At 37.2% G+C, this 72089-nt stretch overlaps 1 protein-coding gene across 1 annotated transcript; it reads left to right on the top strand.

Moving 5' to 3' along the window:
- Positions 1-33924: 33924 nt before the first annotated feature.
- LOC126249741 (tRNA-dihydrouridine(20a/20b) synthase [NAD(P)+]-like) lies at positions 33925-63870 on the top strand. Its single transcript, XM_049951421.1, has 7 exons — positions 33925-33947; positions 34758-34835; positions 35456-35577; positions 35654-35729; positions 36481-36660; positions 38922-39130; positions 63244-63870. Coding segments are annotated over exons 1-7 (1071 nt in total). The 5' UTR covers positions 33925-33945; the 3' UTR covers positions 63648-63870.
- The last annotated feature ends 8219 nt before the right edge of the window (positions 63871-72089 follow it).

The following is a 72089-nucleotide window of genomic DNA, read 5'->3' as shown; positions in this document are numbered from 1 at the left end:
GTTGGTATATGGTATAACACAGCTCAGTTGCACAGAGCAAATTAAATTACTATATCCAACGCATTGTGTTATTTTGAGTCAGCTGTTTCTGAAGTATGAGAGAACATTGAACGGTCTGGAGTTTCTGGAGACGAATGTTATGCTCCTTCAAGAAAAAGTTTCAGATATAGTACTGAACCTAATATGACAGCAAATGCCAAAGAAACGTATGTCATTGTGACAAGCCAACTGAAAGGAAGATTCCAAAATTCTCATGTATTCAATACCTTCGAAATTATTGACCCAAAGAGGTTTGCTTACTTCAAAGAACGTTTCCCAACCACTTTAGTCAATACATTTCATGAAGCTGCTCTCCCTTTATTTGCCATGATAAATTGAAAACTGATCTGTGAGCGATTTATTGCAATGATACAGTTAAACATCTTACATCGATTTGTGAGCTGTTCACGTTTCTTGTGGAACGTTACTATAAGGAATCGTTCACTGAAGTGCACAAAACATTGAAAATTGCACTAACCACACGTTTTTCAACAGCAGAAGCAGTGCACAGTTTCACCACTTGAAAAACAATTCAAACCTTCCTCAGAAACAGTATGGGTCAGGAAAGGGTGTGCTCACTGGTGGTCTCTTCTATTCATAAGGATAAATCAGTGAAATTTCAAACTTCAACAACAGAGTAATTTATATGCTCGCCAGTCAGAAGACTAGATCTGGTATAGAGACCTCATAGTTAACAGGCTAGTTTTTGCCCTTGGCTACATGGCAAAAGCTGGGAGTGTTCCTATATTTGCTCTCTGGTGGATGCAAAGTGGGAAAGAAGTTACATACTTCCTCCCACAGAGGTGTCATTTTTCTTTTTGCACCACAATCAGACTACAGAAACACAGTTAGAATAATAATGAACATCAGCAGAAGGGGATCTGGCGAAATTCGCTTTGAACCCATTTCCAAACCCCTAAAGTTATTCGATAAAATGTATCACCACAGCATTATCACATACATCTACAAAATTACATGGTAACCCAATGAAGCCGGTGGACGAGACCAACTATAATACTACACACACACACACACACACACACACACACACACACACACACAGACACACACACACACGCACACACACACAAACACATAAAAGGAAATTGTCAACTCGCATTTTAAATCTACTAATGTTCTGTCTCTAAAATCAATTTATCCTTTAGTTATTTTAAAGAAATAACGTAATTCTTTATGAAACTGTTCAATTAAACTTTCAATTTTGGATCTAAGTCTCTATTAATTTCATTCTTTCTGTTTTCTCTATGTCCATCGTTTCGTTCATTTATTATACTATGTTACACTGCAATTTATTTACAAAATGTCCATTTAGTAGTTTCAAAATTTCATTAAATTTGTAGGTATATGACAGCAGCTTTAGCATGAATATACACAAATGGTCACGCAATTCTTCATTAAGATTCTGTATTTGCTGTCCATTACAGAACAATTTGCTTTAATTGGGAATATTTACCCAAATTAATCACATACAAGTTTTACATTTTTAACTTTATAATAAAATATCCGGTGCATAGCAACATGATAAATGCATCTAAATTTACTGTTCCAGATTCATATTCTCTATAATAAGTAGGTAGCTCATCAATGATGAAGACATCACGAAAATGCTTGACTTTTAGTTATATAGCTAATTTTTCTGCATCAACATTTGAGAAAGGTTTATTATATTTTTTGTAATTTTTTTGATCTTTTTTATTTTTTCCTTCCAGCGACAGCTCAAGCAAGCTTAGGACTACATTCACCTCGTTTCTACACCATTGCTAGATTATGTCTTAGCTCTTCTAATTCTTTATTAAACATTCACCTAGTTTCTCATCCTCACTTAGCAGCGAATCATCTAGATTTCTTTGTCTCAAACTTGGAAAAAAGTCATCAACAATTTCTCTTATCAAATAATTGTACTTGACTCCTTTACTTGACTTTATTTTGCTAGGGTGTTTTACAGAATAGAATGAAATTGGTTGGCACAAAATACTTCCATTATTTGCTAGATCAGAATCCATAAATTTTTTGTTCATATCATCCATAGTTATGTGTTTTTTAGTCAGAAGAGTCATCAGTCCATCTTCATATGTCTGACCACCAAAAATTAATTTATATCCATCAAATTTTACATGTAATTTGGCAAATCTGCTTTATTTACCATTAGAACAGTATCTGAAATAAGTGACACTCCAACACGAAAAGTAGTCTACTTTGCATATTTTCATACGCCTATGTCATATGGTATTATTTTTTGGGGTAATTCTTTTGATTCAAAAAGGGTATTTTTGGCTCAAAAACGGGCTGTTCGAGCTATATGTGGTGTAAGTTCGAGAACCTCTTGTCGACCCCTATTCAATAGTCTGGGAATTCTGACATTGACCTCACAGTATATATTTTCTTTAATGTCGTTTGTTGTTAGCAATATTAGACTATTCCCAAGAGTTAGCAGCTTTCACTCAGTTAATACTGGGCAGAAATCAAATCTTCATGTGGAATGCACTTCCTTGACTCTTGTGCAGAAAGGAGTGCAGTATTCTGCTGCATCCATTTTCAATAAGCTACCACATGAACTCAAAAATCTTAGCAGTAGCCCAAACTCTTTTAAGTCTAAACTGAAGAGTTTCCTCGTGGCTCACTCCTTCTATTCTGTCGAGGAGCTCCTGAAAGAGCTAAAAAATTAAGCAAATTCCAGTATTACATTGTTGATTTTCTTTATTTAAACTTTCGACTTGTCACCTGCATATGTTTTTTTATATTTCATTTTATCTGTTTCTAATATTGTGTTATAATTTCATGTATTGACTCGTTCCATGACCATGGAGACTTCTCCTTAATTTGGTCCCATAGAACAATAAATAAATAAAATAAACAAACTGTTTAGGTTTTTAAAATGTGTTTGAGCTGAATAAAAGTAACCTATTATCTATTCTCTAACCACATCCTGATTTCTGAGAATGAAGTAATGGAATACTACACGTGAACTGTCTTGGCATTGATCCAGTGGTATGATTACATCATTATTTTCAATAAAAGAAGTAATATTCTCATGTTTTATTGCCAAGCTTTTTACACATTTTCATGAATTCTTGATATTTTGGTCGATCACAGCTTCCAGATTAAACATACATATAATTGTTTGTTCCACTTCCGTGTAAATGTAAATTTATATATACTTATACCTGTGTAATCAAGTGTCGTAATATAAAACTAACTGTTGAGTCTGTAATTCAGACAATAACAATCACTTAATAAATCATGATAAAAACCATTTCTTCTTAAATAGGAACCTTGAGCTCACATAAATATTTTTAACGAATGATGCTCCAATATGTCACATTGCACCCCTTGTGTTTTGATGGTAGAACGAACGACTTTACAACAGATCAGACAGTTCTATCTGCGACTCGCACATGTGCACCAGGTATATCCCATGCTGATGATGTAGCATGTCTATGTGAACCAGCATGTAGTTACAGATATGTAGCTTGGGGCGCTGGTGCATAGGTGTACAGTTTAGGCGCATCATGTAATAGGGGCTTAAAAATCTGAAGATTAACATATCTTTTTCTGAACTACAAACCATCGAGGCTGCTGGATTGAATGGAAAGTGAAATTTTAAATTAGATATTGTCAACTTCTATAATCCTGCAAAATTCTATACATCTTTTTTGTGTTTCAAACAAATTGAAAAAATCACAGAATTGATTCTCCCTGGTTCGACCACATCAGACTACAGAATATCTATATAACTAATGGAGTAAAGTTTTTCCTCATGAAATGTTGAATCTAGATCCCCCAAACAATTATCTGAATGCATACGATGCTTTCCAAGATTTTAAGCAAGTTACGCAGTTGAACAGTGATGTTAATATGAATCCATATAATTTCATAACAAATTATTCTATGTATGTTATGAATACGTCGAGAAGGATGAATGTATTGGTCACACAAAAAACGACAGTGAAGCTGTGTGCCATATTCAGTGATAAAATTCCGAATGCACCACTTGCCTACAAAGTCACGTAAGTTAAGAAAAATTTAACATATGATGTTCAGCATAGAATTTTGAGTGAAAATTGTTAAGTATATAAAATGAATAAGAAATTATACAATTGTTACATTTCCGTTAAAAAGCATTTTAAAAAAGATAGAGGATGATATCAGATTTTATTTATTATAATCTCTCTGTTTAGCCTTTTTAATGTAGATTATGCAGGCTTTTTGAATTTTTAAAATCAGTTAATATTTAGCTGTAAAATAAACAAAAGCTATCTATATGTATGTTGGCAGGCATCAGCTGCCGTGATAGATCACGGTTGTGTGAGAGAACTGACTTAAGTGACTGATTCAGGAAGTGGGCGCAACTGATGAAGATATCAAACGACACCTTCCATTTCGTTCCACTTACTAATCTCCATCTTGCTGTTTGCATAGTCGGATGTACTGCTCGTGCAGCAGTTGATAACTTCATTCATATATGGCACTGAGGCAGTCACCATTCAAAAGACTATGAGAATATATTTCGTTTCTCACATAAAATATTAGTGAGTGTTCACATTTATATTTACATGAATACAATGTTTACAATTCATCTCTCCTAAAAAGGCAACAGAATAAAGAAAATAACGTATTTGCATCTGAAATAAATCGATGAAAGTCTCAATGTGTATGAAGTTTATCACTCAAATATACCAAGTATATATATGACTTGTCAACAGTACTTGCTAGTTCATATGGGCAATGCTGCTGCTTTAGTTAATGGTACATTTGCTGTCTGGCATTCTTCAAGAGCATCTGGCAGCTGATATGGCAGCTCTCATCTGGTAGCTCAACAGGCTATAAGTAGAATAAGATGGGACAGCAGCAGCGTCACAGAAAAAAGTGAGACATCAGCAGCACCAGAAAAAATCCAGAGGGTGAGAATATGAAGCATAAAATAAACATCAAGAGAAATACCGTCCAGATTTCTCTGATATGACCTGGAGCTTTACTAAATTTTACTAATAGAAATTTTCACTATATAAGTAGAGGCTGTACTCAAGGATCTCAACAGCACAAATAATTCTAATTCATTTAAAAAATTAGTGAGGTGGAAGTAAATGAATTATATTACATAACAGGAAATGGATATTTAAATACTAGATAAGGCGAAGTAATCTGTATGGATCTCGATAGTAAATTTAAAATTATTTTGTGAAACAGATCATAAATTAATTATTGGTTGAGATTTTCAATTTTTTTGAGACAGATATGTTAAGTTGACATACAGAGGATAAAAGAAAATTAAGAATAACGACAATGAATTTCACAATTCGGAATTTTTAGTTTAATTTTTTAATTTGTAAATATGCAGTGCTAAATTTTGCATGCTAAATTATGTACATTTTATTTTTTTGCTTTGGTGCCCTGTGCCACCGCCTGGTTCACAAAACTAGTGACATTATTTTATCTCCAAGTGTAGCCAATGTTCCAACTTACATCTTTCAGAATTCTGCCAGCAGGACTGAGAGGGTGCCTTCCACCTTTCCATCATCCAGCAGATGCCAGCCATCCTGGAGAGATTGATATTTTTATTTTTTTGGAATTGTTCACAGAAGTAAATAGATTTCCCTCCAATTTAGCCTCGACACTCAATACCCAGTACTCCCATCAAAATTGGATTCACAGGGGACAATGTGTTACTGCATGATGAGAGTGTATGTCGAGGACATTCGGAAAAGTTATATAGCCAGTGGTATGGAACGTATAAAGTAGAAGAAATCAAAGTGTCTAATGTCACATTGCAAGTAAAAGGATGAAAATACTTGACAATGTTCGCAAATAGATTGAAAGATTGTTTTTAAATTCCAGAGATTGGAAAAATGAAGTGCCTTGCTACAGCAGGAACCATCAGAGTACTTCTCACTACAAAAACAGTAGCGACCAAAGTACACCATCCCAAGTTCAACTCAGCCACTTTGAATCTTCATCAGGTTTGCACTATGATGATATGGGTACAGCCAGCACACACAGTGTGATACGTAGAACAGTAAGTTATTTCAGTGTACAGGAGCTAAGTTTGAACAAACGGAAGTATTGGCGGAAAAGCCAGTAAACTATAGTCAAAAACGATTATCGTTAATAAATGTGAGCACAATGGAATGTAGTAGTACTCATCATACAGTAACATTACATACTGAAAAACTAGAGAAAGCACAAAAGTTAATAGGGCAACTGGCAAGACATGAAAGAAGAGTGAAAAGAGGAATCTTAAATTTCATAGGTCAAGTTAATAAAGTACTATTTGGAACTCTTGAAAAAGATGATACCTCATATTTCAAAGCAAAAATCGATGTTTTGGAAAAACAACAGTGAGAAATATTGGGGTTAACTAAAGAACAAGTCACTATAGTAAAGGCAACAATAACAATATTTATTCATACAGTAAGTTCAATCGAAAGAAATGAAAAGATACTAACCCAGGGAACGAGAAAGTCGGGTCAGTATATATTAGAATCTGAAAACAACACTGATCAGAAATTGCAGAGAGCTGTTATCTTAATTACCATAAATGAACAATTGAGCCAGTTATCATCAATATTTAACGAATTAGAGTGAGAATATTATTTACTGAGTATTGCTATAGTAAGTGGACAAAAATGGATCTTGGAACAAAACTTGATTAATCCCACACAAGTTGTAAAGCATTTGGAGTTAATCAAAGAAGATATTAAAAATAAACATTTCCAATGGGGCTAACAGAGGACAGTACCCGTTATTAAAGATAATGACTGTCAATGTTCTTATTTGAGGCAACATAAATACATTAGATATTCCCTTAGATGAGAGTAATTGGTTTAATTTATATAAGAATTTGGCTGTTACCATTCTATGTACATGGAAAAAGAACATTGTTTGCATATATAGCCCCCAAAAAACAAATTTTGTTGACTGATGATGCAAGGAGACTATATCAATCGAGTTTTTTTTAAGAGGCGTGACTCATCATTTCACCAATTTTCAGTTTTTTATTGTTTCAGAAACCCGATAGATACGCCAGGCGATTAGATCTAAAAAGGTGTTTCTAATGCCTCACATTGAGCGACAATCCCAGAACAAAGATAGCAGTTTTTTTTTAAATGGGCATGTGTCACTGACTTCCACCTCTTTCAAAAAAATCTGTTGGCAGCATTGTAAACAGGTCTTTCAGTTTGCCGTTTATTTTATAATCTGTGATATACAGCCTTTGTTCCATTGCTGTTCAGTTGACAGTTAGTTCACATGAAACGATAAAATGAGTGCCATTGATAGCGTGTGTAGTGGTGATTACGCTGACAAATCATGGAAAAGAAAACGTGGTGCAAATCCGTCATTATATAACGAAAACAAAGTAAAAGCAGCCCAACTCAAGGGTGAAGGTTATGTTAACCACAGAGGCAACATTGTTGAGGCTAGAAAACCTTAATTTTCCTACAGGCAATCCACTTTGCTTCCATTATTTTTTCCGTTTTTGTGTTAATGATTTAGCAATACATTATTGTTTCAAAGCGATACTTTATATTTATAATTAAACCAATTAATAACAATATTACTGATAAGTAGCTAAAGTTGTTTTAAATTGTAGCCTCAATCTTCTTCAGAACGACCATGTACTAGTTGTGTTTACTGCAACAATTACTCATTTGTTTCTTTCTTTTTCATTTTTCTGTTAGATGTACAAGAAAGTGTTTGGACAATCTGGGGGAAGACAACTGTTTGGATGTGTTTTCATAATTTTACAATATTCTTAGTAAGAATGCCCATGATTTGTATCTACAAGACTTGATTGATGTAGGTGAAGTTAAACAGAGAACACCAGAGGGTAGAACTAACCCCAAGGTAGTGAAAAGTGCTTCTTTCTTTTACCACATTCTTGTAGGAAGTGATCGAATGAAGGCGTACATAAAAGCTTTTATTTTAGTTTTTTCTGTGAGTGAAAAGCGAGTCAGTAGAATCAGAGATTTAAAAATGGCTAGATGTACTCCAGAAGATAAAAGAGGTAGAGGAGGTATTACCACATGTCTTGCACCTGAAATGCATGAGGCAATTCACCATCATATTAGATCTTTCCCACTGCATGAATTGCATTATTCTCAGGACAAAATATGCTACCTGAGCTCTCAGCTATCAATAAAAACAATATGGAAACTGTTCAGAACGAAATATCCTGAATTCAGACCTGTCTCATACTACATATACTGGATTGATTTTAAGAAGAGTTTTGGTTACAGATTTGGTAGGCCTCAAGTAGATGTATGTTGTACCTGTGAAGAACTTAACTAGAAAATTAAAGCCCCTCATCTTAATGAGGTTGCCAAAAGGAAAGCTACAGATGAACTATAAATACAGAAACGCAGGAGTAGGAAGTTTTATTCTGCTATAAAGCATGAATTATCTGTAGAGGGGCAAAAAGAAAGCCATATTTTGTCCATCGTAGTTGACTACATGCAGAATATAACCCTACCAAATATTCCAGTTCAGGAGCTTTTCTATTTAAGACGGCTTACTGTTAGTATATACTGCATCAGTAACATTAAAGAAAAGAAGAGTACATTGTACGTTTACCATGAAGGGAATGGCAGAAAATCCCCAGATGAGATCTGTTCTTTTTTATCAGATTTTATAAAAGAGGTGCCTCAAAATAAAACAGAGCTCCATTTATTTTCAGATAACTGCGCAAGCCAAAACAAAAATCAGACAGTTTCTCGATATCTTCTCTCACTCACAGACACAGGTCGATTTAAGAAAATACAACCATATTTCCCTGTGAGAGGTCAAAGTTTTTTAGCTTGTGACCGTGATTTTGGAATCATCGCAAAACATCTCAAAAAATCGATAGAATCTATTCAGTGCACGAGGTTGCTCTCATATTATAGAGAGTTCTGTACCAGGAAACTTTGTAGTAAAAGAAGTCGCAGCCACAGAAAGTCTGTGTTTCAAAAGCTGGTGGCCATTGCACTAAAAATAGTATGCTATCTCTGAAGAGACTAAAAGCAAACCTGGAAATGAAAGAATTAAGTTTTCAATTAGTACTCTTAATCACTTTGCCTATTCCAATGAAAGAAAGAGTTATATTAAGGGGTATTTGACAATAAATGGTCTGGTCTGACACACTTTCTTCATGGCTCTCAGTTCAATGACACCTGCTCAGCCATCATCAACATCATACTCTTCTGGGAAAGTTCCCATCAAAAGAGCAAAGATTGAAGACCTGAAGAAAATCGAACCCTACATTCCTCAAGAGCACAAGTATTTCTACACAGAACTATTTTCTTGGCCAACTGAACCTGAAAATGTCACAGAATAAGAAGAATGCATTTTATGTAATCTAGTTGATGACAGTACTGGTGTTATATTTTTTTGGCAATTCTTGTGATTTGTATCATAAACCATTGCTCTTAATAGTATTTTTATACCTTTGAAAAATAATTAAACGAAATTTAAAAGAACAAAGAAAAGTTTGCTTAATTATGACATGAGTTTATAGTTCAATAACACATATCATAATTACTGAAGGTGAAAATACTTCTCACATAAACTCAGATATTACTGTACTAATCACATAAAACCACCAAAAAACATCTATGTTTTGTAGTTTGGAGTTGACAGTTTTTGTGCGTCCTGAAAAATTTACTCAGCATGTGAAATGCCCTTTTAAAAAACTCAATTCATATGCTAAATTATGCAATGATCAGTCAAAATTATAACATATGTAAACAAACATTTGTACTACTATCCACATATGACTATGAAATGTGGGAAACTAAAATGCTGTAACCAACAAGAGACATACCAAAAGATTATATTCAAAAAGTAATCATATTAAACGAAAGCATATGGTCCCAACTTCGTAATAATGAGATGGTATTCATGGCTCCAAAAGATGAAGATCTCACTGTTATTTGTAATGGTAATGTATCATATGTTATTATGATTGAAGCATAGAGGTAAATTAAAATTTGTGGGGAAATGTCCTGGATACGGTGCATAAATATTAATACAATCTGAAACATAAGAAGAAATGCAAATAAGAGTGATATTGTACCAAATTTTATTTTGGACATTGATTTTTGCGTTGTGGATAAAGATAAGAAAAATATAACTGAATTTGCCTTAAACTTACCTGTAGAACATCTAGTGAAACAGCCCGATGATCTAAAAGCTGGTGGTCATAAACTGGATACCTTGCAAAACGAAATAGCTTACCAGCAGAGAACCATGTTGAGTGCGTTTTCAATAGATACTTCTTCCATTTAGGGATATTGTGACTCTACTATACTAATATTAATTGCCTTATGTTCTATATGTAAATATTACAAATCTTGAAGAGATTTTCGCAGGTTTTTATTTAGTACAATGAATGATGTTTGTTATTGTAAGATATGTCTAAAGAATGCTGTAGTAGTGCAGTACTCTGGATTAATTCCACTAATATACCAACGTGCACAGACAGACAATGAGAATAGTGCATTAGGTATTTAAAGAGAATTAGAGTCAGTATGATATGAATCCAAAACTAATGATACAGTATTAACTGAAAGAATTAGATTACCAATTAAGAATGAGGTAGAGAAAAGACAATTAAGCGTAATATCACAGACTGACAAAAGATGAAGATATGAGCCATTGTACAGATATCTAAGAAATTTTATGAATAATACTGTAAGTTGTGAAATATTCTAGTAAACTTCTAAAAATATGAACTTGTAAGCATGAAAAAAAGCATACAAGAAAGTTTACTTTACATTTGTATTGAAACGTCCCCTTTGAACTGACACACAATATTTTTTAGCGCAACGCAATCTGACTTTCAACACACAATGTTTTGTTAGCGCAACGCAATCTGACTTTCAAAATTCTCTACAAGAGAATGGCCCTGACTAACATTAAACTATACGTCTTACAAATCACTTACCTCACAAAAATCTTCGCTCTCAAGCTACTGCAATACAGCGAGCGCCACTACTGCCAGCTAAATAAAAGATTCAAACTATGGAAGGCACTAACTACTGATAGGGATAGTTAGCAAATGAAAGATATTAATAGAGAACAAACAATGTATTTACCTTGATATCATGACAAATTACAAAACTCCGCCATCTCTCTCCCCACATCCACCACTGCTGGCGGCTCACCTCCAACTGCGCAACGTTACGCGCTGTTCACAGCCAGCTGCCTAACACTACAATGGTTGAGTATTACAACAATGCAAAGCAGCCACAGACTGCACACGGCACAGCCGGTGTTTTTCATACTGAGGTGGCGTTACCAATAAAAAAACCTAAACAGCCTACTTACATAGCCCCCATACTCCCCACAAAAAATTTTACAAATTTTGTTGGGCAGTGGGCAACACATATTTGTTAAAATTTTTCATAATCGTAATTACAATAACAAAGAAATCAAATGCACACACTTATTGATACAATGTTGGTCAAAAGCTAAAATTTTTTCTCACAGTCCATAAAGACAGTCCTGATCATTCATCACATTGCAGTGTTTTTCTCAAAGTCTGAGCAGTAAAAGAAAATGCACACGTAAGTAGTGGATTTCCATGCAGTCTTGAAGAAGTAGTGTTGCCCTTCCAACGGAAAGACAGTGCTGACTCTTGACATGCTGACAGGTAATGGGCCACAACAGAGCAAACCCACAGCGGAGTCAGTCGAAGTTTTGAAGAGTATTGGTGGGTAGGTCATCACATAGCAGACCCACTGTAGTCCTGGTAGAGATTATGGTATTGGTGGGCCACCAGAGGTGCAGACCCACTGCAGTCCTTGTAGAAATAATGGTATTGATGGATCATCAAAGATGCAGACCCACTGTAGTCCTTGTAGAGATAATGGTACTGGTGGGTCATCAAAGATGCAGACCTACTGTAGTCCTTGTAGAGATGGCCAGCAGCCATCTGTTGTGACTGTGCAGGTGCACAATCACCATTGAAGAGTCTTGCGGATAATATAGCAAGTCCATAACCACCACTTGTGCACTCACAAAGTTTTTGGAATTGTCCTCAGAACCAGCAATGCTGTTATCCAGTCTCTTGCTGAATTATTAACACACGTGCAAACACTAACAGTCCCTACTTCTCACATATTGTCCATATACTATGACCAATAGAAACGTGTGCAGTGAAATGTAACTTACAAGTTACTTAATTTGATGACCTGGTGTCAATTACAATTTTATAACATAAGAACACAATAACAAAGGTACAAAACACATCATTCAAGAACATAACAATACAAATAACAGTTGCGGTAATAGGGGCTTTACAAAAGAATAGAAATAAACATATACATCAGTGTTACAGGAATTATGACATAATGTCATACATAAAAGATCAGAATAACTTTTGAAACATCAACTTCACACCTAAGCATTAACACAGAACAGATAAATGTCTAAACATCTTTACAAAGTAAATAACATATTATCAATGCAAGTTATATTTGAGGATCACAGTATTCCTCATCATAGTGAATGTAGCTTAGTATTAGAAGAAGAAAAAATTCTATGAAACTACACAAAGACAGGAAGAAAACAAATACACAAGGGTACACAAACACATAGTGGGATAACACAATGGAAAGGACAGGGTTCGTTTTCAGTGTAACTTTTGGTACTGCAGTATTTTGTGAACAAAACCTTTTTTGTTCTTGGAGATCTCTCTTCGTTCATCATTATTCCCAAATGGTCCTATCTGTACCTCTTTTCTGTATTCTAACCATATTTCTTTCAAAATAATTATTTCTCATTGTACAATACTCATTTTGGCCCTATCTGTTTCTTGTGGCTTCTCAATGCATTTCTTCCAATTCATCATAGTTAGTTTCTTATATAGTCTACCCCCTCTTAAGCTAACTTAAATCTACTGAGCTCAGATGCGAAACTAAGGGACGAGGCAATGCAGCAGCACATAACAAATTAACACAAACAGCAATGACAAAAAAAACGCAGATTTGCGAAGCAAGCAGCATTAAGAAATTAGCAAAGCAATTGTAATATTACAACTAATCTAAGGCAATGTGCAACAAATAATAACAAGAAATCATTAGTAAAACTGGCTTAACAGAATAATACAAAGTCAAATTCAATAACACTATGCCTGGCAAACAGCAGCAACTGATACCTAAACATGACATAGCTCAAGCAGAAAAAATATTACAGTAAAGATAACAATGCAGACAAGGGAAATGTATATTCACATCTTAATCACTATGTAATTAAAGTGGTGCACCACAAAAACTAATTCTACAAAAAAATTACTAAGTACTAGAAAAGAAAATTATGTATGCAGTTCCTGTGATTAGTCCCTTCTTATTGTTCTTTCCTTTCCAAGTGCTCCTTTTTTTTTTTAAGAATGTGGATTACAAAATTATTATTTAATAGATCTGTAGACAGAAAATATTTATTAGTACATCTATAAAATTTTATTTTAACCAATGCTGCATTGTAGCTAGAAACTAGATATTAAACAAAATGGGCAAAGCAAGGCGTGAAACGTCATTCACTAGCCATATGGCATTTCTCTCAATTAGCACGACAATAGCCGTGAAATGTTTCTCATCGTTTTCAAGTTCGACCCTGTCGTTTTTGCAATGCTTTCTACAAAGGAACGTCAATAGCGAGGATAATGGCCTCCCCTTTTTTTTCTACCTGTGCCGCTGGAAGGCTAATGGCTTTTTTTTTTTCGGGCGGCTGTCGCCCAGCTGCGTGCCCACGACGCATTACGTGCAGGTGGTCACTGAACTTTCTTACCGAAATATTTACGACAGCAGTTTCCGCTACGACAGTCTCACATAAAAATATTTCACAGGTCAAGAATTAGCGTTGCAAATCTGTAGAAACAAAATCTTATTGATATAACAGTGTCCAAAAAAATTTTCGTCGGCGTTGTGATACATTCACGCATTTACACACATTTCACAACTCTTAAAGTACGATTCTTGGTTTCCAACAACCTTTATCACAAATCAGAGTCCCTAAATCACTATTCATTACTCCTTACCTTATTACACATATACAAATTCGTCGACGCTTCTTCAATACTTCATCATTAGATACCTAGCATAATCAAATTCCTCATATAACATTAGCTTATTAATCATAAACATACCTCAACAACATAATACTCATCGTCGTCGTAAAAATAACATCATAACACCTCAGTCAAATCTCAAAATCGTCGTAGCTTCCTCCAATAGTTTCAAAACCTAAAAAAATTCTCTGCTCATGTCAAAAGTGTCATCTGCCTCAAACGTACTTTAAAAATCATGATCCCATACCAAATACATCATTCAAAGCTCTCATAGTATCACAATGGTTCCGAAAAAATATGAACAGTTTACAAAGTACAGACAAAATACAGTTTCATAAGTGTGAAGTTATCCAACTGTGTAATTACGTAAACATCTGTCACTGATGTAGTAAAATAAATGTTTGTCTCTCTCAGTTAAATGATCAGATAGCTGTGTAATTCTGTGTTAGAGAAATATGGTACCGATGTTTAAAGTTGTATAAGCAAATACCATATTAGCTAGGGCTCCTTGTGCTTGCCAAACACATGGTACACAAAGTAAGCGTGTACCCCCCTGAGGATAAATGTAATTATACCCTCAGGTGTTACAAATTACATCAATGGAATGAAATGTATCTCGGAAAACTATCTTTGTAATTCAAAAATATTTAAAAATAAATGTTTTAAGTACAAAATTAATCACTCAAATACGTGTCCTGTAGCGCTAAACTGTGCGTCATGTTGTAAGATAATCTCTGTGGAAGTCTCGTAGTTATCGTCCTCCGAAAGCTAAGTTCTGCAGAAGTCAATGTACTTACCTGATGATACACAAAAGTGAAATGCTTTGCGTATAGATATCTTAGTTATTACGCTTATTGTTGTGATGAAGAAAGTACTGTACTGTAACGTATTGTTGTGCTACGGAAAAGGCTGCCTCATTGTTGCTATACCACAAAAGTTACTACTAAAACATGTTTTACTTTCCAGAAGAATTCAGAAAAACTGTGCAGATATAAAACAGATACACCGCAAAAGCAACAAGGTGAATTGTCACTCATTAGTAGCGTCGTGATATAGTCGAGTAGCTGTCACACAAACTCCAGAATGTATTTTCAAGTAAACCAAAATGTTGCATTAAAACCTCAAGTTAAAAAAAGCACATTATCTCTCAATAAACGGTTTAACGTGAGAAAGGTGGTGTAAACCTTTGCTCTTCCTAGCACGCAGAGTTTGAACAATGCAATTATCATGCGGTATACATCGTTAAAGAATACTGGAATTTTTCTCAAGGTTAGCGTCTATGTTATTTTTCTCGGAGCCAGCCGGCGCAGGTGTCTGCCTGCGGTGCGGGTCAGTGTCTGTTTCTTTGTTGGAGCGCGTCGTTATTGGGATTCGGAGACCTAACTTCTACAAATTCACCTCCTCGAGAGGGCCCTGCTCTGTTTGAATCCCGCCAGTTCTGATGCAATTCAGGTCTGTCATTACGAATATATCGTCTGTCGTCATGTCGGTAGTTTACATAGTTTCTTTCTTGTCGGTCATGTGGTGGAGTATTTCTTCCTGAATCGTAACTGTGCGCCGAACTGTTGCGTCTGAAGTTATTCTGCCTCCCTTGATAATAATTGTTTTGGTTCCCATATTGTCTGTTTCTCTGATTGTCTCTGTGATAGTCATTACCGCGGAGAGGTGATCTTTCCCTGTAATTATTACTACTCTGCCAACGGTTGTTATACGGGTGGTGTCTGTTTTGGTCACGATTCGTGTTGTGAGAATAGCCTTGTCGCGTCCAGTTATTATTTCTTTCATCGCGGAATTGCGACGGATGTGATCTGTAATTGTTGTGCTCGTGCGTTCCGCGATTGTCAGTGTCAATTTCTAGTTCTTGTAAGAGTCCTTGAAATGCTTCAATGTCGTCTTTGCAACGTCCTGCCAAAATAATATGGCGCAAATGTTCAGGCAGTTTGATTAAGCAAATGCGGATGAGTTCTGAGGGGCTGTATGGGTTTGACAGGTACTGATTCTTGTGCAACATGTCTTCAAAATATTTCACAAGACTGGAGAATTCAGATTGTTCGAAATGTTTCATCATTATGATGCCATGTTTTACTCGGTCTTGTGTGGCTTGAGACCAATATGCTGAGAGGAAGGCATGGTAAAATTCTCCTTCACTATGACAATCATGAATGACCGAACGCATTCTTACAGCTGGTTCATTCTCTAAATAGCCACACATAAATTCTAATCTGTGTTCTAATGACCAGTTAGGGGGAAAACAATGAGAGAATTGATGGAGCCACGCTTGTGGATGAATGTCGTTGGCAGAATTTTTAAACGTTTTGAATTTACGTGTAGTAATGAACAGCTTATAGTCAAAGTCATCATGTCGGCGAGTCGCATATCGGTCATTGTTACGTCGTGTCGGCGGTTCCATCTCAAAATTCGGTGTGCCTTGCCAATTTCTTTCATAATTTCCGAAGTGTCCTGTGTTATTATTTTGTGGTTGTTCCGTATTTCTATGTCCCTCTTCCCGCGTTGGGGCGCGAGTGTCCTCTGAAATACGTAATTCTTGTATTACCTGTGTCAGCTGATCTTGTACTTCGCGGATTTCTCTTTGGTGTTGCGTATTAATTTGATTTTGATTTTGTTTGAATTTTCTAATTTGTTCATACTCTTCTGTGTCAGTGAAGGCTACAGGTCTTGTGTCATTCAGATCATCATCTACCTTTGTAGATAAGTTAGTGACCTGATCCGAAAGTTCGCCTACTTTCTCCGATAGTGAACACATTTCCTCAGTGTGTTTTTCTGAACCAAGTTTCAGAGTGTCCATTTGTGTTGAAATCAAATCTACTGTGTCCTTCAAGTTTTCCTGAGTTTTTGCAAGTTGCATAACCGAATCGGTAGATGCAACTGAGTCAAATTTAGCTTGCAAGGTCTCATGATTTTCATGAACAGTAGTTTGCAGTTCTTTTATGGCTGCTTCGTGATTCTGTAGTGCATTTTCATGACGCGAAAAAATAAGTTGGAAATGCTCACAAATTTGTGTTTTTACGTCATTACAGACTTTTTGACATTTCGATTCAATGTGATGTAACTCAGTAGTTAAATCCTCACGTGTTTGTTCAAGAGTTTGCTCCAATGAGTCTAACTTTTGAAGATTTTGTTCCATTGCGTCTAACTGTTGCTGTGTTTGACTCTGATTTTGTTCCATTTGTTTCTGATTTTGCTCAATTGTGTCTAATTTTTGAAGCTTTTGCTGTGTTTGTCCCATTTGTTGTATTAATTGTAATAACAATGCATTGGTGTCTGAAACATGTTCCTCAGTGGTTTTCGGTAGTGAATTTGCACCGGAAACATTCACATTTTGACAAGCAGAAAATGTGTCTTGACTTATTTGAGAAAACGGTGAGGATCCAAAACCTGAATCTACAGTATCTGCGAAATTGTGTCCTGTCATTTCGGATTCCTGAGGCGAGCTGTTGCCGACCGATCGATCGATAATGCTTCCCTGTTCACTACCTGTTTCATTGTCTACAGCATTATTTGACGCCCGCTCCATTTCCCCATGCACAGTTACCAAATTACTACTTTGAATGTCTGTTAATTCATTACACAGCGGTGCTGGTAAGCTACGCTCGTCGTCACTATTATTTCTCAGTTTACTTTGGAACCTAGTGTTACGTTTCTCACACGCCATTATTGTCACAATATTTCACACGATAACACAGAAAAGCACAATTTGAAGAGCAAAAATAAGAGAACACATTAACATAGCACTGAAAATAATATGTAGTTAATTGCAAGCGCAGCTGCGAAATACTTGGTGCAAATCTACATGCATGCCACAACTGTTTTACTGTACAACAATGAAAGACTGCAACTACAAAGGAGATTCTCTCTACAATTACGCGCTAGCAATAAACAATAGCTACACTAATTACACAAACTACAAGGAAAAAATCAGAAGATTCCAGTGAGGTATCCTCGGCTAAGGGTCGACATATGAAACGTCCCCTTTGAACTGACACACAATATTTTTTAGCGCAACGCAATCTGACTTTCAACACACAATGTTTTGTTAGCGCAACGCAATCTGACTTTCAAAATTCTCTACAAGAGAATGGCCCTGACTAACATTAAACTATACGTCTCACAAATCACTTACCTCACAAAAATCTTCGCTCTCAAGCTACTGCAATACAGCGAGCGCCACTACTGCCAGCTAAATAAAAGATTCAAACTATGGAAGGCACTAACTACTGATAGGGATAGTTAGCAAATGAAAGATATTAATAGAGAACAAACAATGTATTTACCTTGATATCATGACAAATTACAAAATTCCGCCATCTCTCTCCCCACATCCACCACTGCTGGCGGCTCACCTCCAACTGCGCAACGTTACGCGCTGTTCACAGCCAGCTGCCTAACACTACAATGGTTGAGTATTACAACAATGCAAAGCAGCCACAGACTGCACACGGCACAGCCGGTGTTTTTCATACTGAGGTGGCGTTACCAATAAAAAAACCTAAACAGCCTACTTACAGTATATTATGTTATGAGTCAAGGTGAAATAGTAGTACTGATGTGACTAAAGTGTAAATTGATAAGCGAATGTAAAACCACATATGCATGTACAATTTAAAGTCCATGAAATATAAAAAGAGCGCTCAAGAGGCACAGAACATAGAGAAATTTTGCAGTCTCTGTGGACAGAGAAGCAAAAGCTTTCCCCAACGGAAGAGGTGTTGAGAGTGTAATTAAATGGGGTACAGTATTGTTGCTACTAAGTTGCATCACATTAACTGAAAATGAAGGTTGGTGCTGTGAGTTGCCACGGCTCCCAGCAGTATAGCTGACGATAAACAGCTGTGCAAGAGGGGACATAGAGCGGCAGCTACTACGCCATCGATGGATATAAATACGAGTCACAGAGCGCTCCAGAGGATCTTCCTTAGTGACACCCAGGTGCAGAGTCGTGACTTCGGGGTAGGTTTTGCCTGGTAGGACAATTGCAGACGGTCGTGCTCCTTTGAGATGTGCCTCAGTAGAGCTTCCGCTATATCTCAGTATGTTCATGCATCTGAGTCCTTATTTAACCTTCCTACGTTTCTGCCCTCTCGCCGAATTTCGAAGCCTGAAAAAGCTTTCAACTCTTCAGCTTGGAGATTCATCAGAGAACTTTGAACGACGTGCTGAATCGACCCAACTTCCACTTGCTCATTCAGGTTTGCTGTCAATTAACAACCGTACTTCTTAGCTACCTCTCTAGAACATGACAACAGCATGTACTGTGGCTTTTAAGCATTCACAGTACTGGTTTCTGAACTATGGTACAATCAATAGGTGATAAATGATCCTGCGCCATCCGATTCCTGAAATGCGTTTTTACACATCTGAGACAAGAAAAACTCCTTTCAGCTGGAACACTTGTAGCAGGAATGACAGCAATTAGACATAGTTTGAAAGCTTTTGGAAGAATTTGGTCCGTTTCATTATCAATCATTCTTTTGATAACGTCTCCCAAACTGACAGAGCGAAATATTTCTTTATGCTGGGAAGAAAATAGTCTCCAATTATACACGCAGGTGGGAGTTACTGAAGAACACACCATACGTTTCTAATAATGAATCTACAGAGACTACAGGGAAATGCCTAACATAACTGCTGAGCTTAGTGATATCGCCTAATTTAAAGAACAGCAGACTATCACAATGTGAAAATATTGTCTCCAGTTGCATTACAACCAGTAATTCTAAGTAAGCTTTTTGTATATTTCCATCAGTGGATTGCCGATGTATTCATCCATCATTTCAGCTCTATTCATGGAATCTTCAGCTTCCGAACTAGTCGAGCATTTCGTGGAATTTTGAAAAATCGTTCAATTTATCTTCATTTCTTAAGTTCGTCATGTAAGCTATGCATTCTGAGACAGCATTGTTGCAAATCTGCGCACCATTTTTTCTAAAGAATGTTGAAAAACTGTTCAGTTTTAAAAAATATGCTTTAAAACCGAGAGAGAGAGAAAAGAAAGTCAAAGCCTAGGAGGATATATTTGAAACTACAGGCTTCTCTTGTAGTCGTTGCACTAGAGTCTGGACTGTCAATTATTTCGTTTAGAACCTCAATACATGTAGATGTAAATTTAGTCTACCTGTTAAGATGTCAGTCCATCCATTTATCAGCCCACAAAACTCACAGAAGCTCGTTGTCTCTTATTTATCGAGGAAACAAGAGACAGAACTTCAGCTGCTCATTGTCTCTTAGTAAAAATCTTCGTATTAGCCCCTAATTTTCTCACTGCAGTCACTTCGAGAGATGTATGTAAGATGTAATATGTTTGCCCACAATATTTACACGAAACGGTAGAGAGCATACCTCTCAACTCCCCTTTCGTCAGGGTATCGCTTACCTACCGTATTCTCACGAATCCTCCAGTGTTCGAAATATAGTAATTGAATCCACCTGATTTCGACAATTAAGAGATGTCCCGCGGCCAAGTCACAGACCCTTACTAATTCTCTTGAAATCCCATCAGGTTCCGACAGCAATGTTCCATTAGTAAGAAGACTGTCTTGTCCTCCATCCATCACTGACTAGGTAGGGAGCTATCACAATGAGAAGTATGGCACACTAACTAACAGAAGAAAATGCATAACCATGTACAGTATACGTGGACTGTCCCAAGAAATTCAGAAGTGTAGCACCTACAATTAATTGATATCGAATGAATGTATATAAATATCCTCCTGTACATTTCCTAATCTTGTTTATCGTAGTTCTGTGATTACTACGCTAGAAATACGACACTGTAATGGTGTCAGAGTCTTTGTTGACAGCACAGTGTCTCTTTCTCTCCTCGTTACTTTTATAACATACAATAGAGTAAATTACAGACTATATAAAACTTTGCTAATGTCACCCATTAGAGAATTCGAGAAGATTTTACTGCACCTCTCTCTTGCAATATATCGAAAACAAATACCACCCGCTTATTGACCACAAACATATGTGGTGATCCCATTAAGCATATTCATACATGTATTGATCCATTAGAGCAGGCGGCCACTGCTCCAAATCACTTCCACTGACCCATGTAAAGATTCAAGGGCGCCGACTTTCCAACATTTCTTTGGGGGCATATCAATGGCGGAATGTAGCACACGTTTTCTGGAGAGTCTCGATATTTTTAAATTACTAGCTTTCATTTATAATATTTTATGAACACTGTCTGTGACATAAAGATCCCTACTGTGATAAAGTAAAGTATACCGATACTATCAGCATACATTGGGACTGCCCTAGCTCAGTGAGTAACACAGCTGACTTAAGAGCAACAGAAATGAGATCATTCTCAGGTTCAAATGGGTTTGAACGAACACACAGGTCTAGAAGCCTGATACAGGGCCACTTGCAAATAAAAAAATCCTGACCCCTAAAATAAAATGTATATTGACAAATGGAGTGGGCGTATTGTAGTGTGTCACCTATAAGGTCACGTGAAAGCAAGCTGAAAAACTGGGATTCTACTCACAGCATAGTGCGACTGTTACTCTGGGGAGTGCCTTTGACTTGGCCGGAGAAACCCACAGAATGGGGGAGTGTGTTGCTTCGTTGCCTTTGCAATAAGACACCTAAAACAAACAGATATGTTTTAAAGGTAAAAAATTTTAACTTCAATTTCATTGTTTTAATAGCTCATTACTTTTTGATAAGGGCAAGTTAGAAATATTTATTTTATTTTGCTTTCATCAAACTAAAAATTTTGTGGGTGCAGCATACCCAAAAGATTAAGTATGTGGCTGTCCGAGTCCCGGCACACCCATGTAGTCAGCATGCATGTAAAATTTTATCACCTCTACTGGAGGAAGAACATATTCCACTAACTATCAATCACAACAGAGAGTTTTTGTTTTGTTGTTTCACAAGCAGTTTGACCTTTCTCTTTTTGCTGTATCACATCAAAGCAGTGTTGGACTACATCTTTGTACACCAGCATACATTTTGTTTTCCTACCGTGACTTTAATGTCTGTGTAAGGTGTTAAACTGACATTAACACGTTTCGATCCACTGGCTCCCACAGAAAGCTGGACATCACATAATGTAAGGTAAGCTTCTCCCAAAACACACAGGATGGTTGAAATAAAAGACAGAGGTGGTGTTTCTTATTGACGTAAATGTAGAAGACATCACAACATATGCAAACTGGAAGAGGTTGCAGCATTGTGGGGTGTTTCCAAAAAGATGTCCAAAAGTGATGACCTACATATCTAATCTCATCTTCCACAGTGACGGGATATCAGATACCTCATTCCGTTTCTGAAGTGAACATGAGTATTAATTCCTCATATTGGCAGTGCATATTGCATCCACATATGCAATCACTGTTTCGGTGACCTAGATGGTGGTCATCCTGACCTCCAAATCTACAGACACTACGTCTTGTCATTTTTATGGGTTACAATGCATAACCTCATATGAAACAAGGGCAGTTGTCAATCCCACCGGTTTTCATACACTCAGCCGAGCATTTAAGTACACTCATTCCTCCACATTTTTGTCATATTTTCATAATTTTTACTTATTTTCCATCAATTTTCGTAATTTTACCAGGTTTTCCGTAATTCAACGCATTTTACCCTATTAATCAAGTTCCAAACTACATCTCTCGACGACCTGACACGTCAACAAAACGTTTCATTGCGCCGATCTCTTGATGCCAGTGACATGGTAACACAGTTCTCAATTTCCATATCATTGCTAAACCACCCACTCCGTTACTTTCTGTGTGCTGTATACATGTGGACATATCATGAACTGCCTACATCACGACTCAAATATTGTTTCGTAGTGTAGGAAATAACCAGCAGCAGAGAGCAGGTGCAAAAACTAGGTGAAATACCTTATAAATTCGGTAAGAACGATTGACCTTCTCTCACTATATGGATGGGAGTCACGTAGTATTCTCACATTCGTAGGATAAAGTTGGGGATTGAAAGATCTCATCAAAACCATTGAACGTTACCACCCCAACAGATGTATCATATTCGTGGCAGCACTGTGCCCTCTACTTCGAAAAGACTGCCCCTTCATTGAACCTATCGGCTAAGGATTCTCGGAAAAACTCTAGATAGTCTCTCTAGTCTCTCTATGCATCTTGCAACTGTCCCTCTGTCTTTAACCAGCCCTCTGTACAACATTGTCTCCAGTTTTATTTGGGTCTGATCAGGAACAGAAGGGCATTAAATCCATTACATTCATCATCCCATGAAGGAACAGAACGAGCTGTGTTTCACATAATCAATCCACTTTTATATTTTGCTTTTGGAAAGCACAACCCACTAACACTAGTGATGCAGACCAGTGTTCTCATTCCAACAACGCAAATAATGTTCTGAGAAGACATTCCTGTACCAATCTTACTGACATCACCCATCCAATTACTCATGGTCTCTCTAGATGTATGCATGCTGAGGAGGTCTGCACTCCTTATTGGTGTATAGTAGATACGAACATGATACATTTGAGGGTATTGCAGTGATATAACAGAATGTTAAGAAAAAGAAGAAGCATATGGTTTATGCATGATGCAGCTCCATATGGAACATATGGAAGGAGTTTGAAATACATTACATAAAACATTTGTGCTATCAATTATGCAGAATTGTTGTGGTGTTTGGATTCCATACCTGAAGGTATTGGAAAGAGAGAAATGGTCATAGAACATAAACACACACTCCTCAGGCTACACAGTTCTGCACTTAGATATGCTATAACATTCAAGTAGTGCCGTTTCCGATATATTGGTTGCATGAAATGCAATACTGTTAATACTCCAATCCGGAAACTATATCTCCAACACCTGTCATGCATTCACCCTTACAAGGTTTCTATCCCATTCACTATGGTGAGAAACTTTAAGATGATAAAACTACTACCTCCTAAACCAAAGAAAAAAACATAAATTCTTTGTGATACATTAACTATATGACTTTCCAGAGGGTTAGAGCGTCCACTGTTCATGTCTGATTATGGTTCAGAAATTATGCTTGCTGACATCAATTCTATAAGATGATCTACAGCAACGGAAAGTGCATGAAACTACGACATATTATGAGGAAATAGACAAAGGCATAGCAGCGGTGTATGACATGTGAAATAACACGCCATGCAGCACTAATTTCATAAACAGAATACACTCTCTTCCACGCACAACAAGCCTCAAGCAAACGTATACAGAGGGATTCCAGTATCTCTCATCTAGAGGAGGATGCTGAAATAGGTTTTCCATCGGTTTGGTGGACGTGATTCATCACACATGCATTGGAAATCCTCTGTTGATTGTGGAATGGGGAGGTTTTCTGTTCTTCTCCAGAGTTTTCCAAGGTTTTCGACAAAGTTTTTAGGGTGTTTTATCTAACTCTGCTCCAAGTTCCGTTCTTGCAAAAGTGTTTCGTTACTGTGATTCAGAAGCAGTTCTTGAAGCAGCAATTTTGGTTTCTGTATTTTATTAACTATGAGATGCTACAGATTGTAAGATGCACCTTGATTTTTAGCAGTTTTTAAAAATAATAACATTTTTATAATTTTTCTTACTATATTGCAAAGCCAGACTAAAAAAGTTCTTAGTTTGCAAAACAGAACTGATCTTTAAAATCCCTGAAAATCATCATCTGAACTTTCTTCTTCTTCTTCTTCCTTTTCGTCGTCATCGTTGCCCTGTTCATATATGAGGTGGTCTTCACTGTGATCGAGAGCATTACTTACGTCACACTTTTTAACAATAATGTCTTCTCTGAGTCCAGACCATGACTGTTTTATTGAGTGACACACTTGTTTGATTATAGGTCGTTTTAAAGCTACCTTCGGCCTAAATTGATTTGGGTTTCATCCAACACCCATTTGTGCCATTCCTCTCTCATGCACACATTATATGGTTCATTTATCGAGACATAGATGGGTTGCAGTTATGAAGTAAGTCCTCCCAGATTAACAGCAAGCTTTGTATTTCCCTGTCTGAGTTTCTCTTTCACAGAATTTTTCAAATGGTTACTAAACTGATCTAGCGCAAGAAGAGAACTTTTCTTCAATGAAGCACCTTTCTTTCTCCTCCACATTCTGTTAATCCACAATTCCATACCAGCCTCGTCCAGCCAGCCCTTGTCTTGTACATGAGCAAAAACATTTGGCAGTATTTCAAAAGGCTTTGGCATTGTTTAGGGCTTGAAAATAGTAATTAGATTAAGTTTAGTACCGTCAGGACAACATGAAAGCATAACAGTGTAGTGCATTTTTTTCATGTACATTTGTCTTTATAATTACAGTTTTAGCACCTTCTGTGACAACTGTTCTGTTACTCAGCAGATGAAATATCAGTGGAGTTTCGTCCATATTCGCTATTTTGTTTAGCTCCGCATTGTTTTTCTTCTGAAGTTGAATAATAAAGCGATGGAAAGATAATATTTTTTCTTCATGCTCTTGTGGCATTTTGTGAGATGTTTTTCTGTTGGTGGAGAGCCACAATGCGGCTCAGCTGCTCTGTTTCCATGTTCGTCTGCAAATGCTATTGCCTTAAATTTGTAGCCCACATTACATGAATACCTTTTTTTTATGATCATACTGACCAGCTAGGATCATGTTAACAACTTTAGTTCCTCTTCTCCCTTTGTTGTTGTTTCCTATTTTTCCAGTATTCCTTCATTTTCTCCCGATGAAGTCTCTTCATTTCTTCTGATTTTTTTTATTTCTTCTTCCTTGAAAGCATTCAAAATTTAGTATTTCACTTTTAAAACGGTTTCTTTCTGTTATTTCTGATTCTTTGATGTTGTTTCTATCTAGTTCTTTCCTTACTTCTGTAATCCATGCTATAGTCGATTTCTTCTTCCAGAAATATGGGAGTAATTGTTTTGTTAGCCTATTTCCATCCATTTGGTAGAGTGGTCCGGGAAAGGCTAATCTTCATTTGGCCATTACTTCAGATATTTGCTCTATATTTTTGTAGATCTCCTCATTACTCCGTATTTTCCAACCATCTGCAGTTTTTATTGCACCCATTATTTTTCTAATACTCCTTCTTTCCAGTACCTCTAGTTTGTCCATCTTATAGTTCATTGTTAGGCCTTCAGATCCATATGAACGTGCTGGTCGTACCACTGTGGTGTGGTTTTTTAGTTTTGTTTTTCTAGATATACATTTCTTGTTGTAAATGTTTTTGGTCAAACCATTTGCTCTTTCCATTTTGTTAATTCTTACATCCATTGCAGACTTATCTAGTGCATTTTCTTGTATAGTATCTCCAATATATTTACATTAATTTACTAACTCTATTTTACCTATTTGTGCTGATATGAATTTTGTTGCATGTTTTATATTTGTCATGAATTTCATTTTTTCAGCTGAAATTTTGAGACCAGTTCTGTTTGCTATTTTTTCCAGAAGATTTATTTATATAACTGCTTCTTTCAGGTTTTCTGAAAGTATTGCAAAATCATCCACAAAAGTCAAGCAGTTTACCTTAATTCCATTTGTTTTCCTTCCCAGAGTTATTGGTTCAATTTTGTAATTTTTAGCTCTGAATTCCAAGTCCTTACAATTTTTTCTAGAACACAATTAAACAGTAAAGGTGATAAACCATCACCTCGTCTAACACCAGTTTTCATTTCAATTGGCTGAGATACCTCTTCCATAAATTTGACTTTAGATATTGTACCTGTTAGTGTTTCACAAATTATATTTGCTAATTGAGTCGAAACAAAGCCCCGGGAGTAGACAAGATTCTATTAGAACTACTGACAGCCTTGGGAGAGCCAGTCCTGACAAAGCTCTGCCATCTGCTGAGCAAGATGTATGAAACAGGCTAAATACCCTCAGACTTCAAGAAGAATATAATAATTCCAATCCCAAAGAAAGCAGATGTTGACAGATGTGAAAATTACCGAACTATCAGTTAAAAAGTCATGGCTGCAAAATACTAACGCGAATTCTTTACAGATGAATGGAAAAACTAGTAGAAGCCGAACTCGGGGAAGATCAGTTTGGATTCCGTAGAAATATCAGAACACGTGAGGCAATACTGACTCTACGACTTATCTTAGAAGCTAGATTAAGGAAAGGCAAACCTACGTTTCTAGCATTTGTAGACTTAGAGAAAGCTTTTGACAATGTTGACTGGAATACTCTCTTTCAAATTCTGAAGGTGGCAGGGGTAAAATACAGGGAGCTGAAAGCTATTTACAATTTGTACAGAAACCAGATGGCAGTTATAAGAGTCGAGGGACATGAAAGGGAAGCAGTGGTTGGAAAGGGAGTGAGACAGGGTTGTAGCCTCTACCAGATGGTATTCAATCTGTATATTGAGCAAGCAGTAAAGGAAACAAAAGAAAAATTCGGAGTAAGTATTAAAATCCATGGAGAAGAAACAAAAACTTTGAGGTTCGCCGGTGACATTGTAATTCTGTCAGAGACAGCAAAGGACTTGGAAGAGCAGTTGAACGGAATGGATAGTGTCTTGAAAGGAGTATATAAGATGAACATCAACAAAAGCAAAACGAGGATAATGGAATGTAGTCGAATTAAGTCAGGTGATGCTAAGGGAATTAGATTAGGAAAAGAGACACTTAAAGTAGTAAAGGAGTTTTGCTATTTGGGGAGCAAAGTAACTGATGATGGTCGAAGTAGAGAGGATATAAAATGTAGACTGGCAATGGCAAGGAAAGCATTTCTGAAGAAGAGAAATTTGTTAACATCGAGTATAGATTTAAGTGTCAGGAAGTCGTTTCTGAAAGTATTGGTATGGAGTGTAGCCATGTATGGAAGTGAAACATGGACGATAAATATTTTGGACAAGAAGAGAATAGAAGCTTTCGAAATGTGGTGCTGCAGAAGAATGTTGAAGATTAGATAGGTAGATCACATAACCTATGAGGAGGTATTGAATAGAATTGGGGAGAAGAGGAGTTTGTGGCACAACTTGACGAGAAGAAGGGACCGGTTGGTAGTGCATGTTCTGAGGCATCAAGGGATCACAAATTTAGCATTGGAGGGCAGCGTGGTGGGTAAAAATCGTAGAGGGAGATCAAGAGACGAATACACTAAGCAGATTCAGAAGGATGTCGGTTGCAGTAGGTACTGGGAGATGAAGAAGCTTGCACAGGATAGAGTAGCATGGAGAGCTGCATCAAACCAGTCTCAGGACTGAAGACGACAACAACAACAACAACAATTTTGATTTAACACCAAATTCACTATTGATCTTATCTATTGTTTCTCTGTCTATACAATCAAATGCTTTCTTGAAATCAATATACGACACTATTATTGGTTTGCTGGTTAACATTCTGTGCCTAATTATTTCCTTTAAGTTAAAATTTGTTCTGCACAGGATCTTCCCTTTCGAAAACCACCCTGATATTCTCCCTGTTGTTTGTCTAAAGTATCTACCACTCTGTTCAGGAGAGATTTTATTAATATTTTGTATGCCACTGGCAGAAGTGACAGTTCTCTCTAATTATTAACACTTTTGTTTGTCTCCCTTTTTGTGTAGTGGGTGGATTAATATCTTTTATTTTTTCCAGTATTAAATTAGTTACTAACAAAAATATTGTACTGTTACCGATAACACAAATCCCGTTTAGTTCAAGTTCATTAATACCGTAGTCTGCAATGACGCAGTGTTCAGGGTTTGTGATGGTGGGGTGGGAGGGAGACAGCATTAGTAAGTTTGTTAATCCCTGCAACTCACGTTCGTTGCTTCAGTCCACCGCTGCTGCCAGTGGAATCCAATGTTGCCAGATAGAGATAGGTTTCTGCAGCATTGAATATACGGCCTTTCTTAAGACTGATGGGAATTTTAAATCAAATGCTGGATATTTTATATTAATTTCAAGTATAAGATACATTTGAATTTTTTAGGCAATTTTTCGAAGAAAACCGTGCATCTTCTAATCTCTAAAATATTGTAATCGTATTCAAAGGTGATACTACCTCGTTGGTAGATGGCTTGAAGTAGACTTGTAAAGTTGGTTGTACTCCAATACTCATGGTTCTTATGTATGTGTAGATATTTGTGTATTGTATTTGCAGTCTGCTATACTATTGTCTTAAAGAATTAAACGAAATCCTTTGAAGCTCTGACTGGAAGTAGAATGAGAAAAACCTTGAATATTGCAATAAGAAGTGCAGTAAACGATGTACTATCTAATTAAAGCCGAATGAAGTTAGATGCCAACAGAATGGAACAGAATGGTGTGCGACAACACTGTACAAAATTGGTGTGTCAACAAAAGATAGTATATCAATGCAATGTCACTTTGCTTAGTCCAATACCAAAAGAGAAGTTAGAGGTTCCAGTCATGAAACAAATAGTCAGAATATAGAATAGCAGTGATAAAGCTCGTTAATGGTCAAAGCAAACTTCGTAATGGACGTTCTTGACAAACTTTGTATGATACATTTTTGGGAATTTGAACAATAGGAAAGTTGTCATCCAAACATTTTAAAACATTGTCAATTATTTGCAAGAGAAAAAATATAGATACAAACACATTAAACAATATTTAGAAAGCGACACTTTTTTACCTTTTCCATTGTGTTGCTATCTTTCTTAGTACTAAATGGAGTGAAAAACAATTCTATTTTAATTCTGCAATAGTGAGACTTTTTCACTGTTAAGGAAAGTTATTTAATGGCTATTGTTTCGTCATTTTATGTTCCTATTTGTCCACAGAGTAAGCTTTTTCTTTATTTGGGTATTGCAAAATTTGAATCAGTTTTCTTTCAGATATTAGGCCTCTTTCAAGGAAGAGCACTCATGGGAAATAACAGTCAATCAATTATGGAACAATTGCAGTGTGGACGAAAACGAATTAAAGTGTCACAGAAAGACTAATAAGACACAAAATCATGAAATTCAGTACGGAATAATAACGTGAGAGAGTGGGGCAAGAAGAGCTTAACTTCTGACATTAGCAATCAATGCCATCATCCCTCTCCAGCTTGAGGGAGGTTTTCATTTTTCGGGAACACACCTTTTCAATAACTTGCTGGCAGGCATAGAATGTCTGATGACTAATAAAGTTCAGTTTAAGAGAAGCTTTTGCAACAGTGTCTAAAGTGATTGGACAAAGTAATATTTTTTCATCTCTTATACATGTCCTTATTGTGAACAATTTTCTTTATATGTCATATGAAAAATTCTAAACAGCTCATACATATATACATAATTTTGGTGCAGTCTGTCCAGTTACGGCTGGCAAATGACACAGATTAAAGTGATGTGTTACAATAATATCAAACAATGCAAGTATTATTACAATTCTGTTCTGAGCAAATTCAGTGCATTGATGTGATCATTGTAAATACGTATTATAAATTGTCCTTTCTATTTAACGATGTGTGACTACCTGTGGCCTAAGAATTATCATATTCACCTCAGGGTAGTGAACGTTTATAATGTTGGTAATCCTTACCAGCCACTAGTTGGCATTCCAAGTTTCATGGTAAGTGGTTTGTGGTTTAAAAACATTTTCATTAGGTTTTCATAAAATGCTGACATAAAGTATTTTGCAACTAATTATTATTATATACTTTAACTTGCTGTAACTCTGCTTTATAAATTTACTTCCCTACTTTCACCATTACTATAGAACTGGTGGGCAGATAGAAAATTTGATAACTAACACAGATACAAAACGGTCAGTAGGTAAAAAGGTTGACTACCGCTTATTTCCATGTTTTGTGACAAAACATTTATTACTTTTTAAATGAAAATAACGTATTCCATGTCAATGAGAACCACTTCACTTGGGATTTGTAGAAAATGCATATATTTGTTTTTCTTTGTAAATATTAAATATTTCTTGTATATTCATGCTTTTCTTACACATTCTACAGCCTAGAGGGTCTACTCGCTATGGATCCACTGGAACACAAATCTAATTAATGTCGATGTCAGTACTTTCTTCCTGGGAACCCTTGATCTTGAGCCTTCGTTCTGTTTTTTTGACAGCCTGTGTAAAACCTGATGTTTGAATGGCATTATCCTATGTTCTTTTCTGACACATTCCTTTCCGCCAAGTGTGAATCAATCTTAATCAATGATCTCTATAGAGATCACTGACATTAAAACCAGGTTCACACATGCAAATAATGTGACACCACAGGTTATGGCTTTCTGTAGTGGCACCATGAGCTACCATTCACATAAGGCACTGCAAATTCTATGTAGTTGCTCAACTTTCAACATGGCATCAACTGAAATCATATGGGACGGTGTCAGTGTCATAGTATGGGTTAGCGCTGTAACAAGGAGCACGAAACCCAAATGTGGGATCCGAAAATAGTTTTTGCCCAGGGTTAAAAAGCTACAAACACATTTATTAGAAAAAATAATACTTGGAGACGAAAATGCTGTCTGCTTTGACAAACTATCCGACAGCTGGCATGTAGAAATCATCTGCAGATATGCCAGTCTCCTAAAGTGTTTAAAATCTTATTGTATTCGTTGATCTAGGCATTATGAATCACTAATTTTTAGTTTAACAGCTGCCACATCACACTCGCAAGTTATTTCCTGCATATAATCCACAGTTTATACACTGCTTGGTCTCACAAATCATGTCGCTTCTACGACTCATTTTTTTGGTACTTATTAAATTTGTTTATTTATCACTGATTTGCAAATATTGCTCGCACATACACACACACACTCACACACACACAACACACACACATACACAGTGCGATAGAAATTCAAACATAGTTTGTTGTTCTTATAGTTCCAAATGCTGCGAAAGTGCCGACCACTGTTTTCACTTTCTTCAGTAATAAAGTGAAAACACACTAAAATGGAATGGAGTAAAGCAGCAGTTACTCCACGATGAATGTGACAGAATGCTCGTGTTTTGAGATACAGCCACCAGGGATCAGTGGCGGAGTGAAAGTGGCCCAACGAAGTACAACCGGATTGAACTTTTTGTGGCATGACGTATCTAGAGTTGCGCCACAAAAAAATTGGAGTTCACACATGCAATTGCAGTATGCCACTAGCTGTAACGACTCTTTTGTTGCGTGTGTGAACCCGGCTTTTTAACCATGGAGGTAGAATACCTCCATTTCTTAACTCACAATGCACAGGTATAAAATCTTTGAAGAAACTCCTGAATCCCCTTTATGTGCAATGCATATCGATTTACGTGTGTCTAGGGACAGCAAATCTTGGTGCCGATCGGGTGTGCTGATCGGTTGTGCTTTGCTGGCCTGGCCTCAAGTCTGCAGCTCTTAGCGCTTCCTGAGCAGACAGTGAAAGCCTACATTCGCCTTTAGCTCGGCCTGTGGGACAAGGAGGTGTTTCATTCACTCCGCGCGAAGTTCAAAATTGTATGTTAATTGTGTAGGATGTTAGATTAGATTAGTACTTGTTCCATAGATCATGAATGCGACACTTCGTAATGATGTCGAACGTGTCAGGTTAATAAAAGTTGTCTATACAAGATATTACATTAGACAAAATATTACATGACACTCAATATTTTCAATTTTTTTATGCAGCTTTTAGCCCCTACAGTTTACGGTAATGACAGACTTTACAAAATAATTTCTCCCTAAACTGCGAGTAATTTTTCACGACAAAAGTGTTCTGGTTCTCATTACGGTAGCTTGACTTACTAATACTATACGTTTCTGAATGCAGATGACTCAATCTCGTGTTTACTGCCGGAGTCTGCACAAACGTCATGGTCACAGGTTTCCTTCATTAACCTGTACCTGATTTTGATCTTTTAGCGGAGCTTTATGTACTTTCCTCAAGAAGTTTATATCCAATACGGAAGTTTAGAAGTAGCTTTGTGGTTTTATGTAACATTTCTTTGAGTAGACTGAATCTGCCAATAACATGATGGCTGCTGTAATTATATTTCACAATCCTAGAGATGCAGAAGCATTTACTAATGTATTGCATGGGAGTGGAGAATCAGAAACAGGCTTTGTGATATATACTAGTTAGTTTAATGAGTCCATTATTACAGAAAGAGCTATATTATATTAGTTTTTATGTAGTTTGTCTCTGTATGGAATGTTTTGAAAAAAATGGGGCAAAATGTTTCTATAGTGCATAGTCTCAGTAGCAGTGACACAGGAAATTTTCTCGCTAAAGATGGTTTGGATGGAGAAACCACCAGTAAGGTGCGAACTATGTTAGAAGGATTCAGGATAGTTGATTATTAAGACTTCTTTTGCACCATACAACAGTGTGGGTTTAAAATAAAAACTGTCTGTGCTGTCTGGTTGTCATTTGTGTTTTTGCTGATAACTAAAAAGAAAATGGAAATTACCACTGCTAATGAGTTAAGAAAGTAAAGGAAATTGTCGAAGCGCATTTTTTTTTTGTGGTGAGATCCATAACAAAGTAGATGACAATATTTTTCTTTGACTTGTAAACTTGTAAATATCTCAGAAATGATATATTTAAATTGGACATCCAGCAAATGAGACATCCTATATCAGACTGTTCAAAAAAATAAATTTATTATTTCATCAATTTCGATTTTGATGAAATTTGCTGTACATTCCAGATATGAAACTCCTGATATTTGGCATGAGAATTGAAGAACTTTGCGGCAACATTGTTCTTTCCAGAAGTTTCTGGGACAGTAAAGTTTGAGGCATTCAAGATTAAAAGTCAGGGAGACTGATATTGATATGTAATCTGAAGTAAGGATATGCGGGTTAAATAGAAAGCTGTATTCCTTGGCTTCTCGATTGATTTTAATCCTCCTAAAGAAAAGAAAAAAAGTTGCTGCCATTTGTAAATAATGTTAATTTTTACGCAAAGTCTGATTATCATGTCTGTATATTGGCTAATTTGGCGATGTAAGTTTTTATTACTACCATATGTTGCAGTGCACAAATTGCAATCATGTTTTCCATTTGCAAATGAGAGCTGTATCAACATAAGCAAACATGTAATAACCAAATGCAAATATTCGAAATTCCCCAAAAATATAGGTCAAATTCCCCAAATTTGGGAAGAAAAATTTTCTGATATCCCGCATAATATGCCATTTTTCTGATACTCGTCTTCAATAAATTATTGATTATGTTATTTCATGCTCATAATGTGCTGTTAATCTTGATAAATTTAAATATTTACTCGGAGAAACAGAAATTCACATAATTCGAAAGGCCAAAGAAATGTTTTTTGTGTGGCGTGATGCTTTGCTCTACGCATGCCCTCAGCATTTGTTATGTTCAGTCTCGCTTAAGTAATATCTGTATATTAAAGAGTATTTATGTACCCTTTTTAAATTATATTGATTGAAATCTTCTCTATGAAACTCATTTTGGCAATGCTGACTGTAAGTTTTCGCTGTCAGCCACAAGAAGGCGCGACGAGCTGCAGACCCGAGCGCGTTCGATTGAGATTTGCTGGCCCTGGGTCTGAGTTATTGATTTTACGCGAAGTGGCTCATTGCTGCGCAGGACGCTGATGTAGGAGCAGGGAGTGTCGTTTCGTGTAATGGCTCTCCAAAGTATTTGAAAATTTGAATGTTGTAGGTCACTGAAATGCTGTTGTAGCGCACTTAACGTAACGCCTGTGGTTATTTTAAGTGAAACCTGTGTTACATTTTGAGTGCGCGCGTGAGACTAATTCTGTTTTGTTGATACCGGCGATGTTCATAGGATGCCTGTTGATATATGTGAGTTGTTTGAGCGGAGAGAGTTGGTGAAGGTCTGCGCGCCGATGGTGAGATACAGCAAGTAAGTATAAAATACAAACTTGAATTAAGAACAGCTACATCTATAAGAAAAGTACCACCTTAAGGGTATATAATTTAGATGTCAGGGATGGGGTTGAAATTCGGTGGCTATCTAGTGGTAGATTTGTGTTTAAGGGTGAAATATCGTTATTAATGAAAACCGTGCACGTTGCTGTAGTACTGGAAATTTCTGTTCGAAATAGTGATACGGTTGTGCTGTATTAAAGTTGACTCATTTGTATGTCCTGCTTTAACTTGTGATCGTATTTTTGAAGAAGATTCTGCAGGAGAATGAGCCATGAACTAGAGATGACGGCTCTTTTGTGTTGAAGGTGATAGTTACTTGATTTCAGAAATTTGTGGCGTAACCCAGCAGTTAATAATTTGAAATAAAGTTTTCTATCTTTCAATTATATGTAGACTATAGTGAATAAATACTTGTATGAAAACACTTCTCGCGTGCCTCATTACTTGTAAAGCTTAGGCCTATATATATTTTAAGAATTGGGTTCGGCCTCTAATTGGAAATATCATTTTGGCGTGAATTGGTGTAGTTGGAGGCTCATTTTACGTTTCTTTTCTACGTCTTAATACTGTTTTCGTAACTTAAAAAATTTTCAGGTTGGCATTCCGCACATTGGTTAGACTTTACAACTGTGACTTGTGTTTCACGCCAATGATACTCGCAGATTCATTTATTAAATCAGAAGAAGCAAGAAACAGTGAATTTACAACATTTACAGGTATGGCATTTTTCCATTCATGAGTAACGATGGTTTTATTTTCTTCTTTGGTAGTCACAATTTTTTATCTTTCCAGGTGATCAGCCATTGATTGTACAATTTGCAGCAAACAATACGTATGATTTTGCCACTGCTGCTGAAATGGTTGCCAGGCAAGTAAAAATTTGTGTGATGGGTCACGCTATAAAACCAGCTGTTCTGGAAGGTTTAAATGTGATGGCGCTCTGGTACATTGTCACTTCAAACAAGGATGCATTTTGCAACACTCAGTTTAGTGATATTTTCAGCAGAAGTGACAATGATAGTGATTAGAGGTTGCGCTGACTTGTTCCTCGTTGTATTTAGCTGTTGACTGGAGAGCTGAGAGGGTAGTATTTCACGATGATTTTTTGTAATGTCAGAGTATAAAATAACCACTCTCATGCCTGTATTTGTTTTCCACTTGCAACTGTGCAATTTTAACACTATTACTTCAGATATTGCATACATTATACTGTAGATGAAAGTTGGTTTATAGTCTATTGATTTGCGGTAATCAGTGCAAGGAGATACCTTACAGTTAGCAATGCTGTTGAAATCTTTCAACTGTGAACCACAAACAGCTACAGGTGGAAACAGAAGCCATTTATGGAGCTGTGACCACACTGAAGTGCCATAAACATTTACAAAATCACGTTAATAATTTATTGAGGTGAGTGCATGAAGCTGCTCTATCCAGTCCACTGAAACTGTTGGGATGTTCTTATGGCGATTCAACTATAAGTGCTCAACTAGACAGCTAATGTCCAAATGTTATTTATTAAAAATGATGATCAAAATGAAGTTCTATGTAGTAAGGTCGTTTTTAATTGCTTTAATAATATGTTGTCTTCCCTCTCACAGTAATCTTAATTTTCTTCGTAGATACAGCAATGGTGTAGATTTGAATTGTGGCTGCCCCCAGCGCTGGGCAATCAGTGAATGTGTGGGTGCCTATCTACTTGACAAACCACAGCTTGTGAAAGACATGGTGCTGCAGGTGCGCAACAGGATTCCGCACCCATATTCGGTGTCTGCAAAAATACGCATCAAACATGATATTAGGTAACATGTTTTTATAGAACTATATCCCCACCCCTCCTATATATGATTCTCTAGAATATGAAGAATATTTAGAAGTGTTGATTTATGTGTACTTGAGAGAATATATGAAGAGCTGTGTGCAAGAGACTGAACAGATTGTGAAACTCCCCTCGCCCATGTCTTACCTTACCACTATTAGTTAATGACTCTCAGGTTGTCACACATTGAATGAGGAAACTTATCAATTTCAAGTGGTAATTATTATTTTCTTAAGCATGCATGTAAGTTTGCCTGTAATAGGAAATACTTTATTTGAACAGTGTACTGCCTAGTTAAAGCTGACATTTAAACACTGTACATGTCTGATTGTACCATTAATTCAGATTAGGTTACTTGCTCCTGTAATTGTTTATTATGGCACAGGGGCATAATGGTTTGAAGTAGTTGATGCACCAGACTAATTGGAAATAAAGGGATCAGTTATAAATGTCAATTTGCCCTTTAATCATTTTTAGTATAATTAATGAAAGAGTAAGATAGTATCTTGGTGTCATGTAAATTGTAATACATGCCTATTGTTTTAATATGTGTAGGTGCAGTGATAAACAATCAATAGTAAACATGGCATTTTTAGTGCCTGTTGTGTTTAAACCTAAGCAGAGAATTAGCATAGTAGTCTGCTAGTTTGACTGAAAATAATAATCTGGTTCAGTGTATTGGAGAGCTGTATTGATTCAAAAGTGAGAAAATGTAAATGACAGTAATATAGTATACAACTGTTCTGGCTGCCAAAACATTAGTGTAATACATAAATAATTTCTGTCCAAAAAGGAAGCGGTAGTGGCATTGTTTCCAGTACAGAGCTTGCTACGCGAACAATTTTATTATTTCTAACAATAATACTAATGAAAGCAATAGTTTGTGAAAAATCCAGAGATATCTGAAGCATTGTTTCATTTTACTGTGATTTTTATTTTACACTAGTGAACCCAACAACGCTTCACAACTCTTAAATATGTATGGGAATTGGATATATGTCAATTTCCTCCTCCGTGTGCATTACGTCCCTTCTCTCTGACCATCTACTCCTACTGCCCTTTGACCTTCACCCTTGTTAGTTGTTACTACAGATTCAGATTCCTGAGTAGTATTCTGATCATAAGCTGATAAGCCATGAATACAACTCTTCTGTTTTCTCTGAAAATAAATTGCGAGGAAGGAAACAAAAAAGCACATTGTGTAAACAGTTTTTGTTCAAAAATATGTAAGAGATGTGTGTGGGAGAAAGGATTTTTCTAATGGTGTAAATGCCATATTGTAATTTACCTGGCATTGACTGCAAGAAAAAATGAAACTGCATGTATTCATTGCAAAGCAAAGTACGGCATTTTCTTTCTAGCAGTCAGTTGTAACAGAACACATTTTTGTTTAAAAATGCAGTATATTGCTTATGACCATCTGAATGTTCATTAGAGTATCGTGTAAAAATATGAAATAAATTGGTCAAATACTTTTATTAAAGGTTTTTGGTAACAACTTTTCTCCTTTATGTACTAAATGTGTATTTGTATATTATAGGGTGGTGCTCTGTAGATATATAAAAATGCATGTATTCGAATGCAGAATTTCGGAGAATCAGATGTAAGATCTTGAGCAGTTGAACATTTACATTTTTATTTGTATAGATTAATCCACTGTTTTTTCTTACATTGCTTCTATCTAATATGAAGTATTTCTAAGTCCTGTTCACTAAACTTAACTTTCGTAAAGAGTTTAATGTGGAAGTGACAAATTTAATATTTTTTACATAAGTATCTTACCTAATTTCTGATCCTATAATGCATTTTTGGCATATACACTGTTATCAAACATCTATGTCAAAAATAGAATGTTTTGTGTGTGGAGGATAGGAAGGGAATTAAAATGTAATGGGGTTTATTAGTGTCCCATGTCATTAGTTGATTTGTTGTATATTCTCCTCGATTTCTAGATTTGTGATTCAGTTTATTTTTGTTATTGCAGTTTCACTTTTTGTCATTCATCTTGCAGTAGTTTTGATTGTGGAAAGTTTTCAACTTTCTCGGGTGGTGATCAAAAAGGAAGGTATTGAGTGCATATTATCTAATTCTTATGAAGTGCAGAGGCCATAAATTTCTACTTGAAAAAGTATCACCATCTCGGAAAGAGTTTTTGGTAATTATCTCGACAGTAGATACGGAACTTACTTGATATCAATATTTTATATTGGGTTAATTACTGAAACATATGTTTAAATTTGGCAGGTTGACAGTTGAACTCTGTAGAACTTTGGAAGCTGCTGGATTGTCATTTATAACAGTTCATGCTCGAACTGTGGAACAAAGAAACCAGCCAATCAATCAAGAAAGCTTGAAACTGATTTCACATTCCATTAGAATACCAGTAGTGGCAAATGGTGATGTCAGGACATTGGCTGATGCTGAGGAACTGCGAGAAACTACAAGGTGCAAAGGTATGTAAAAATAAAAATTCACACGGCTTGGGATTGGGTTAAGCACTTGTCAGAAACTTGTACCTAAGTTAGAAGAAAAGTGAAGAAAAGGTGATATATGAGGTACTGGCGGAAGTAAAGCTGTGAGGATGGGGCATGAGTTGTGTTTAGGTAGCTCAGATGGTAGAGTACTTGCCTGCGAAACGCAAAGGTCCAAAGTTCGAGTCTTGGTCTGACACAGTTTTTATCTGCCAGGAAGTTTCAAGAAAAGAAAAGCTGCAATGTTGAAAAGTTTAACTTTATATAAAAGTGCGTTGTCCAGATAGTCTGTGTTGGTGTAATGTGTAATTTCCAATGAATATACCGTTGCTGGTAAAATTATGGGAAGTCGTCAATTAGGATGCTCTAGATGGCAAATTAAAGTTCCTGCTCTACATCAGAGATCATAGAAATGTAGTTTATGCCACACCATTGTTAATGTATATTTCCCACTCACCTGTATGACTGGTAATTTGTTTTTCACGATGTCATGTAATCTGTTACAAAACAGTAAAAATCCCCACACACTTACAGGATAGAAACTCACACAAGACTTGGCATAAAGTGAAAGGATTGGGGAACTGCTAGCTTGCTATGTTGGCTCAGAAACACATGTAATACTGTATGTCAAGAAAAGAACCCAGAAAACAATGGCAGAACAGCCTCACAAGAAAACTTGATGCATCACTGTTCTTTGTATAGGATTGACACCAGATGTTTTGTATGTTAATACTAGCTGGATGTACCAAAATCAAAGTATTTAAGATGGATTAAATTTGAGATGGCAAGGTTGTTGTATGTACGACTAAGGAATTGTCAATGACGGCACTTACAGAACAGTGAGAAAATAAATTCCAAAAATGGCTACTCAGGAGCTGGCAGGTATGAACAAAATGTTTGTATCATTCCTCAGATGAATGGTTGAAAGCTGCCTGTTCCACCTAATCAATCTGGCAGCGAACATGTGCTAAATAGTGTGTTCATGAACTTAAGCAAGAGCTATATACTATCTGGGACAAATTGTTTAACTGGAGGCAATGCTTGTCTCAACACTACTTCAGATTTTAGTACTTAAGAATAAAATGTAAATGAGATTGCACAAATACTGAGACCACAGTGCATTATTAATCACACAAAAAAAGTGAGTAAAAGACAGATTCCTACCTGGAATTCTGTAGTAGGATCATTAAGAAGGAAAGTCGTGAAATTCATTCTTTCAATACTGAATGGTTGGGTCAGCACAGATATTTAAACTAAAATGGCTTTATTTTTCTTAAACATCTACAGGAATGAGGTAGAACAAGCAGAGGAGAAAAACTGTTAGATTCAGTGAAGAGGCTCAGAACTATTGCAAGGTAGAATGGGACTGGTAGATGAGATACCTAACATGCAGAATAGATTCTGCAGTCACTATGAAAACTAGAAAGCACTGCAGAATGCAGAGATGGAAGAGAGTGGATTGAAATAATTTGATTAAAACTGTAAAAAGTGTGTGAATCTTCAGTGAGTCCCAATATTTATAGTATCCTTTCCTGTACTGTACCAAAAAAGATGTAATTGCTCAGCCACTGATTGAATGGCTGTGTACTTTTGAATTCAAAGATTCCTGAAAAGAGGTGCCCATAGAACCAGTTTAAAGACAAATGTGACCCATTGAAGTCTCAAATTGCAGGCCTCTCTCTGCAATGTGAATTCTGGCTAAGGCAGTGCAATGTATGATGATGAAATGCTAAGTATGTTATTTTGAAGATGGTTACCTCTTCCTTGATGTAGTGTCATGTCCCATGCTTAGGTTTCCCAATGGCTTAAGTAACTTGGTTCTACAAAAAGATTCAGCTGTTCGACACATGTGACACGGAGATTTTGGTTTGGCTGGGAGGAATCTTTGAGGTAATAATGGCCAGAGAGGAAGATGGCTAGAAAATTCACAAACTTAAAAGCATATAGGTTACTAAGAGTGTAGTAGAAACAATGTTGATGGGACCACCCCATAACTTCGAATGTTTTCACAGTGAAGTAGTAAGTCTAAGCATAGACATTGGCAGTATCATTGTTCCATACAATTAGACAAAAAAATCTAAGCAACAAGGAGATGCTATGGTAAGTTTCTGCAAATGCTACTAAGAATGTGTAAAAACTGACCGATTTGCCTCTTGTTGCTTGGTTACTATTACTTTAATCCCATATTCTGTGCCTGTCATGTACAAGAGAAAGGGAAGGATTCCTTTGATAGGCAGTGGTCGGAGATATATGAAGTATATTAAATTGAACTTTCGGTTTGCGGCAATAAATTTATTAATTTGGAGGTACAAAGTAGTCTCCTAAGTAATGCGCACAGTTCTGCCAGCACTCCTGCCATTGTTGTAAACACTTATGGACCGTATCATTTGGAGTGGCAATTAACATTCTGCATGATATCTTCTCTTTCCTCGAACTAGCTTGAGAACCAACCAAAATTCACACACAGCATGTCTGTGGAATAGGGAGCATGGCTAACTACTGCTTGGCGAGGAAAGTCTGCTCCATTGTCAGCAGTTTAGGTACAAATTTTGTGGACATTTTAGTGGTGCAGAAATTGGTCAGAATTGAATTTACTCATTTGCAAGTTCTCAGTGTGGTAAGTGTTCCATGACAGTTCACACATGCTCAGTGACATAATTTTGACTGGAGTGTCTTCCTGTTTGTGGTTCCCTTTCCATTGATGTGCGGCCATCTGTGAAGCATTTGTGCTACCCCTTTATATGTGAATCATCCCAAGACGTATCTTGCGAATGGTTTCCTCTTTGGTATTGCCAAGCTTTTGGTAACCTTTGATGCAGTATTGTTTTCAGTTTGAGTGAGCATTTCACAACTTACTGGAATCCAGTGGGTGCTCCGTACATCTGCTCATTCACAGGCTGGCTGCCAGCAACTGACACTTCTTGCTAGCAAGAAAAAAATCACTACTGCACATGTCCCCTATCACATCTCTGCTGAAGGAAGTCTCCTGTGTTTCTTTGTTTTATGACAGATAGGATTGATACGTCTTGAACACACCTCATTTGCCTACTGTTCTCTCATATTTTCTCACACCTTCAGTACATTACTCTAAAAAGTGGTAGTTCAGCACTTTTTAAAAAACTAGTTGTTTGTGTGATTTTACTGCTGCTTTTGTGCTCTGGCTTGCAGCATGTGTAATGCTACGACCACACAAGTGTTAATCACCCAGTGGCTCTGCCTTGTTTCAATGAACACGTGCAGCTCTGTCAGTGCTGGCAACATGGTCTTTCTCCTCACACATAGTGAAGTCCAGAGAGATCCAGTCACAAGAGTCAGAGCAAGCTGCAGTAAAATTTACTGTGTGCAGTATGAACTATGAATATTTCATTAAATAAGAAAGTGATCCTTGTGTTGTGCGCTGTAATAGTTGTTTGTGGGTGTTAGCAATGACAACGTGAGAAAAATACTGAATTCATCTGATATTGAGACGTCAAAAACAGAAGTGTGTGCTGCTACACAGCAAGTTAAAGGCAAATCGGGGCAAGTTTTCTGAATGCTATGAGGTATCTGTTAACTTATTTGAAATTATTTTGAGCGTAGTCAAATACAAAATTTCCAAAAGGAACACACCCAGTAATGCTTGGAATGTTGCAATTTAATGTTGACATTGTATAGCTTTAAGTTAAGCTATATTAGATATATTTATTTATCTGTACCAGTGTAATTATGACAACAGTTTGTTTATAAGATGAATTCTGTATGCAGGTCTGGTGCTTGGTACCATTCTCTGGACATCATGCATGCAATATCGTGAACTGAGAAATACTTAAGAGCTGAAATTGCTTTTAAGAATTTATTTTGAATATGACTGGCTTCAACAACACTTTGCGGTCATTTTCAGATCTGCAATAGAGCGTGCACACACACACACACACACACACACACACACACACACACACACACACACACACACACCATTTGCAAACATATTTTCTGTGCCAGTAGTAATGAATACATAAATATAATATTATAAATATAGATAACATAATTCATTTTTTCAAAATTATGGCGTATATTTTGAGCGTTGAAAATTTAAATAGTTCGGAAATGCAAGCTTTCGCAGCTGGTAGATCACAACCAGTCAGCATGTCATCGATAAAAGTACTAGTTACAAACATGTTGGCATGCAACTTTCGCTGATTACATGCAGCCACACGCATGCTCGTTTGAAGCTGTACTGGATTGTGTGCTGTGACAGTCAACCTACATCTTATGTCCACTAGATGGCAGTGTGGTAACAGATGTTACTGTTTCCATTTACATAGTTATGATTCACCCATAAGAAACTTGTGTATTAATTAAAATAGTCCAGATATAAAGTTCAAAAAATTGCAGACATTTTATAAAGATTATACAGTAGCAATAGCTTTCAATATACAAACTTTCATAAAGGAGCAGTATTGTTATTTAAGTAATAGACTGCTAAAAAAAATTCTGCAGTGTATGTCATTAATAGGATTTAATAAAAATTTAATTTTGTCTGCATATCGTGAGTACTGTAAGATTTTTAATAAATGAACAGTATAGTATTGCGTTAGTGTAAAAGTTTTAAGCATTTTTGTTTTGCTTGTTGGTCTCTGGTTGCCATGGATTTATTTATCGATTGGTGTTTTATTTGTAATTCACTGTTGCTATAATGGGGAGTGACAGGTGGAGAAATCTGAACATTTCTGACGTCATCTTCTGTTTGAGTATAATAGAGGGATGACAGCAGCAGAGGCAGACATACATTTGTGCTGTGTATGGGGATAGTTACACTGGAGAGAGCACAGCAAGAAAATAGTTTTCTCATTTTGAACAAGATTGTTTTGACATTAGCGACTCTTCATGTTCGGGAAGACCTTCGGGTTTAATGAAGATTACTTAAATGCATTAATGCAGTGATCCACATCAGTGTACTTGAGAACTGACAAATGACACTGTGATCATTCCACCTTTGTGCGACATTTGCATGCAATGGGGAAGGTTCAAAAATCAGGTATGCGAGTACCACATGCTTCACGCCAAAATTACAAAAATCAGCAGGTGGCCACATGTGCATCTGATTGTCCACCATCAATTTGCTCGCAAACACTGACCATTCCAATCCTGTATCGTTACTGGTGGTGCGAAATTGTGTCTTTCTGCTAAAATAACGAAAAGAAAAGAATGGAAGAGTCCAAATAAAGAAGCAACTCCCCATACAGAGACCTGCATGCATCGACAAAAGGCAATGTTATGCATTTGTTGGAACAGTGGAAGTGTGGTGTACTAAAAATTGCTCCCCCGAAGTGTAACCATCGATGCTGACAATTTGTCAACAACTAGGTGTCTTGCAGACCCAATCAAAGGACAATGACCAGGAAGACTGCATGAAGTGGTGCTACTTGATGATAATGCCCGCCTGTATTCTGCTAGACTGACAAACACTATACTGGAATTTGGTTGGGAAGTCATTCCACACCCACTGTAGTCACACAATCATGCACCCTCAGATTTCGCCTTTTCTGCTCTGTCGAACAACCCTCAAGGAACTTTCTTTCTGAATAAAAAGCACTTGGAACATAGCTTGTAGAGTTCTTTGTCTCAAAATCATGTGACTTTTTTTAGTCATGGAATCAAAAAGTTACCCCAGCATTGGGAGGCTGTTGTAAATAGTGAAGGAGTATATTATTATTATTATTGGTGTTAGTCTCTGTTTCTGTTTGTTAAACTTATGGAAAAATGCTATGTACTTATGCACCAACTTAATTTAAGGGAGGCAGCATTTATTCCCATTTGTCAGTTTTATTTCCAAAGCAATCTTACCTGGACAGTAACCGGTCTCAGTAGAGTGAAATAATTAAAACATATACATTGAGCCCCATTTCGTGTTACGTCAAATAGTGATGTATAAAACATTCAGTTTTCAGTATTTAGCCTTGTTGGCTCGCGGTAAGGTAACTGGCATTTCTTACGGTGAATATTGCTCTTAGTGCGATGGATGACACCCTAAGATAGTAAGATTTTCACGTAGGCATGGAGCACTGGATATTATTTTACTTTATACTGTACGCCAGCAGTTTCTCTCTTATCCCATATGAACATTAAATCATGACCGCAGTAAGTATATAAACTATAAATAACCTTGAGTGGCGTAAAAGAACTGGAAATTACATTGGCTTCTTGTGATGAACATATTTTTACTGCGATGCTATGTTGCTGTGAGAGGCGATTTTCGTGAAGACTTAGAGCACTGAATATTCTATTACTATGTGCCAGTAAACTGTCTCCCTTATTTAGCTGAACATGAAACTATGTTTAGATAAATAGATACTATAAATTGATGTTAAACTTTAGTTGGGATACCTTGAAATTAAATAACATCGTTTATGAGTATACTATGCAATTGTACTCTACAAGGAATCTGCATGTTGATTGCAGGATACAACATGTGCAGACAGTGAGAAGTAATGAGAGGTTTTAGGTTAATCTTTGTTGTATGTTCTATTACAAAAATTGGTTCATGATTAATCTTTCTCTCACCTAGACATCTGAGAAAAATTCTCAGGCTCATTAAAATGGCATTTGTTTTGTAAAGTGTTGATGGCCCATTAACTTATCACACTTTATACTGCTTAATTATACACCAGTACAAGAAACATTGTGACTGCCACTAGGAAAATATATAATTCATTAAACTGTGGCTATCACTGCTAGGCAAAATGTAACAAGATGTGCGGTTATTTGCTGTGGTGTAGCTTACAAATTTTAGCCTTGCCAGCATCATAGTGAACTCATGTTATATCATTAGTCTTAGAAGCCTTGCTACCTATTGCCTTAAGTGATTTCACCTACAGCTATTTGAAATTCATGTTGCAAATTTCCCCTAGAACTTGGGTGACAATGTTTTAGATGAATTCTTAACAGGAATTCCTACACTGCATAAATAAAATGTTATATTAGTTTAAGCTAGTTGCTATCTTTTCCAGAAAGCTTTGACAGTAGTTACTTAAAAGGAAAATTGTTTAATGTTTGGACTGCCTCATGTTTAAGTGTTTTTCCATGAAGTTCAGAAGTTTTTTTAAAAACTAAATATACAAATAAATAGAACAAGACCCATGTTATATCTTATGGCAAGGTCATATTAAGAAAAAAATTAAGATTGTATAATTGTTCTATAGGTAATTGTAAAAGCTAAAATGTTAGGTTAGGGTGTTTAGTTTGCACACTGTTACTAATTTTGTGATTTGTGACTTCGTGATGTGAGACAGCATAATGAAAATGTCACAATAAAATACCTTACATGCAAATGGGTGAACTGTCCAAAGAAGATTCTTTAGAAACAAAACTAAGTAATCATGAGAATAAATGTTTCCTGCCTTGGTCATTTATTTTTAAAAGAAATTTTCATACAGAACTTGCAATATGCAGAGACAATAAAATTTTAAAAATTAAGAAACTTTTGTTGGATTGCTTTTAAATAATATAAACGGTGTGTACATTGTAGGTTTTTGAAAGTAGTGTATTCCTTACATGACAGTACTGCTCCCTTATGAAGGCTTGTGTATTGAAAGCTATTACTACTGTATAATTTGGTGAATTGTATAAATGTTTATGTAAATTCAAACAGTAACATTTGTTACCGCACTGCCACCTAGTGAATGTAAGAGGTAGGTTGCCTGTCACAGCACCTGGCTCAGTATGTCTCCAGATGAGCATGTGTGAGGTTGCATGTAATTAGTGAAAGTTGCATGACAACAAATTTGTAAATAACATTTTTATTAATGACATTTTTGGTTGTGATTTACCTGTTGGTAGAGCTCACATTTCCAAACTATTTAAATATTCAATACTATCAAAGTATAGGACATAATTTTGAAAAAGATAGTGTGTTATGTATAGGTAACATATTTTGGTAGTCATTAACACTACCATAGAAAGTGTTTACAAATGCAATGTGTGTACACAGTATTGCAGATCTGAAGATAACAGTGAATTCTGTTGAAACTGGTTATCAGTTCAAAATAAGTATTAAATGTGATCCTGACTTTCAAGTATTTCTTCAAATATTACAAACTGTGATAGGCATCTCTCAACAGTCATAGAAATATGCCTCATATCTTGAAATTTGGAGTATAACTGAGGAAGTAAGAATAATTTTTCATCTAATTATGTTCTGTAAGGAGTAACTTCAACAATGATATGCAGTATACCCAAACTAAAAGATGTGTGGCATGATGTATTTTTGTGGATGTTGAGAGAAGCCTGTCAGTTTGTTCTATTGCACGCATGCTGCTACAGAGAACAGTACCAAACATCAGATGTGCATTCAGAAGTTATCTTGTAGATAAACTGTTGTGATAAACTGATACAGATAAATATAATTTCTAATACTGCTTTACCTAATGTTATGTAGTCTTGACATAAAACTAAAATGTCCTTGGTGTCGTTAATGAAGAGTAACATACTCTCAAAGGAACTGCACTGCTAAACAGGTAACAGATTTGTAGTTGTCCTGTAGTGCTGTTCTAACAAGGGAACCTCCCCATCGCACCCCCCTCAGATTTAGTTATAAGTTGGCACAGTGGATAGGCCTTGAAAAACTGAACACAGATCAATTGAGAAAACAGGAAGAAGTTGTGTGGAACTGTGAAAAAATAAGCAAAATATACAAAGTGAGTAGTTCTTGGGAAGATACGCAACATCAAGGACACTGGAAACGCAGGAACGGTGTGGTCTCGTGGTAACGTGAGCAGCTGCGGAACGAAAGGTTCTTGGTTCAAATCTTCCATCGAGTGAAAATTTTAATTTTTTATTTTCAGTTTGTGACAAACTCTTATGTTTTCATCACTTTTTTGGGAGTGATTATCACATCCACAAGAAAACCTAAATCGGGCAAGGTAGAAGAATCTTTTTACCCATTCGCCAAATGTGCAAGTTAGGTGGGTCGACAACATATCCCTGTCATGTGACACACATGCCGTCACCAGTGTTGTATAGAATATATCAGACATGTATTCCTGTGGAGGAATCGGTTGACCTATGACCTTGCGATCAAATGTTTTCGGTTCCCATTGGAGAGGCACGTCCTTTCGTCTACTAATCGCACGGTTTTGCGATGCGGTCACAAAACAGACACTAAACTTATTACAGTGAACAGAGACATCGGTGAACGAATGGACAGATCAGAACTATGCAAAAATAAAGTAAAATTTTCACTCGAGGGAAGACTTGAACCAAGGACCTTTCGTTCTGCAGCTGCTCACGCTACCACGGGACCACGACGCTCCTGAGCTCACATTGTCATGATGTTACCTATATGGCCCATGGACTACTCAGTTTGTATATTTTGCCTATTTTTTCACAGTTCCACACACCTTCTTCCTGTTTTCTCAATTGATCTGTGTTCAGTTTATCAAGGCCTATTCACTGTGCCAACTTATAACTAAATCTGAGGGGGGGTGCGATGGGGAGGTTGCCTTGTAAGAAGGCAGCATCCCCCTGCACTGCTTACTCCTCAGTTTAGACAGATCACGGAAACACCATAATGTTTCCTGCATTTGTGGTCAGTGTCAGTTGGCTTGCAGCATGGGAAAAAATGCAGAACAGATGCATCCCAATACATTCACACTGGTTGTACACAGCAGTCTGTGGAAGCATAGTATGTGAAAAAGCTGCATTCAGCAAGGCATACTGCTTAGTAAGATAAAATCTTACAAAACTGGGGCATTGCCCTTGGCATTTCTTTGAAGAAGTTGTTAAACAGGTGGCAAGTTACACCAGAGCAAGAATCTCATGTGAAGAATGTGTGCAACATGGATGCCCCAAGGATGCTGCTCTTGATCGTAATTGTTTACGACCTTCACTCACTCAAACTTCACACTTTGCATATTATACACATTTAGTCTTAAGTGAGATGGCAATTATGCAGGTAGTACAAGAAGCAGATGTCTGGGTTGAAGTGGCAAAGATGTGGTTTATGTAAGATTAAAATAAAGTAAAACACAATGGATGACTTACATCCTAAGTGGATGTTGATTCACTGATTGGTAAGAGAGCTGCTAAACCTTTGTGCTTCATCATAGAAAGTAAATGAACTGAAACTAAACACCCTGTTTATACCAAATTTTCACAGGTGTGTATCAAGCTTTTGCAGACTGCAGAAGTGTGAGATTCTTCTATCAATAAAAGTGCCACTGCATACCCACGTTTACAAAACTGGAGTTCTTTGTCATTGCCACTATTTGTCTGCCTCAATCATTTGAAGCTGCTCTGTGATGCCTACAGCAAGACACCATCACTATGCTCGAAATAAGAATAGTGGAGACAGCCCAAGACAATAATTAACCAAAAAACAAGTTAGATTGCTGATAGGTGTACTAAATATATATATCTTAATACCAAACAGAATTCATTCCTTATCAGTGTAGCCAATTTAGAAGTTGAGATAATTCCCATTTTGCTAGAAGTGTGACTATAGGTAGGAATTCTACCACAATATGTGAATACACAAAACTATCTAAAACATTATTTCATAGTGAATTGTATCCGGATAAACTATTTTGTCAGAGATGGTTTGAAATATTTTATTTTCTGCATGTACATATTGAAAATGTAACCAGTGTTCGTAATTGCACATCATATGACAAAGCCCAATTTGGAAAGATAATGTGCATAACATGTTTGCAAAATAAAAAGTGCAATGATGTATCACTGTGTTCAGTGCTCTGGTGCTACACTAATTTTGGGTGGTTGAATGGTCTGTAAGGTGCACTCTGCTTGATGCATTGTAGTATTTAACATCTTAGAATAAAGTCTCACCTTAGTCTACTAGCTAACATCTTAGAACAAGGGGACTCTTACTTTCATCTACTAGCTAAAGCTAAAAAATGTTATAATGTGGAGACACTGATCATGGTATTCTAGGTAGTGGGCATTTTGAACTGTGGTGTAGAAACCAGTAGAGGTCTGGCCTGCACTACTGTTTGATACTGTCAACCTGAGACTGTAGCCATTAACAAATACTTGGTGTTTTGTATTGCTCATTGCTTAATATTCTTATTTGGACTGAGGGAAGAGACTTGTCCAGGTCTATCAAGCAGTTCACTTACAACCCACATAACACCAAAAGTGATTGATGATCCCTATGACCGTGTGTCAGTTCTGCTTTCACAGAAATGGTGCTGCCCTAAGAGAGGGATGTGAGGCTTGTTTCCTCTCCCTTCTGGCATTTTAATTTTAGTTTGTTTATGCTCATGGCCAATTGCCAGTTTGTAGCATGTGCACTCGGCACTGGAAAACTAAACATGTCAATGTATTTTGACTGCTCTGAAATTCTTTCCCTAGCATGCTGGGAATGGTTATTTTTGGTTCTACTGAGAGACTGCCTTGTCAGTTCTGTATGTAGTGTTGTCAGGTATATGTTGCACAGTTATGAATGCCCCCTAAAGGTTGAAATTAATATACTGCAGGCTTTGTAATTATCTGACAGGGTAGGGGAAGAAAAATGTTGAATTGCCTTAAATCTGAGAATTACCCAATTCACTGGCAGAGGGCTGCTGCTGCTTCTTCTTAACAGGAACAATTGTTTGTTGAAAGCATAAACAGAACCAAAATAAGAAAACAAGGAAATATCATTTCAGAAAAAACTTAAGTTTTTTGCAAAAGCAAACATGCTAGTCAAAAAGCAGCCAATTTCAAAGCATGTAAGGCTTTGCCTTCAGGCACATAGCATGACAACCTTTTCAATTTGTATGTCTGGTAATATTCAAACAACCAAAAAGTAGATGTGAATTTTGCCACAAATAGATAAATTTTCAGGTCCCTATCTATTAGTGATTCTTTTAGTGATGAGTCCCTGAAATGGCAACTTAGTGCTAATCCATTAGCAGCAATTCTGATATTGTACTTTAAATGCACTTTTAGTATAAATCACCATTCGGGCAACAAAACTTTGCACACTTATTTTTTTTATAATCTGTCTTAGTGAAAATGACAGAATTTGTCAGCTCAGAGAAGGTATTATGCGGCAAAATTTCCAGTCAAGGAAACCCTACAGTAGATTTGAAAGGTAAACCTTTGACAGACTGTCTGTGGCCTAACCTTCGAATGTATGTCTAACTTCTGTTGTGACTGGTCTTGGATAGTTATGATGGCATAAGAAGCAATTTGTATAGCCAAAGATGAAATGTTGTTTGTTTCAACTGCGAGAGAAACATTAAGCATTTCACATAACTACTTCAATATACTAGGTGTTAGTGCTGTCAGACTGAATTTTCAGAGAAAATACTTCATTTGTGGGGGCAGGTACAAGAAAACTGTTATACATAATTTAACAGTGGTATTTTTCATTTTCTGCTATTGCTGAACTTTGGCATTACTATTGTTGATACATATACTGCAGACTCTGAACCCAGATACACTGAAAATGATAAATGAAACATGAAAAAATTGGCTTCTATGTGAACATCTACCATTGATAAGTTAGTTACCGCAACAAAGATTTCGCTTTCACATTCATTGACTTTGCGAGCTCGTGATCAAATTGTCATCTACCAACCTTAAGATGACCTCAGCTATGCTAAGGACCAACCTGTCATCCCAACAGATTCTGCTGTGGAGACAAATTATTTCCACATAAATGGTGCAGATAACTATACAGGATGATCGGAAGCAGTTGGGAAAGCTTGTAAGGATGTGGCAGGAGAGGTTGTGCTGAGAAATAGTTGTTAACAAAGTTTGATGCACTCCACTGTTTGTGGGTTATTTATTGTTGAAGTTAGCCAATCAGGTCATTGCCACACACGCACCCAGCCAGAAACACCGAGGAAACCAAAGAAAGAGCAAGTTGGCAACAAACTGAACAGATGTAACTTTGGCTCATTAGTTTAACTTTCACTCCTGAAAAGGCACATTTCAACTGAGCAAGTAGTAACTCTCATACCCTCAGATGTCTGTGCTCTGTGCATTACTGCATTTTAGCCTGCGCAAATGCTCGAATTTGTGCACACAACAGTCTGATAGGCTGACTTCAGTGCTAGTCAGTATGCAGCAAAAGCAGAATATGGAGTAAAGGCTGTCCACAAAATTCTAAGAATTTGGATGTTAGTGCCATGAAGACGTATAATTAGCAGCTGTTGATTGGCTAAGACAAAGTCCTGTTGCCTGCCTCCAACAGTTTGACATAGAGCAGCAGTGCCAACGTCTGCTCTAAAACACACTAAATCTGTGTGTACTGCCCTTTGTAGTAAAGTTTTGCTGACTGAAGCTCTGAGCTAATTCCACATTGTGCTGGAAATTGACATGTTCTCATGCAAACCAGCATTTTTTCTGCAGTTAAAACATTTCTTTGTTTGATGCATGGTTGTATACATAATACTGTTTTGTTTTCCTACATATCCATCTCTTGTCTTGCTGTCATAGCTTAAACAGAGGAAAGTAATACAGTGGTTATGGCACTGGACTCCCATTTGATAGGGATGGGCTTCAAATCTTGTCCTGCCATTCGTGTTTAAGTTTTCTATTTTTTATCGGAATCACTTAAAGCAAATGCCAATATGAATCCCACGACAAGTACACAGCTGATTGCCATCCATTTCTTTGTCCAGTTAAAGATTTAAGACCAACTGAAATGACTTTTCCCCTGGAGCATTGGAAATCGGTTTCCGCAGTAGCTCCTGCCTGTGGAAAGGTGTCTGTAAGAGATCTAACTTTACGTCAACCTTTATATTGGCTATACAGCTTTTATCATGGCAACCCCTAAAATTTGTTCTGCTCAGGAAATTGCCCTTAAAAGAAACTGAGAACACTTCTGATTCCCTTTATAAATATCATATTATTGATATTTTTATAAACATACTTACAGCCGTCTTGATAGCATAAGTTTTTCAATGCGGTGATCGGTTTCGATCTTATTATAAGATAATCTTCAGACATACAATAAACAGGAATCCTTATAAACATACAAAGGATGAAATCATATATTGATAAAACAGTAAATAATGATGTTATACCATAATTGTCTGCTGGAGGTGGTGGTGTACTGCAATGTGAAGGATGCCAGCTGCTAATTAAATACTTGAAGCCCCGCCACCATCTCCAGCATAACATCATGGATAGCCAATCACGTAAGTTCATTTCTGCTGATTAAGAAATTAAGGTGGTAGTTACTATTAAGTCATTAATACCACCTATAGAATATATAAAACAATCTTATAGCTTACAAAATATCGTGTAAACAGGGAATTCCTGTGGCCTAAGCAATGTGGCTGTCAATCACATACTGTTATCAACCAAAGCAAAGATAATAGCAAGGATACCACTGTAGTAATCATGGCTACATACTCATCTTACTAGGGCCAAAGATGACAGCAAGGACGCCACTATAGTAACTATGGCTTACTAGGGCCAAAGAGGCTATCTGTGAGGAAAGCATCCATCCTGGTTTCTCTAAGGTTGGCAGGGAGACTCAATGAAGGTTGATAGTACATGATATGCGTAAATGATATGCGCATGAGTTACTGTTACCATTAAAATTTAAATTGAACTACATCTCGTCAAAATAACTTCAAACAATGTACGCCTGAAATGTGATTTCAGTAGTGGAATGTCAAAGAAAATTTTATAAAGTAACACCTATATTACCATTACGATCAATCGTCTGCATATGATGCAACATGATGGCTATCAAGAGTGTAAAATTAATGACATTATGCCAATACAACCACTGTCTGGACGGTCACGAATGAGCAGACGAAATAATGTCTGTGCTAAACATAATGTTATATTGAAATATAGCAATAACCGCTGGCATAGCAGGGTAGGGTGAAAAGCATCCCTTGTCAAACAGTTAAACACAGACGGGTGACATATAGCGTATACATAACGAAAGAAAATTTATTTGTGCACATATGCACTTACTCCAGCATGAAATGTTGTGTAATAATTACGATCACATGTAAATAAATACACAAAAAATATAAAGCATAATGTCATACTTAACATATTGAGGAGCAGAGGCTCATTTGTCTGACTATGTCTGAATATGGTATAATAAAATACAACAGTTATAACCAAATGTTGTAAGCTCCCTGGCTAATGGTCGGCCGCCATGTTTGATTGGTCAAAACAGTGACAGGGCTCTTGTTAGTATTGCGTGTTCTTCATATTTAACGTTATGTCTGCGAAATAATTTCAGATGTTGAGTGTTACAATGTTCACATGCATAACACGTCAGAATAGCTTTTTCAGGCGTTTTCGTTTTGTTTTTAATGCCTTTTTGCCCCAACAATACAACTGATTTGGTCTCGTTAACTTAAGTGTTTCTTTTGGATACGAACTTCGAATGATGAAAAATAATAGTGTACAAAGCTCTTTTCAAACTCAAATCGCCTTTTACTGTATTTGTGTCGATGTAAACTGAAAGCAGAACCCGAAAGCTATGCTTGTTTACATACCGGATGATATTTCTTACTCGTTTACACACTTATACAAAATTTCGTTTGTAAATATAAACATCGTTTGTGCTTTGTCAAGAAAAATAAGCATATGATAGTGCTTTTGTGAATGAATGTCAACACAGCAAACTTGTAAAAGTACACACAATGGGATTTTTCAGTACCATTGTAGTTTAAACATCTGAACATTATGAAATCACAACTGTTGCTCTGTGTGTGATTATTAATAGCACAATAGCCCTACATGTCAGATGATAATTAGTAAACCTTCCTTTAGTGTGTAAGTCAATACATGTCATTAAGTAGCAGTTTTGATGCTAATCATGAACTGTTAAACAAATCTCAATTACACAAATTTGTGTAAAGGACAACACTGCTATTAAAATCGCCAATAGTTAAGTTAGGGTGCCCTGCAAACATGCGTGCTCAAATTTTAACCTGCAAGTCAAGCAAGCACCGAGCGAGGTGACGCAGTGGTTAGCACACTGGACTCGCATTCGGGAGGACGACGATTCAATCCAGTCTCCGGCCATCCTGATTTAGGTTTTCCGTGATTTCCCTAAATCTCTTCAGGCAAATGCCGGGATGGTTCCTTTGAAAGGGCACGGCCGATTTCCTTCCCCATCCTTCGCTCACCCGAGCTTGCGCTCAGTCTCTAATGACCTTGTTGTCGACGGGACGTTAAACACTCCTCCTGCAAGTAAAGCTAAACACTTGCTGATGATAGGTACTTATGTGCAATAGTCTGAAATTTCACTGCAATGTATAAAACATAATGGAAAAGAGTGAGGCACCTTGACTGTTTTAACCTACCTCTTTTTTTATTTGCTTCAATGTTGGATAAAGCCAAATATCTTAAACCAGTGCTACACTTGGAACCATTTCTTGCACATAGCATTTAAAGTAACATTACGTTTGCACAATATTGTTTTATCACTCACCTTTTACAATTACTGTAACATCCAGCAGACTTCCATAGGATAAAGTTGCAAAAGTAAAGGATAAAATAAGAGAGAAACAATAAGTGGCATACTATGTTTTGTACATTTCAATTCACTAAAACAAATTTTAAAGTACAAATTATCAAGCTGTGTTCTTGCATTATCAAATCGTCAGTGTTTCAATCTCATTATAGCTTATCCACTAACATTCCATATAATCGTATGTGAAGTATGGGACTAACAAAATTTTTGGGAAAGTTATAAACAATGTAGTTTTGAGAAACATTTTAATCTCTTGGGATACAGTACAATATTAATATTGACATTTGGGTTACAACAAAGCACTTACATATGTTCAATGTTCTCAAGTTACACAATATGTTTTGTGCCAATAACAAGCCAACAAGACAATTATATCTGGACAGTGTTAAAACAAATGTAAAAATAAGTATGAAATGGGCTTTTTAATATTATGTATCTATCAGAACATGAAGTAGTATGGCTAGAATTGATGATAAAAAATACCACAGAACAATGTGGAAAAAAACTTTCAGATCACAGTTGTGTATCATAGGAGTGGTCCAATTTCCTGGATCAATTTACGAATGAGCCCTTGAAAGCCTTAGTGGTTTAAGTCAAGAAACACAATTTTCCTTCTGAAACCACTAAACTCTCATTACAGTGAACTCTGTTACTAAATGCAGTACTCTTTAAACTACATGTAGCTACAAATTAAGGTAATCATTTCATCATCAAAATACACGTCACAAATAAAAATTGACCAGCCCTTTAAAAAATTCACAATGGCTATATATAGCCATTGTGAATTTTGTAAAGGGCTGGTCAATTTTTATTTGTTTAATGCACTGCCACCAGAAGCACACACTACCTCATTAAAATACTTCAGAAATGTTCTACAAAAGGGGTAAAGCTTTCATATGTACCCTCAAACACAGCTTTAAAAAGGGAAAATTTAATAACATAGAGGAAAGAAGTGTGGAAAGCAAAGTTCACAAATTCATTGACCTTTAAAAAGAACTAATTTGGTGTATGCTGTTCTCAATTTTTTTCATGGAGTGAATCTGTTACACATTTTGCAGCATGTTTGTGATGTGTCAGCAGGTACCTTTTCGCAATAGCTTTGATCAGCAGTACCAAGTGATTATCTAATGGGTGCTGATCCTTCATGTGCTCTCCCAATTCCTCAAACACAGGCTTGAACAGAAAAGTGCCAAGTGCCACGCATTTAGTATTAGGATCTTTCACAGGAACCCTCTTATTTCCAGCACTGTATTTTCTAAATACTTTTTCAGAACACATACAATGTCCACAACATCGTCAGATGGTGAAATCAAACCACCTCTACTCTTTCTGTGTGTAAGAGAATAGGCAGTATGACTCCCTTCCCCTCGCAACACTGACAAGCATGTTTCACACTGTAAAGTTCTCGCTAAGTGACGAACCACAAATCCTGAAATATAAACAATATGGGTTGCCACTTCAGAGAGAATCATTTCCGCTTCAACGTAATCATGATCATGGCTCACCAAATGGGTTTCCATATCTAGTAATTGCCTACGTTCAGTGGTGAAATTGATTTGTTATTTAGTCTGACCACTGTGTGTCAAAATAGGGATCTCTTCCAGGGCTATACAATCGCCTGTCTGATTCACGAATTTCATTGTGAATCAGGAGCCTCTTATAGGCAGATATGAACTGTCAAGCTGTTGGATTGTTATTCCACCCACCACGACTACGGATTGCACTAAAAACATCTCCAAATGATCCTGGGAGCACTTATAAATGGGGAGGAACTTCAACAAAGGTGCAGAGGATTGTGGTCCAAGCTTTGTATAGAGGTGCAAGACACTAGAAATACACACTAGGAAGCCGATGAAACCTGTTTTCCTGTTACTGTCAACAACTCTTTGTCCCTGACACACAGTAAGTGTTTTGATGTGTCTCTGAGCCTCCATTAAAAAATTCTTTAACAACCTTGAAATTATGAACATTCAAAGGCTGCTTCCACTTATTCTGCAGAAGGCTTCTGGAATTTAATATATCAAATGGGCGGTTGAATATCCTTATAAATTTTATTGTAGCAGAAGCATCTTCAAAGCCTGGTATCTTCATATCGCAGCAGTACTGCATTGCGTCTGCCACGGAAGTGCTGAGCAGCTGGGCTGCTAACATAGCTTTCATTTTGTTGTTTGCAAAATTGATGTACTCCCAGTGCCGTAAGAAAGTGGCAATTTGGTGGTTTTGTATCCACTGTATGTTTTGAAATTGTAGCAATATACACTTGAACATATGATATATTAGACAAACTATCTTACACAATTAAGCACTTTTCCCAATATGATGATTTGTCACTGCCCATAACAAGTGTAAATGCGATGCTGTTACTGGGGCATTTAAGTAGTGTTCTTTCACTACAGACACCAATGCTTACAGATGTGAAACTATTATCAAAGAATACTGATTCAACTTGTTGAATTTTCCAAAATGGATGATTAAGTAATTAACAACTGAAAGAAGTAAAATTAAATGACAGAGGAAGAGCAGATTATGACAGTTATAACGTGACTTAATGCCTGAAGTCTTGTTACACAGAAATAAAATTACACACACACACACACACACACACACACACACACACACACACACACACGTGAAAAAATAGAAATTTACGCCCGAAAATGTGATAAAACTATGAAAATATTGTTACACGGATTAACTCCACTGTAATCCGCACATGTTATTGGTTATAGACAAAAACACAACTGAAATTAGAGGCCTAATTAAAACATTCATACTTTCTGGCATTGTAAGTTTATTTCCTAGTTTTACAGGAATTCAGAATCAGTATGCTGATTTCACGTAGACTAACTTTTGTAAGTGAGGTGGAAAGGCAGGAAAAATTGATGGTACAGCATTTTCCCTGATCCAAACACTCGAAACTGAAGTTCGGTCAATATCTTCTTCTCGAAAAGGCTGGGAACATATTTTGCTTACATTTGTTAGGTATCCAGTCTTTCCTTCTTACCATATGAACTCAGAGCTCTACGAGCTTCATTGATTGGAAATCTGAAATAAAATAAGAGGAAAACAGTTTCACGAAACGTAAACAAGGCCGCACATCTCACGAATATAAAAGACAATATTTTACGAACGGGGCCACTTGCGCATGGAATGTGATTCCTTTTAACTTGGTAGCACTATTCCAACAGTTAGTACACCGGTAAACAACGCAAACCGGCATTATAAAATGAAAAAAAACTTCTGCAGCTCTACACAGTAGCACAATCGGAAACGAGTCTTCTGACCAAACTGCAATGGCGGAGCTCGGTTTCTGTCGGCTTACTTTGTGACGTCATGGCATCTCCCCTCCTTATACCTCCATGGTTACTACAGTAGTGTCCTTGCTATTATCTTTGCTTTGGTCGATAACAGTACATGATAGGGCCACACTGCTTAGGCCACAGTAATTACCTGTTGACACGATATTTTGTAAGCTATAAGATTGTTTTATATGTTCTATAGGTGGTATTAATGGCTTAATAGTAACTACCATGTTACTTTCTTAAGTGGCAGAAATGCAACTTAAGTGATTGGCTATCCATGATGTTATGCCGGAGATGGTGGCGGGGTTTCAAGTATTTAATTAGTAGCTGACGTCCTTCACATTGCAGTACACCACCATCCACAAGCAAGAGGGTTATCAATATGATTTTGTCCTTCATATGTTTATAGGGATTCCTGTTTATTGTAGGTTTGAAGATGATCTTGTAATAAGATCAAAACCGGGCACCACATTAAAAAATTTATGCAATCAACACTGCTTTCAAACTTCCTGGCAGATTAAAACTGTGTGCCCGACCGAGACTCGAACTCGGGACCTTTGCCTTTCGCGGGCAAGTGCTCTACCAACTGAGCTACCGAAGCACGACTCACGGCCGGTACTCACAGCTTTACTTCTGCCAGTACCTCGTCTCCTACCTTCCAAACTTTACAGGAGAGCTTCTGTAAAGTTTAGAAGGTAGGAGACGAGGTACTGGCAGAAGTAAAGCTGTGAGTACCGGCCGTGAGTCGTGCTTCGGTAGCTCAGTTGGTAGAGCACTTGCCCGCGAAAGGCAAAGGTCCCGAGTTCGAGTCTCGGTCGGGCACACAGTTTTAATCTGCCAGGAAGTTTCATATCAGCGCACACTCCGCTGCAGAGTGAAAATCTCATTCAAGACTGCTTTCAGTTTATTTATAATAATTGACAGCTGTTTCTTATAACAACCGTGTTCTTTAAAATGTTGATATTTTTAGTTATAATGTGTATTACATTTCTCCTCGTATTTTAGAGAGAATAAATGTCTGTGTTGTTCATGTTGGGTTTATGTCCGTAGGACAGGTGCATAGGATGGATTCTGGCAAGAGATCATGTGATGATCTTCAGTTGGGGTGACTTCCACACTGGCAGTACCACCCTTCCCTATTTTAAACATCTTAAAACTGCCTTTCTTTTCCCTTGCTTTAACTTGCCTCATTGCTTGAACACAATTCAGATTTTAGCTATGATGACAAGATTAAGGATCCTGGACTAGACTGTTAAATTATTTATATACTATATTACTATTACTATTTTAGTTGAATTTCCTCTGGAAGGAAGAAAGGACCGATAACCATACTGTTTAATCCCGTAAGAATCCTATTAAACATAATCTGTAATGAATTTTTTTTTACGATTTCATATTTGCACACCTACTATTGTGTAACAGTTTTTTTTCCTCTTTCTTGTCAGTGAAGTACAGGAATAATGTACTGATACATGTAACAATCATTTTATGTGGTAGTTGTAGTACATCAAGGATGATGAATATGGGCTGCTGCAAAGTTTCTTTTTGTGTTCTTATTGAACACTCAAAGCAATTAAGAATGTACCATATGTACCAGGCTTATTTTACTAATGCCAATAAACTTACATGAAGAATAATGTGACTGAAACAAAATTCGTACTACCATTGATTTGGTGCACTATAATTAGGTTTAGAGAACTGTACATGCTCTCTGTTTTAGAGGGCTCTTTGATGTTTCGCCCTTACATGCTACAATCAAAACCTTTAATTTGTGTGGTCTGGAACCAGAGTGCATGTATGTCCCCGAGGTAAGGAAGCAGTGGTATCCATTGTTTTGTAAAGATGTCTAGCATATTTCAGAAAGCACTCGTGCCTCAGATTAAATCGGGCATGTGTATGCCATCATTGGCGTTATGACTGGCAATGTAAGTTTCCAGATTAGACACATTAGAGCCTGTTATATAGTGAAGGCAGCACTCAGGTAGCGTGTGCAGTTGAGACTTGGTGGAAAATTGAAGAAGTGATAGGATGGATTTTTACCGTCACATACAGCTTGTGATCTTACCACTTACTTATTGAGTGTAGTGTGAATGATTTAGTCCTGTTGAAATGATATTTGGAGGTTCTTGAAGAATGGTCAGTGCTGAGAGTCCTAAAACTTCCAGGGTGGTGGTACCATTCAGATTACACTCAGTGAGTTGAAATAAAAGTTGTATCCAGTGGTAAACACAATCCATCACATCATTTGATTATTTTTTCCCCCCGTGTCAGTCAATAGCACAGGCTCCCAAACTGTCACCTTGGTAGCATGTAACAAGTGTGCTGCCATCAGTGTATAACAGGTTGCAATGCGTTTGACTTGGAAACCTATTTTGCCATTCATAATGTTAGTGATGGTGTTTATATGCCAGGAGTAGTCAGAGGCATTTGTTTTTCTGAATATGGAAACTAACAGTCCCATGTGAGTCCATCAGTCCAGCCCACAGCAAACAGTGTATACAGTGGATGCAGAGCGAATGTTGCACTTTGCAGTGTACTGTGCACTGTTCGGAAACTTACTAATATATCAAAATTGTGCACAGAACTGGGACTTGAATCTAGAACCCTGTGTTTCGTGGCAGTGCTCTTGATAGATGAGCTATACAGGCATAGCTTAGTCTGTAAGAGCACTGCCTATGGAAGGCCTGTTTTCAAGTTGTCTTGGTCTGGCACATAGTTCTAACATTTTTGTCTGATTTTTCTGTAGGCTTTGCAAAGCAAATGCTGTGGATGAATTCTGGGACCCTCTTGCATCCACTGATTCCACATAATTCTGTCATACATGTTTCTGGCTAGCTGAAATGGTGACAAACCAATTTCCCGGTCCTCCTCCCCTCCCCCATCTGAACCCACATTCTGATGTTGATGCTGTGTCCTAATGTGTCATTGAGATACAGTGTTACTTGCTTTGACATTTTTACTTTGTTCACTGTGTGCACTTGGCATAACACTGACCTTTGCAGTCATTCGAGAGGTCACTGCTAGGTGACTGAAGTTTAGATCGGGGCCAGTGGCAGTCACAGTGGAGCGTATCTATTGCTCATAGGTTGGCAATGTGTCAGTTTCACATTGCCAGTGGAATGATCCTTTAACATAACCGGTGGGAGGTGAGGAGAAACGGAATGTTTCTATTGCCGAAATAGCAACCTTTGTCTTGTTCACTGTTTTCAGTGTATTAGTGAGTTTAGAGAGAGATATTTTGTGATTATGACAGAGAGTTCTATGAAAGGGACTGATGTTGGTCCATGTCTTGTGGAATAGTAAGAGACACGAAAATGTAGCAAATGTAGTGGCAAAATGAATTCGCAGTCAATCAGCGTAAGCACACTTACTGGGTCAGTGTTTATAAATTAAATCGTGAGAGAAGGCAGTTTATTCATAATAGTAGTGTGTTTGATAAACATTGATCCACCTACCTCCTCCCATTATTTAATAAAAAAAAAAAAATTGATCCACTTGCTCAGTGTGCTTGCACAGATTATGTGGAAAAACTGAGCAGAGAAATATTTCACTGCTTTCTTGAATATATCAAGCATTGTGACACTGTCCTTGGTTTGCAGATACTAGCACAGTTTAAACTGCTGTGCCACAGACAAGGAGCAATTAAATTAATCCTTCCAGAATGAGACTCCTTTCTTTCAGGAGTGCTAGTTCTGCAAGGTTCGCAGGAGAGCTTCTGTAAAGTTTGGAAGGTAGGAGACGAGTTACTGGCAGAAGTAAAGCTGTGAGTACCGGGTGTGAGTCGTGCTTCGGTAGCTCAGTTGGTAGAGCACTTGCCCGCGAAAGGCAAAGGTCCCGAGTTCGAGTCTCGGTCGGGCACACAGTTTTAATCTGCCAGGAAGTTTCAAATTAATCCTTGCTTACTGCTCTCTTTCACCCTTCTTCCAAATATATTACTTGTAACACAGTCTGCCTGCTGTTTCATTGACTGTGTAACACAGACAGCTGACACACTTCATTTGCTCCCATCATACCTCATGGCAAGTGATAACTACAGTCCTGCATGAAACATGTAAGTATGCTACAGGCCCTAGTCTAGACTTTTACCCTGTTGACCATGTGGGTACACCATCTCTGTAATCTTTATCAAACATTGCTGATACACTGTTCTACAATCCTCTAAGTAGGGATTCACTTTTTCTATGTTTAAATATATATTACTGCAGAACATTTCCATTTAGCTCTTGATATCTTGTACTGGTCCAAAACATGTAAAACTTTTAAAGTTAAATTATTTTTGGACCACATATTTTAGAAGACTTTGTTTTGGTAATAAATCAAAAGCTTTTAGCTGTTCATGTATTAATTTGTTTCAGGTGTAATGTCAGCCCGTGGAATACTTACCAACCCAGCAATGTTTGCTGGATACCATCAGACTCCAGTGGAATGCATCCAGGAATGGATAACACTAGCCAAGGCAATGAAGGTTCCCTTCAAATGTTTTCACCACCATCTAGTGTTTATGCTGGAAAAAGTACTTGCCAAACAAGATCGTCTGATTTTTAACTGTCTGAAAGATGAAGAATCTGTTCTAAAGTATCTCAAAGATTATTTTGATATTTTCCCAAAAGAAAAATCACAGAATTTCGATCCAGCCAATTTTACAGTCTGTGATTATTCATGTGTGTTAGATAGAAGTTTGTCTGAGACCAAAAGTAAACTCGCTGAAGATACAAGTTCAGAAGCTATTTTAGAACATTGCTGTATTTTTAATGTGTAGCAGCTAAGAATCAAAAGCTAATATATGTCCTCTTTAAATAGAAAACTTAATTATTTGCGGATACTTAACCAAAACTGTTTTAGGTGTTTTGTATTTATATCATGGCAAATCCCAATAGGGGAAAGCGTATTGGCATCTACAGTAATTCAGTAACCCTTCCTTTACAATTTCTGTGTATTAGATTTCCATAAGAACACTCTAGAAACGTCTTCACATGTTGCTGACCCACTTACGTACTTCATCAGTCATCAATTTGACTTGTCAGTAATGTCATTTTATCTTAGTTGACTACTTAAATAGTACTCTTAATCCTTGATTTGCGTGAATTGACAAATTTAATGTTGGTCCTCCTGATAGATTGTGCCATAGTAGCCATGTCCTATGTGTTGTGCCTTTTCAGGTTCAGGTGATTGTTGTCTTTCCCTAAATTTATCTCACAGCATTCTCTAGATTAAGTACTGTATATCTCGAGTCTCTGTTCAGATGTAGTGTAGCTGCTGTCTGTTACTCTTTCAGAACATTGTGTCTGCCTGCTTAGCTGGGTGATAATGTGCTTGCCTCCCATGCACTGGGCCCGGGTTCGATTCCTGGATGGATTGGAGATTTTCTCTGCTCGGGGACTGGGTGGTGTTCTCATCATTTTATCTTAATCACCAGCTGCAAGTTGCCCAATGTGGTGCCAACTGAAATAAGACTTGCACTTGGCAGCTGAACTCAGCTGGGACATTCTGGCCAACAATGCCACATGATCATTTAATTTTTCCAGAACATTGTTAGGTATTCATCCTGGATATTGGCTGAACTACCACACACGGATTGACTCTAGATGTATACTCAACAAGCCATGTTACAGTATGTGATGGAGGGTACTTTGTGTACTACTCTCATGTGTGTAATGAAAGCAGATGGGTAGTGGCATGTGGTAAGACTCTAAAAGTAAAAATTTAGTGGTGTAAGAAATAAACCTTCATAGTGGTTTCACAGGGCTGTCATAGTTAATTGGTGGTGCATGTAGATGTTTACAAAGCCATAAGATGTGTTGTCATAATTTTTGTTATAGGTGCCAGAGCCTTCTTCATATAGTGGATCATTGGGAGGGTAGAGGTTGGTGGTGTGGTTTGTTTTAAACCACACTGCTTAAAGGTAATGAGAAACTATTGAGCTGTGAATTTAGATTCTTTAGCTGTAACAATGTCCTTTGCATCTGTTCCTCTAATTTGATCTGTGTGAACCCCATAGGGTAGATACTGGATGGCTATGATTAAAGTTCAGCTACTCATGGAGGTCCCTTGTGGGCTGTAATTGCATTTCAGCAGTAGATATGCTAATGCATTAATGTAGAACTGATTTACACTGGAAAAAATTAGATCTAAATTTGGCCCCAGGTGCAAATCTGGTGCCATACATATAATGGTATGACATCAATGTTGTCACTTAACAGTGCGTAATTTGAGTGAACAGTATGGCAACAGGGAACAGACTGTACGCTGTTAGTGAAACTGTTTTATGTGAATGGCAGCAATCACAGTGCTGCATTGAGACTGAAAGGTTTTAGGAGAGACCTAATGTCACTAAATGTTTTTAAGATGCTAATGAAATTTGGAATGGGTGAACTTGGTGTGATACCTGGAAGAGGAAGGTGTCCTATCCCAGTGAAAGTTATTGATGAGGTTGTGGTTGCTGTAACTGATCTTGCAGTATGGGCCCTCAGTAGTGCTAGTGCTTGTGCATTGTCATGTGAATTGTCCATGCCATGGTCAACAGTGTGGAAAGTTTTGCAGGCTATTTTACACTTGCACCCATAAAAGATCCAGAAGGTTCAGCAACATTCTGAATTTGCTCTTCGGTTTCTATTATGGAACATAGCTGATAAAATGTGGCTGGGCAATATTTTACTGAGTCACGAGGTACACTTTACACTATAAGATGCAGTTAATGTGCAGAACTGCCATCTTTCGGGTACTGTTAAACTGTGTGGTGTGCATGAAGAGCCACTGATTTTACCGTATGTGGTTGTAGGTGTGGATTCAAAGGCTGCTTTATTCTCAGTCCATTCTCCTTTGAAGAGAATCCACTCAGAGTACCTGTTAGAACATGCGATCTCTGCTTTGCAAGAGTGGAATTGTGTTGAAACCAGTTTCCGTGCAGGGTGGGGCAACACTTCTTGTTGCTCGTCCATTGAAAGGTGTGCTTAAAGCAGTCTTCAACAAATGAGTTATCTCCAGAGGTTTTTGAGATGGATGGCCTGCAAGATCACCTGATCTGAACCAGTGTGATTTTTTGGCTCTGAGGATATCTAAAAGAATGTGTTTGCCACACACGCTTGGTCTCTACCTGATCTGAAGGCTGGTAGACAGGAACATGTTGCTCATATTCCTTGAAAATACTGTGAGCAACAGCTTATTACACCTTATGGATACAGCAACTTGTCGATGCCTCTGGTGCTCATATTGAACAAACTGCGTAAGAAGTGGTTGATGATAAAATCAACATTGCGCTTTTTTCACTTGTTCGACCTTTCCTGTCTGTGTCCCGTTCCTAAACCATTACATATGGAAACATGCCTATATATATTTCTTGCATTACAGCAGCGGATTTGCACCGGTTGGCCAAAATTGGAATTAATTTTTTCCAGTGTGGATTAGTCTGCATTAATGCATTAAAATATCTACCAATTTTGTTGTGCATAATTACAGCCCATATGGGACATCTGTGGGTAGCTGTACTTAAATTACAACCATCTGGTATGTAGGGGCTGATGAATATTTGTTGTTTCTGCTTTAAGAAACAGTTCCTGAAGTTATCCACGCAGGTGCTCATGAGTTGTGAGGTGTATTCCAGTGTATCTGGCAATTATGACATTCCAGCATTTCTGGCACACTCTTTCACCAGTCAGATGAGACTGTGACCAGTTATGCTGAGCTTTTGTGTGTTCCATGTCCTCTGCTAGTATAACATGATGCTGCGGATCCCATACAATTGATACCATCAACTGGGGGTTACTTTACGCACATTTTTGTATTTTCTTGATTTTATGAAATGTGATGAGCTATATAATTGACAGAAACAGGTTTGTATATATAAGGGATCTCCAAATTATTAGTCCATGAGGGCTACATTCCAGTTTGACTTTGTGGGGGCTGAATAAAACAGTATCTTGAAATTGAAGAACAAAATTATAATGAAATTTGTGTGTCTTTAATGCAAACACAATTCAGCACAAACCTCAAGTACACTTTATTACTCTGCACTATACTTAGTGAGAGGTAACAAAGCTTCCTTCTTTACACTTGTATTTCATGTCAGCTTGCAGTTCAGTGAATTCCACTTGCAGTGCTGCCTGAACATCTTCCATTTCACAAGAAAGAATTCTGGAAAATTTCAATCTCCTTGGAATGAGGCATCTAAATCTGAGAGCCTGAATGAGCTATCTTCCTTCAGATCAACAGAAATTCAGTTGCAAACAGAGTGGAAAACTTGAACCGTTTTCCCCCTTTGATGACTGGAAAATAGTGAAGTGTGAGAATTTTCCATCTGACGTTTTGTTCGAAATGTAACCGTGTCTGTCAGCTTTAATATTTGTGCAAAGGTCACAAATAATACCCTCTGCCAATTTAAATATTTTAATCCGTTCATTCAAGTGAGAGCAACATCAGCCAAAAAAGCTAATTTCCATAGTTATGTGTCATCTAACAGGACTTCCAAAGGATTGCTTTTCTTATTCAAAAATATTTGTCTTTATCAAAGAAAAGAAACTTGACATAATGTTACTGCTGCTGCATATTCGGAAAGAGAAAACTTGACATAATGTTACTGCTACTGCATATTCGGAAAGAGAAAACTTGACATAATGTTACTGCTACTGCATATTCGGAAAGAGAAAACTTGACATAATGTTACTGCTACTGCATATTCGGAAAGAGAAAACTTGAAATAACAACACAGCAAATGAGTAGGACTAGTAGGAAGTCAGTCACCTGCAGGCAGAGTGCTGCTGGTGGCAGCTCTGTTCCTTCTGAGAAAGTGAAAGAGATACTCAAAGCAGCCAGCCTTAGTTAATAACGTACTACAGCTCAAAAGATCTGCAGTAAATTGTGATGAAGAGTGGTGTAAATGCACTTCCAAATGCTGTTCAGGATGTGACAGGGAACCCGTCATACCTTGGAGTCTTACTGTTACGTACCAATTTGAGCTGCTGTTCAATGTCACTAGCCCTGATTACTCTCACTAATTTTAGCAGTGGTGTTAAGTCGTCCATAGTTTACGCTGCTTATCCCCAAGTGAGAGGCCATTTGGCAGTGGTGTGTGTTTTTGTGTGTGTGTGTGTGTGTGTGTGTGTGTGTGTGTGTGTGTGTGTGTGTGTTTTTGTTTGTTTGTGTGTGTTTTTGTTTGTTTGTTTGTGTTTTTGTTTGTTTGTTTGTTTGTTTGTTTGTGTTTTTGTTTGTTTGTTTGTTTGTGTTTTTGTTTGTTTGTTTGTTTGTTTGTGTTTTTGTTTGTTTGTTTGTTTGTGTTTTTGTTTGTTTGTTTGTGTTTTTGTTTGTTTGTTTGTGTTTTTGTTTGTGTGTGTGTGTGTGTGTGTGTGCAGTTCTTTCGAGAAACCTGACAGGCAGGGATAACAGCAAGTTTCATCTTTGTCAGCTATGAATTTCTCTATAGCATTGTCTATCACTGGCTGCTGTTCTACAAGTTTACATGATGTAAACTTGTAATTTTGCAACTTCCTATTCTGTGCGATTTCTTGAAGTTGACAAAGCCTGGGAATTAGCAATGTTCATGTTGGATGCAATTCAGAGGGCCCAGTCCCGTAGATCTCCATTAGTAATGGTGGGTGCGTTGCTTCTCGCGAGCAGTTCTAAATCTTTTGAACAGTTTTTTATTCAGATGGTTTTGGGTTTCCATTTCGTGCATATTTTGTACTTCATATTGTTCATTCTTCTATTTGTACAGTTAACATTCTGATTTAACGAAACAAAAATGCCATTGCACACTGTGTCAAGTGTTTTTCCCTCCTTCGTTTAATATTTGACCAATATTTCACTGCCTTTTTCTTTGTTGCTGAAAGCTGTTGAGTAAGTTTTTTTTTTTTTTTTTTTTTTTTTTTTTTTTTAAATGCGTGGAAGGTATTGTTCTTCCGAACTGTTACTGCTACAACTAACATCACCCGAACCACAATTAATGGAACTGTCAGTTATTTCCTATTTCTTCTGACGTAGCCACAATTTCAAACCAAATGTCGATACCATTCAAATGAATGCCAAGATAATCAACAAACAAATGACAGACATGTACGTCATCAGGTAATTTCAGCAGGAAACCACGTTCTTCATATTTCATCATTGCTAAATTGAGAATGTTAATTGGATTCCACATTACTGTGAAACTGGAAGAAAAACAGGTACTATTATCAGGCACGTCTTACAAAACGACAATAAATATTAATTCAGCTTTATCTGTATTGTCAATACTTACCAATACCGCGAAAAGCAACTGATTATTTGTAATAGATGTTACTTGAGTGGCTAATTCGAGAGAATAGTTACTGTGTACTGTATTTTCATAAAAACTATCAATGAACGGTAACCTGAAACGCCCTTTACTAATTACAATCGGGTTGTCTTGTTTCCTGTTTACAAATGTACTGCCGACATCGGCTGTGTGTGTGTGTGTGTGTGTGTGTGTGTGTGTGTGTGTGTGTGTGTGTGTGTGTGTGTGTGTGTGTGTGTGTGTGTGTGCGTGCAGTTGCTACAGTGCCAGTAGGGGTGTACATTTCTAGTGCCGCCAGGTGCGCTTCAACTTCGGTAATTTTCAACTATTTTTAATACCTGCAGTGCCTCCTTGCAGCTAAAATTTTGACAGTGAATTTCTTTCATTGTCTTCTTCATGTCTAAAACATTTCACGGTAGGTTTAGACATGTCTTATTGGACCATTCCCTTGTAAGAGATGTTCCATGGTAGCATGACCACATTGAGTGGCAACCATCTGATCCAAAGAAGTGAGCATGTTCTCGTCAGAGATATCATTCAGAAACAAAAGGTGTTTGTGGGGCGAAACAGAGGAAGATAAGGTCAGGAACGTAAATTAAGAAATGGACCATACTGACAGCTATGGTTTCCATTGTTGTAGCTGCTAAGTGGAAAGTAAATCCTAGTGTCACTCCTACATTCCTGCTGTAGGTCTTAGCATATACTGATGATTTGCCATATTAGCCTGTTTCCTTAACTCTGCTGTTTCACTTCCCTTATCCTTCTCTGTTGTTTCTCTCCCCCCTCCCCCCTTCCCCTTTCTGTGGAAACTGGGGCCACACACTGCAAATTGTCTGTATCCTCCTTAAACCACCGAATTTGGATTACATGGGGCTCCTGAAGGGCTCATGGGAGCTGCAGTTTGTTAACAGGCGACATCATCTGTATTACCTGGTAAGGGCCATTATACTGTGACACAAGCTTCTTAGTTTTCCCCTTGAGCACATACAAATTTGTTAACATAACCCACTGACCCACATGGTACTTAAGTAACATTGCTTTAACATCCAGCACCCTTCCCTGTTTCTCTAAAACCTTCACATTCCTTCTTTTTACTTCTCTCCACATAAGCTTCGCTCTCTAGTGAAATCCTTCACTGAGATGTCTCCTTGCAGTGGGGCTTGCAAAACTCGAAGGGTGATGACAACTGGTGCCCAAAAATTACTTCAGATTGGGATCACCTAGTGCTCTGATGAACTTGAGGTGTATGTGCTGACAATGTAGGCCAATATGACATCCCAATTGTTATGCTGGAAATTTATCTAAAAACTCAACATTTTCGCAATTGTCCTGTGAACTCATTCCGTGCAAGTGTTTGCTTGAGGATGCAGAGCGCTCACCCACAATTTCTTAATGCACAACAGCCTGCATTGGTACTGCATTCATTCCAACATAAAATTTGCACCGATACGCGATTATCGTTCAGGTGTCCCAAACTGAAGTATCCACTGGCAGACCGCTGCCTGAGCCACCGTCGTGCTTTGCTCTGGTAAAGCTATCATGGAAACGTAATGAGAAAAGTGGTCAATAATGGTTAATATGTTAACGATTCCTGCTTGGTGTTTGTGCTAGGGGTCCTAAGATGTCCAATCCTACCATTTGGAAGGGCTTATTAGCTTCCGGTAACCACTGTAGTTTAATTTTCTTGTGATTTAGTCCTATACTTTGTCCACACGGAATACAGTTTTTCGTGTAATGTTCCATGTCCTGCCTGCACATCATCCACAAATTCTGCTCTACCCTTCTCTCTGTTGCTCTTTGACATGAATGTCCTGCTAAAATTAAATTACGTGCTTGTCACACACTGTGTCGAATTGCTTGATACAATACTCCATCCCCCGTGCAGAACTGCTGTTTAGCAAACTACTGACAGTCCGGGTTTGCTCTTTGTGCTGCCCTCCATTCACTTTCATCAATGCCTGCGCATTCCATAGCACGTACCTTATGGCTGGGTCCATTTGTGTTAGCATGCGACCTTGCCGGCCGATGTACTATCTCTTAATCAAACTCCCTTAACTGCAAGGCCTATCTTGAGAATCTACTGATTGGATCTTTAAGTCCTAAAAGCCACTTAAATTGTCTACAATAGAGGTAACAACAAAAGTACCCAATTCCAAAAATGACTGAGCATTTCCTTTTCCATTGTGGAATAACTTCTTTCAGTATTATTGAACTGCCGTGAAGTGTACGCAGTAGTGTGCTGCTGTCCGTCTACTTCCTGACTCAAAATAACTCTCGTTGCAAAATTGCTCGAATCACAAGAAAGAATAAAGGGTTTTTCAAAACCCGAATAGACAAGACGAGACTAGATTTCAACAGATCTTTTATCGTCTGGAACGCCCCCTCACACTCAGTTGTCCAATGACTTCTTCTTTTTGTTGCAATTGCGTGATAGGTCTTGGAATTGCTGCAATTTTTGGAGATACGTATGGTAAAAATTTGTGAGTTTCAAATAAGATAGCAATTCCTTTACTTTGGTGGGTGTTGCAAAACTTTGAACCACCTCAACAACTTTGGGTCAGTAAGAATTCCATCCTGCCCTATAACTTGACTCAAATACTTAACTCCTCGCAATACAAAACATTTCTAAACAATCAACATTAATCATGTTGCACATGAACGATCAAACACTTCGTGCACCCACTCCACATGTTTTGAAATATTCTGTGAATATATGATTGTCATCCAGGTATACCATGCACTGTTTTAGTTTTAATCTGCACAACACACTGTCCAACAAATGCCGAAAGATTGCTGGTGTGTTTTAAGTCCAAAAGGCATGTGGCAAAACTGAAATTGCCCAGTTAGGGTTGAGAATGCAGCTTTTGGTCAGTCCTGTGGCATTACTTCCAAGTGGTGGTAACTACTACGGAAATCCAGTGTTGTGATGCACCAGCACTGACCAAAGTTGTCCATTTT

Source organism: Schistocerca nitens, chromosome 3 (genome assembly GCF_023898315.1).
Source record: "Schistocerca nitens isolate TAMUIC-IGC-003100 chromosome 3, iqSchNite1.1, whole genome shotgun sequence".
Classification (NCBI taxonomy): Eukaryota; Metazoa; Arthropoda; class Insecta; order Orthoptera; family Acrididae; genus Schistocerca; species Schistocerca nitens.
Note: the sequence above shows the minus strand (reverse complement) of the source record. Positions and strands in the feature narration are given on the sequence as shown.

Coding starts and splice junctions, on each gene's coding strand:
- LOC126249741 (XM_049951421.1), top strand. Junction 35,730..36,480: donor GCTGCTGAAATGGTTGCCAG/GCAAGTAAAAAT, acceptor TTTTCTTCGTAG/ATACAGCAATGGTGTAGATT. Junction 39,131..63,243: donor AGAAACTACAAGGTGCAAAG/GTATGTAAAAAT, acceptor AATTTGTTTCAG/GTGTAATGTCAGCCCGTGGA.